Source organism: Lactuca virosa, chromosome 8 (assembly GCF_052849685.1).
Source record: "Lactuca virosa cultivar CGN04683 chromosome 8, Lactuca_virosa_CGN04683_v6, whole genome shotgun sequence".
NCBI classification, from domain to species: domain Eukaryota; kingdom Viridiplantae; phylum Streptophyta; class Magnoliopsida; order Asterales; family Asteraceae; genus Lactuca; species Lactuca virosa.
Window position 1 is genome coordinate 57,170,011 of NC_136433.1, and position 72,089 is coordinate 57,242,099.

General features: G+C 35.8%; 9 pseudogenes; 4 read left to right on the top strand and 5 right to left on the bottom strand.

The window, feature by feature from the left end:
* Positions 1 to 9,541: 9,541 nt before the first annotated feature.
* Positions 9,542 to 10,775, bottom strand: LOC145133466 (putative RNA-dependent RNA polymerase 1 pseudogene; annotated as a pseudogene).
* Positions 10,776 to 11,039: 264 nt separating this feature from the next.
* Positions 11,040 to 14,044, top strand: LOC145132715 (metal transporter Nramp7.2-like; annotated as a pseudogene).
* Positions 14,045 to 25,016: 10,972 nt separating this feature from the next.
* LOC145133494 (putative RNA-dependent RNA polymerase 1 pseudogene) lies at positions 25,017 to 26,250 on the bottom strand (annotated as a pseudogene).
* A 264-nt stretch (positions 26,251 to 26,514) lies between these two features.
* Positions 26,515 to 29,521, top strand: LOC145132716 (metal transporter Nramp7.2-like; annotated as a pseudogene).
* Positions 29,522 to 40,484: 10,963 nt separating this feature from the next.
* Positions 40,485 to 41,724, bottom strand: LOC145133502 (putative RNA-dependent RNA polymerase 1 pseudogene; annotated as a pseudogene).
* Positions 41,725 to 41,982: 258 nt separating this feature from the next.
* On the top strand, positions 41,983 to 44,995 carry LOC145132824 (metal transporter Nramp7.2-like; annotated as a pseudogene).
* Positions 44,996 to 55,971: 10,976 nt separating this feature from the next.
* Positions 55,972 to 57,212, bottom strand: LOC145133548 (putative RNA-dependent RNA polymerase 1 pseudogene; annotated as a pseudogene).
* A 267-nt stretch (positions 57,213 to 57,479) lies between these two features.
* On the top strand, positions 57,480 to 60,472 carry LOC145132763 (metal transporter Nramp7.2-like; annotated as a pseudogene).
* Positions 60,473 to 71,462: 10,990 nt separating this feature from the next.
* Positions 71,463 to 72,089, bottom strand: part of LOC145133464 (putative RNA-dependent RNA polymerase 1 pseudogene) — a 1,234-nt pseudogene continuing 607 nt past the window's right edge.

Here is a 72,089-nt window from a genome sequence, read left to right on the forward strand (position 1 = left end):
AGTCTCCCACTTGGATAAGTCTAATAACTATTTTGCATAACTTCAGAACCTGATCATTGTTATTCTGTGATAATGATTATTGTACATACTGTCTTTGTGACTTATGCTGTTATGTTATTTAGTGTAAATGTTGTTATATATGCTTACGTTGAGTTATGTGCTATTTATTATACATCATGCTTTGTGATTATGCTATGATTGTGAGTATGCTTTGCTGAGTTAGGACCGGAGGGTCCACCCGAGTTGTGGGACCGGAGGGTCTCCACTGGAACACATTGACTGGAGGGTCATTTCGAGTTAGCCTCGAGTGGCTAATGAGATGTGTGTGGTATTTTGGGGGACTCACTAAGCTTCGTGCTTACCGTGTTATGTGTTATGTGTTTCAGGTTTTCCTCAGGATCACGGGAATGTACCGGCTTGATTGTATACATCAGTGAAAGAGTTATAATTTGAGGATCCTGGATTTTAATCAAACAATTATAGTGATGTGATTTGTGAATTAAATAAATGAGATTCTGTGAAACGTGTTATGAGGATTTTGTAATTCCAAATGAAAATTTTATATGAAAAATTCACGGTGTTACACATATCGTGTCAAATTCGTGGCTGACACGTTTTCCTGACACGAATACACGAATTGTCAGGTCTACCATGCGTGGTTTGTGAATAAAGGTGATGCCACGTGGATATTTTACTATTCCACAACCAACCCACCAAGTTATAGAAATGCTATGCACCGATGATTAGGTAGTGAAAGTTCAAAAAGAAGAAAGAGATAAAGAGAGAAATATGAGGGAACCAATCAAATGCAGTGTCTCCGTCCGTCTCCATGGTCACGCCACAATGCTTTATTTGGATTGCTTTTTCAAAGAAAACTACAATGCTATACTTGGTAGATTTTTAAAGTAAAATGCCTTGATAAGAATAAAATGTAATGCTTTTTTAATGTAAGATGTCTTAATAATAAAGTGCAATGCTTCTATTAGGTTGACATTTTAAAGAGAAGTATGTTGATACAACTGGAAGATTTTTGAAAGTAAAACGCCTAGAGAATAAATAAAAATAATACATACAAAAAGAATTAATAACACATAACAAGGTATAAAGATGTTTAATAGATCATACCTGGATTAAGAACTTAAAGTAATCTGCTATTTCTCAGTACACTTGGAGTAAAACAAGATTCAGTATCTCCACCATAGCTAAAAAGAATTAAGAAATCACAACAAAATATACAGATGTTTAGCATCACTCAGTTGTGTCTTACATTGTCAATGAGAACATAAATGAATACAAATGGGCAATAAGGTTAAATTGGATTTATACCTTCACATTGTTCATCCAATAGTGTGCTGAACTTTGCAGTGCAGTTATGAGCCAGCCACTGCAAACCCTTGTCCACCACTTGAAAGTATCACTAAATGCTCTTTTGAAGTTATTGAGAGTCTGAATCGATTTTGATCAATTCAGTCCAAACCAACAAGCAACATAAGAATCCAAACTTGAATGTCCTGTTATAAAATGTAAAATTAGTAAAGATTCAACACCAATCAACTGAAGGCATGGAATAATTATAAAATAACACATCATATAAAACCTTGATATTGACATAAATTGGTAAAGCCTCTTTGATTGGATCCATGGAAGCATCTTTGACTTAATTATTCCTGAATAGATGAAGTATAATTAGAAGTATAATCAAACTAAGGAAATAGAAAGCACTCAATAGTTAAATAAAATTAAAAAAAAAAGAACCTGTAAGATAAACCAAGTCAAGATACACAACTAATTTTACATGTACTTTGTTTTCAACTTCTTGGAAGGGCAGATGGAGTTCTCTATTCTTAAGTTTTCAGATCAGTTCCTTACGCTGGGTGTACAAGGGGTACACAGGGCGTAAGTCAACCAAATTTTGGGACAGTTCAAAATATGAGTACGCTGGGCATACATAGGCATACGCCGAGCGTACTCATGTTGCTTCCAAACCCTAAATTCTACGATGTGACCCCTATTTAATCACCTTTTCCATCCTTTGGACATTCCCTCATCCAGCCTCCACTCCGTCTAAACCCTAAAACGAAACCCTAGCTTGTGTATGAGAGATTTGAAGCTTAGAAAGTGAATCTTGAGTGTTTGGTGCTAGGAAGAAGATCATTCAAGAGGTGGTGGTGCACTCTGGTTTGTAGATCCATAAACTTCATCCTCTTGTGCACATTTTCAAGGTATACAGTTCAAATCTTGGAGCTTGTTTAAATAGATCATGTTTAGTCTTGCATTTTGGTCCTTTTTGTCCTAAAGCTTGCATGGATCTTTGTGAGTATGGAGTAGTCCAAATATGTTAAGTCATCATTTCAGACATTCTAAGATGTCTTGAGTCATAAAAATGATAGCTTAGCCATTTCCTTTCTTCCATGCAAGAGTTGTTGGGGGGGGGGGGGGGGGGGTTTATGAAGTAAAAGTTATGGGTTTTGGATTTTAGCTCCTTGTAGCCATGCAAAGGCTTAAAGTCAGAGACCTTATGGATTAAGACGTTTTTTAGGGGCCAGATCTGTGATTGGAATGGATGTCTTAAGGATTAAGACTTTTTGCATGGAGATCTTGAGAACAGCTTACGTACACTAAGCATATGCTTGGCTACCCCCAGCCCAGCGAGATGCGAGCCCTTTTCTGGTGTTGCGCTCTACACCCAGCGTAGAGTTGAGTATGCCGAGCGTATTGACCAAGGTTGACTTTTGTTGACTTTTATGGAATTTGACCATTTGAGTATGAAGTGGATGGTGAGGGTTTTATGAGGGGTAAAATGGTCTTTTACTCTAAGTATAAAATGGATTGTCTTGGGCCTAATAGTATGTGAGAGAAATATCCTAATTATTAATTAAGGTTAATCGGTGTATGTAATTATGCGGAATCTAGTTCCAGCAATTCGGGTGTGAGTTTTATCAGTCATTAGTGTAAGGTGAGTCTCCTCACTTATTCTTACCTGTATAGTAGAATAGATGTATATGTATTTGACGATCAACTGGGTCTAAGTGTTATTACTGTGTTTGTGTTGTTTATATGTGTTAAGACTATGGGTAGGCTCCAGGGTTGCTGATAACCTACAAAGGGTGTTGTTGCCCACTAAAACTTCGGGTAGTCTCCAGGGTTGCTGATATTCATAGTTGTTTTATGTGTTGTGCTATATGTGATATTTTTGGGGAAGTCGCTAAACTTTGTCCTTACAGTTTTTGATTAAATGTGTTTCAGGTACTTCTGAGAAACGCGGGAAAGTGAAGGCTTTATTATATACATTCGCTTGGAGATTTTGTTGCTGGGTATTTTGGGATACTCTGATAATTTTATATGGATTTGTATTTTGACCTTATGGTTTTCTTGTGATGGGTTTTATGAAACATGTTTTATTATGAGGTTAAAAATGAAAATTTTGGGTTGAAAAATTGGATGTTACACGAACCTATTCAGATAATATAACAAGTTCCTTAGAACTTGTACGAACTTGATACGATATTGCTTTGTTTGACTATTAACCGAATCTGGTAGTCATTTGTTACCCGCCTCATCGAGTCTCGTCATATAATCACTAAATGGCTTTACTCTTTAAATTGTTAGTTCAATAACTCTCGTCACTTCAACCCATAATCTGAGGTTTATATTTTTTAGTTTTTACTGATCGGATTAATAATCTAATTATGTTGTTGGGTCGGTAATAGCACTTTATTATAATCCGACAGTCTAACTTGGGTCTTGACCCTCGTTCTATGATTATGTCAAAATATTGAAAAACAACATAAATAATGCAATGAATGTGTATGCCTTATGTGCTTAACATTCCTCGTTACACGTACTCTCGTACCCCGTACATCACTTCTCGATCGACCAACACCCTTGCCAAACATGTACGCGAGAATGATGGAAGACTCAAATTTATAGGGCTATTTGGCCGATGCCACGTGATGGCATTCCAAGCACCAAGTCGTGATGAATGCAACATGCCATTCTCTGAAATAGCAACATATTTTTAAAAATGTCGTAATTTTCTCATACGAACTCCGTTTTTTATGTTCTTTATAGAGTAAATTACACGAGTCGTCCCTCGTGCAGGTGCCAAAATACACGTCCAGTTTCTATTTTCAAAAATTAACTCGAACCGTCCCTCGTTACATTAAAACATATACGCTTCATCCCTCGAGACATAAAAAGACAATTTTACCCTTATTATTTCTTTTTTGATTTATTTTTTATTTATTAATAATTTATTGATTTGTTTATTATGAAAATAATTATTTATTTTCTTTTATCAAAGATATTAAATAAAGATCCTTAAACCCTAAGCACGCCGTCCTCTTCCATCATTTCTTCTTCAGTCATCTCCACCTCCACCAGTATCATCGCCGGCTTCAACGACTTCAGGACATCTTCGTCTCTTCGGCCACTCCTGCGATGCTATCAAACCATTACCCACCACAACTCAACCCACCCTTCCTCTTCCATTTCCCCTTTTTTCCTTCTGTCCACATCGAAATCAGGTCATCGAACCAGGTACAAGTCCATCACGCAAGATCAGATAAGAGGGACATTGAGATCGGAGAAGCAGGTCAGATCGAACCCAAATCGTCTCCATTGATAGTCCTCCTCTGCGATAACACAATGATGTGAACCCTAGATGATGCGACGATGGCAGCGCACCGGTGACGATGGCGGCTCACAGTTGGCAATGGTGGTTCACCGATCGAACGAAGTGCAGACTTACAACCCCCTTTTTCCATCCCCCTCTGTAATGAATCAGATTTGCAGGTTCAGTGAATAAGGTTTGCTTTCAATTTAAGAACCCTAAATCATTTGCTTTCAATCAGTTTTGTATCAAATCAGATTTTCCATCTCCCTGACTCTTACTTCCTAATTTACCCTAATTATTCATTCTTGTTTTGCAGGTGGGTTTTCCGATGGTGGATGGTGGTGGTGTTAACAGTAAATGTGCTTGTTTTGATGGTGGGTTGAGTATATGTTGTTGGTTTGGTGAATGAGGTGATGGTTTGTAGTTATTTTTGGTGAAACATGTTAACATTAACGAAGGAGTGGGTTGGGTGAAGTGAGGGGTAGCGGTGGTGCTACATTTTCCGGTGAGAAGTGGTGGTGGTGCTCCATTTTCTGGTGGTGGCGTAGATTACCGGTGGTGGTGGTGGTCAGTTCTTATTCCACAAAATAGAAAAATAACTAAAATAATTTTTAGTAATTAAAAATAATCAGAGCAAATAATTAAAATAATTTTAATAATTAAAAATGTTCAAAATAAATGAAAAAGAAAAGAAAAAGGACATTATAGTCTTTTTTATGTATCAAAAGGGATGAAACGTGTAAATTTAAACTAACGAGGGATGTACCGTGCAACTTTTAACAATACGAGAGACGGTCCGAGTTAATTTTTGAAAATAGGGACTAAACGTGCATTTTGGCACCTGCATGAGGGACGATTCGTGTAATTTACTCTTCGTTATATCTACGGAATGGTCTCGAAGAGTACTAGAACTTCCTTTCATTTATGGAAGACTCAAAGGGCTATTTGCCCAACGCCACATCGTGTCATTCCAAGCACCAAGTATTAAGTCTTGGTGAATGCCATGTGTCATTATCTAAAATAGCAGCTTACTTTTAAAATGGTCATATCTTCCTCATATGCACTCTGTTTTTATGTTCTTTATATCCACGGAATCGTCTCAAGGAGTACTATAACTTCCTTTCATTTGTTTACTGCTAATGACATTTCATTTTTAATTTGATTTCTTGCTAATGAGGTAACGATTTTTCGAGCGTTACAAGAAAGATCTACAAAAGAGTATAGGATCATAGTTGAAGTTGTATTGTAGATGCTAAAGAAGTTAGTTTTAGATATCTTTGATTCATAATGGTCTGATGATAATAAAAGTTGAACCGCTTTTTAGTCTTTGATGCATTTCCTCAAACACCTCACATGCAAATCGAACGATGGTCTGTAGAGAAGAGTAAAAAAATTGAATGATTGATGTCATGAATTTGTATAGAAATTGAAATGTATATCCACAACTTTTGTGAATTTATATGTTTAATTATCGATATGGTGTTCTTTTGAGTATATGAAACTTTTAACCTTAAAATGATTATTAGTTCTTAAAATGTCATTCTTAACTTTTTTTTTTAAATCATGTAAGTATGTACACCGTTATGTTCGAATTTTGTAATTTATGTGAGAAAAAAAGTTGCTTGCATTTAACTTTTAGTCCCTATTTTGTTGTTGAATTTAAACGGATTCGATTCATAAGGATCATAAGAATTTTTTTAATCATAATAGATTAATGATTAATAGCAATTTTGAATCATAAGAAATTTTTTAATCATAATATATTAAGGCCCATGACAATTTGAATGATAACAATCTAATTTGAATTATAACAATCTAAGTCATAAAAATTAAGGATATTAAACATTTTAAATTATTATTTTATGAATAATATTATTTTGGATCATAATAGTCTGAATCATATCATTTCAGCATTTCTAACTAAATTATAATTTTTACAAAATTGATTTATAAATAGTTTTGAATCATATCATTTTTAACCAAATCTTGAAATTTTGTAAAATAAAGTGTGAAATCTAAATAAGTTTTATATTATAATATTTTGGATCATATCGTCTAGGATCATGTTTGATTTTTGTATAGATTTTAATTTATAATAGGTTTTGGATCAATAATATTATGGATCATGTTGTTTATGATCATATCATTTCCATGTCAAAATCAATGAAGCTTTCCTTTGTCTACGATTATGTGTTTTTAAACTAAGTCAGTACATTTTCAACATTTTCATGTACAATCAAGAAAAAACATCATAAATGGTCCCTATGGTTACCCAAAATCTGAAGTTTAGTCCCCGTGGTTTAAAAACCTCATAAATGGTCCCTGCGCTTTCAAAACTTTTGATGTTTGGTCCTTTTTATTAACTCCGTTAGCTTTCTACCGTTAAACGAAGGATATTTCCGTCATTTAACTATCCAAGGACCTTTTATGAAGTTTTCTTTTATTTATTTCACCTTTGACAAAGCTACACGTAATCACCTTCATTTCCTGGAAACTTGTCCCCTTTCCTTTTCCCTATTATACATATAAACCAATACCCACTTCGCATTTTCCTCCAGATCTCACTTCTTTTCGTTGAATTCATCATCTTTCCCACTTGGGTATCAAGAAATCAGCTATCTTAAACCATGGAAAACAACAATCAATCGTCTTTTTTGGCAGTACAGTGATCAACTTCGTGTTCAAAGCAACAATCTTTTCAGCCTCTCCCTTAACGACTCCATCTGGAGCCACCTCATACGCCTCCAAACGCCCCGAAAAAGAACGCCGAAACTTCGACATCCATGTCGGCGGTCACTTCACCAACTCAGACACCATTAACACCAACCACTCCAGTTCATCCAACTCCGATTTTAATGGTTTTAACTTTGACTTTAAAGTCGGGTCGACTAATCAAAACTAGACCGGTGATTTTGGGATCAACGGTGGGTTTAACAAAGGAGTTAACTCAAAGCCCGGTTTTAATTTTATTACCATTGATCTTAATTTCGAGAAAAATGGGTTCAAGAAAGATGGGAAGTTTGGTAAAAATAGCGACGATGATCATCTTTCATTTAGGGTTAAACGTGGGAAGAACAAGAAGAAAAAGAAGAAAGAACCTAAAAGTCATTTGGGGTTAACCACACTTTGATTCTTCTTCAAGCTCTTTGGTTGAATCCACTTTGTTACTTTTAGGTTTAAGTAATCGGAGTAGGATGAAAGGCAGTCGGATTTGGCTATGGAGATGAAGGCAGCGAGCATGAGGGCTAGGAAAAAGAAGAAAGAACCTGAAAGTCATTGATCCAAGATCTGGATGGAAATTCTTAAACATCAACCATCTGGAGAAATCACTTCATTTAATTGTCAAGACTCAAGAAGATTGAGGATATTTAACATTGAGGATGAAGGCAGCGAGCATGAGGGCTAGGAAAAAGAAGAAAGAACCTGAAAGTCATTGATCCAAGATCTGGATGGAAATTCTTAAACATCAACCATATGGAGAAATCACTTCATTTAATTGTCAAGACTCAAGAAGATTGGGGATATTTAACATTGAAGATTTTGTAGTAGCTTTTCAACATATTTTTATGGTGTTCCTCTAATGTTGAGACAAGGATTAACATCATGTTATGCGTTTTTAATTTTTCAAGTGTATGTATGAGTTTGGAGTTTTAGTTGTTGATGAAGGGTGGGGGAGGAAGATGATGGGGGTGGGCGGTGCTATTTTTGGTCGTGTTGGAGAGAGAGAGAGAGAGAGAGACCCTTGGTTATTAAATTTATTTAAAGAAAATAAATAAATAAAAGAAAACTTCATAAAAGGTCATTGGATAGTTAAATGACGGAAATGCCCTTCGTTTAACGGTAGAAAGCTAACGGAGTTAATAAAAAGGACCAAACATCAAAAGTTTTGAAAGCGTAGGGACCATCTATGGCGTTTTTAAACTACGGGGACTAAACTTCAGATTTTGAAAAACCACAGGGACCATTTATGATGTTTTTTCTACAATCAAATTCATATCAAATTGAGAGTGTAAAAAATAATTAAATGGTGGATATTGTGATACGTAAGGTGTCATTTAAAAATTGAGTGTAGTTTAAATTTAACATAAATTAAAAAGGAATACCAAAGTTTGATTTTCAATAGAACACAACAAATCTAATTTCCATAGAACTATTTTACACGTCCGATAATTGTTTTACACATGAAGAAAAGGTTTTACAATAGAGCACAACAAACAACCGTTTTACAAGTATGATAATAGCATTTTAAATATTGAACACACAACAAAGGCAACAATGAGAGGAGGGGGGGGGGGAGGGGAGGGAGAGTCTCACATTTGAAGATTTCGTCGGAACAATCTTGGGATGACGTCAACAGGTGACATGGTCGTCAGAGAAAGTAGAGAAAACAAGGACCTGTTAATTTTAGTACATAATATTGTTTTGATATATAACGATAAAAATAAAAAATGTTATATGGTAATCATCAACATTCCTTATTGAATTGGATTTTAATTCCCTCCTCCTGTTTTTGGAATTTCGTTTCCCTAGTTTAATGAAAAGTCAAAATCATTTAGGATTCCAATTCATTTTAAAAACTTGAATCAAATAGAAAAATAAACTTTAACATGGAAATGCGGCGGAACTGGATTCCAAATCTTATTAATTTCAAACCAAAAGACTTTATATTTCTTTTGTCAAACACTTTACTTCAAATAAAACTACACATTCCACCTAATATACCTAAGAACTAATAAAGTCACTAAAGTCCAAAGTTATAGTCATGATGTCAAATTATTTTCATCAATCCTACAAGGATCTAGGTAAGCATTAGTAGAAACCGATTACTTTTTTTTTTATCACCTCTTGTTCAACTCCATATAATCTATGTTCAACTCCATATAATCTATGTGTACGTATATATAGTAGATTAAGATACTACTTACATATCTCAAAAATATATCAACATTGATAATATTTACATCAAACCCTACAAGAAACACAATAATCAAAAACCACAATATTTACATCAACTCAAACTAAATCCAACAAGAAACAACAAAGACAACTATAGTGACTTCACACAACTTCAATCATATCAGATTTAAAGCAGTGCTAAACTGCTGTTGAAGCCAATCAGTATCAACATTTCTTCTAACCCTCCCCTTGCTTCTCTTAATCTCAATAAGCTTATCATGCACACACCAAGGAAAACTCAAAAAATGATCACGTGTTTTCATATCCTCATTATATTTACCCCAATAATCCGGATGATATGTCACATGATACCATGCAGATGCTTTCGCATACACATCATCATCTCCAACATCCACATTGCCTCTACCCTTCCAAAACCAATTCCTCGCTTCCTTTCTCAAAGACTTCACAGCCAAACCATTCCTCCCATCAAACGACCTCGACATTTTCATAATACTCCCACTCAACAATTCAGCCTCGGTTTTAATCCCATAATAATCCATCAAATTACCCAATTTGTAATCATACTCAGTTTTAAAATCAAAAGCTTCATCAACATAGTACTCAAACCCGCTGACTTCCAAGTCAACATCGTACGTTTGTCTCGCCACGTCACGCGTGAACGGGTTGACCTGGCTGTTTTGTGGGGCGATGTCTTTGACCTCACGAAAGAGTTTCCCAATCACGTTATATGATTCGTACGTTGTTTTGTTGGATTTTTCCATGAAATCAGGGTACTCTTTGACACGAAGATTTGCAGGGATTTCTGCGGGGACACGGGTTTTTGGAAAATCTACAGCTACTGAGAAAAGCTTTGCGAGCTCTATGCATGGTGGGGCCATTGCCTTTTCGAGTTCTCTGTCTGCAAATACTGTCTTCAACTTTCTGGTAAATTCGTGAAGTGTCAATTTTGTTATAGGTAAATAAAAATATTGAGAATGATTAGTTTGAAGTACATATCGAGAAAATCTACATGAAGGAGCATAGGCTCTGTCGCCTCTTCCCTCCTGAGCCTCAGAGACACGAAGCACAGAGCAGCAGGCGGTGATAGAGATAAGAGATGACACAAATTTTCCTTCCAGTGGGGATTAGGGGTTGAGAGCGAGAGAGATGGAGCGATGTGGGTACCTTTATGATGATGGTGATAGAGTGGATAAAGACGTAGATAAAGGACAAAAGGTAGAGGCGCAAAAATACAGGAGCTGAAGAGGTGTCTCAGTCTCATGGTAGAAGGGGGTTAGGGAGAAGCTCAGAATCCTTTTTTAATTCAAACGGCATGGACATGCCCACAAACTGAAAGCAACCTTTAGAATTTGAACTCCAGCAGCCATGCATCATTTTGTAATGCAAACGGCATGGACATGCTCAAAATCTGAAAGCAACATTTTGAACTAGAACTCTAGTAGCCATGAGTTATGTGCAGAACTCTAGTATAAGTAGCATACTCAATCCAATCCTTTACCATCAAATCTGTTCATACTGAGATTCTTCACATATATAGATTCTCCATTCCCACAGAGACAAAGACAGAGACAGAGATGGCAAGTCTGCAGCATGAACCACGAGTTACAGGAGGGAGCAATCTTGTTTCAGCTGTTGATCTTTCTGTTCTCAACTCCAAAGACTTTGATGATCATAAAGATATCGACCATGATCAGGTGATCTCTCTCTCTCTCTCTCTCTCTCTCTCTCTCTCTCTCTCTCTCACTCTCTTTCCACCCTCACAAACGTTAATTTCAAGATTGATATCTAACCATATGTTTGAAGTTTCTATTTGTTTAATAACAGTTTGATTAATTTGATAACCATATAATATGCAGAAACCTGGATGGAAAAGTTTTCTCTCCTTTGTTGGACCTGGTTTCCTAGTGTCATTGGCTTATCTCGATCCTGGCAACAGTAAGTTTTGATTTCTCAATATCTCATATTCTCATTGTAACTTATATATCTTAATCATTGTAAACTTATCAATGTTTTTTATGCAGTGGAAACCGATTTACAGGCAGGAGCCAACCATAGATACGAGGTAAACGTTTTCTCCATGAAACACCATAGTTGTAGTTCAAAAAAATCACCATTATTTTCAGCTACTTTGGGTGATTTTGATCGGGATAATCTTTGCACTTGTTATTCAATCTCTGGCTGCCAATCTTGGTGTAAGCACTGGTAAGACATTCACTGAACTAGACCTATGAATTTATCTATATATCCAGAAATAATTATAAATATCTAAACTTTAGTTATTCTGTTATTCAGGGAAACATTTATCAGAGTTGTGTAAGGCTGAATACCCTATCTTTGTCAAGTATTGCCTATGGCTGCTAGCCGAGGTTGCAGTCATTGCAGCAGATATTCCCGAAGGTACTAATTTTAATCATGCATATCCATGAAACTGATGTGAACATACGATTTAACTTTTTTTTAATAATATTTTGATTCATTTTCTTTTGATGTTTGCAGTGATCGGAACAGCTTTTGCACTGAATATCTTATTCAAGATTCCAGTTTGGGTTGGAGTTCTCTCACTGGTCTCAGCACCCTCCTCCTTCTTGGCCTCCAAAAATATGGTGTAAGAACTTCAATCATGATTCGTTTTCTTTTGATGTTTTCATAGTTGGTGTTTCCTAATATGAAAACACATGGAATGTTGGTTTCATATATCCATAGGTGAGGAAGCTTGAAATATTGATAGCTATTCTAGTTTTTCTGATGGCTGGTTGTTTCTTTGGAGAAATGAGCTATGTGAAGCCACCAGCTGGTGATTTGCTATAGGGAATGTTCATTCCTAAACTTAGTGGTCAAGGCGCCACTGGTGATGCCATTGCTCTACTTGGTGCCCTTGTCATGCCGTAAGATCCCACTCCCAAAAAATAAAAAATAAAAACCTATTTCTCATATATTTATATTCCCTAAATCTACTTTGGTTTATTAACATTAAGTTCACTTTTTTTAATAGGCATAACTTGTTTCTCCATTCGGCTCTTGTTCTTACTCGAAAGATACCAACTCGAGTTCTTATTCATGATGATGTTTTGAATTACAGGATGCATGCAGATACTTCTTGATAGAGAGTGGCATTGCGCTCTTTGTAGCATTCTTGATCAACGTCTCAATGATCGCTGTTTCTGGCACTGTTTGCTCAGAAAAAAACCTACCAAGTGAAGAAATGGATCGTTGCAACGATCTCAACCTTAACTCAGCTTCATTTCTTCTAAAAGTATGAGCTTATAAGATGTCAAATTTATAACTTCTATACCAACAACATTCACAAAACTTCTCATAATTAACCCCGGTTTTTACTACACAGAATGTTTTGGGAAAGTCCGGCTCTACTCTTTATGCAATTGCACTGCTAGCTTCTGGTCAGAGTTCAACAATCACAGGCACTTATGCTGGACAATTCATTATGTCGGTAGGTTAAAAGAGGTCTTTATTGGGTTTGCCTATTATAACTTTCTGCTGTTAATAATCAAGGTTAACACTAAGCATGTACTATTTGTTATTTTAGGGTTTCTTGGACTTAAAAATGAGGAAATGGCTCAGGAACTTGGTAACTAGGTGCATCGCCATAACACCGAGTCTAATAGTGTAAATAATTGGGGGGCCTTCTGGAGAAGGAAGACTAATTATAATAGCATCTGTATGTGACTCCATCTTTAAAGTTTCATTCTATAGGTAAGCATATTCATGATTCATTGAAACTGGACTTTAATGTAAGTATGGATCTTTTGCAGATGACACTGTCATTTGAACTTCCATTTGCACTCATTCCACTACTCAAGTTCAGTAGCTCAAGTACCAAAATGGGACCTCACAAGAACTCAATATTTGTGAGTTTCAATTTCGTAAATCAAGTATACCTGAAATTCATTTATAATATGATTATTTTTCTTCTACAGATCATTCTCTTCTCATGGGCACTAGGACTTGGAATAATTGGCATCAACATCTACTACTTGAGCACTGCATTTGTCGATTGGCTAATCCATAGCACTTGGCCAAAAGTGGCTAATGTGTTTATTGCAATATTAGTTTTTCCGGTCATGGCTGCTTATGTTCTCTCAGTGATCTACCTTATGTTGCGTAAGGATGTTGTGGTTACATATATTGAGCCATCAAAAGGTGACCCTATTGCTCAAGATAGCATGGAAAGTGGAAATGATGCTGATAGAAGACCAGAGTTGACAAATGCTCCTTATAGAGAGGATCTTTCTGACATTCCATTTCCACAATAGTGTATCTGAAACTTTCTGAGTGGATTCAAAGGCGCTCATTGGTATCTAGCCTTCTTAAACATTACTTCTTTATGTGTGTAGATCATCTGTGTTCCAGGATTGGTCATATACACTAAATGTCTAATCCTAAATGTAGGAGATTTGGTTGCTTGAAACCAAAAAGTTTAATTATCTGCGTTTTGTAAACCGAATGCGCTTTGTAAAGTGAATAAGAAAGTGTACGGCATCAGTTGAATCAGTTGAATCCGTTACAGCTTAACTTGTTTTTCTTCTTCGCATTATTAAGTGAATCTTCAAACTAATGCAACTATATCATATAACCAAGAAGACAAATAAGTCAGCACTCATGTGTGTTTTGGTCCTTTATTTAAAGCAACTTTAGAAAAGAGCAATTAATATTTGTGTGTGTGTGTGTGTGTGTGGGGGGGGGGGGGGAGGGTTGGGTCTAATATTCATAAAAATTAGTGGGCTACTACTACTTCTAAGCAAAAAGAAAAAAAAGGGGGGGGGGGTGGCCCTTAATAAGCTCCGCGCTTGTATGCCGAACACTTATTGCATGGTTTTAAATCTTTTTATACGATGTATGTGTGAAGACCAAAGGGTTTCTAACCCAACGGTATCAGGTGTTGCCTTTCCTCCTTGAGATTGAAAGTTTAAGTCCCGTCATGAACATAGGTGGAATTAAGTAGTAGATTAGATTTGTCGTTAAAAAAAAATATATGTTTTAAAGATATGCCCACTAAAACAACAAATTAGTTACGCTCTTAATAAATACATAGGCCTATTGAGTTACACACAATCCACAATCTAAAAGCAATAAATAAATAAATACGGGGGATAGTTTATTATGATAGATTTTATGCATAAGAACAATCCTATGTGCTCATACAAACCCTAATGTTTGGATCTAGGTTTTTCTATTGTACATGCAATGAATCCAAGACTTACAAACCCTAGATCTATCAAATAAGAACTGAAATAAGGGTTTAGTAATTACCTTTGATTATTATATATAGCAATAACAATCAATCCTTGCTTTGATTGACTTCAGAAAGCTTAGTGCCTCAAGTGTTGCACCTCTAATGGAGTCACAAACACCACTAAGCAACTTGGATGAAGAGGGAGGAGAGAGGAGGCACCAAAAACGGCTGGAAACCCTAGAGGGACTCTTAGCCACGTTTTTGGGGCATAGGGGTCCTATATATACATGTAGGCTATTAGGGTTTGCAACTAGGAAACCCTAATCTGACTGCTTAAGCCCTAAGCAGTCCAATGGACCATTCCAGAAGGCCCTTGGACGATTTCTTTATGGTCCTCCATATAGAATTCGTCCATTGCCATCCAATGGATCCTAAGTCCAACTTTGTAACTATCTTATAATTACAATATCAGTCTCCTTAATTTAATTAATCTCTTTTAGTCACAAAATTAATTCTTAATTAATTCTTGACTAATATTAATTAAACATTATGATTTCTCCTTTAATATATTAGTCTTATAATATATTAATAAATCATAATTAAACCTTTCTCTCGTTAATTCATCCTACATATTGCTATGGTGAAGGCAACCCAAAAGGACCATGCTCATAATCGGGTCAAGTACATACCAAAATAGTTATGGACTTAGACACTAATCCAACAGTCTCCCACTTGGATAAGTCTAATAACTATTTTGCATAACTTCAGAACCTGATCATTGTTATTCTGTGATAATGATTATTGTACATACTGTCTTTGTGACTTATGCTGTTATGTTATTTAGTGTAAATGTTGTTATATGTGCTTACGTTGAGTTATGTGCTATTTATTATACATCATGCTTTGTGATTATGCTATGATTGTGATTATGCTTTGCTGAGTTAGGACCGGAGGGTCCACCCGAGTTGTGGGACCGGAGGGTCTCCACTGGAACACATTGACTGGAGGGTCATTTCGAGTTAGCCTCGAGTGGCTAATGAGATGTGTGTGGTATTTTGGGGGACTCACTAAGCTTCGTGCTTACCGTGTTATGTGTTATGTGTTTCAGGTTTTCCTCAGGATCACGGGAATGTACCGGCTTGATTGTATACATCAGTGAAAGAGTTATAATTTGAGGATCCTGGATTTTAATCAAACAATTATAGTGATGTGATTTGTGAATTAAATAAATGAGATTCTGTGAAACGTGTTATGAGGATTTTGTAATTCCAAATGAAAATTTTATATGAAAAATTCACGGTGTTACACATATCGTGTCAAATTCGTGGCTGACACGTTTTCCTGACACGAATACACGAATTGTCAGGTCTACCATGCGTGGTTTGTGAATAAAGGTGATGCCACGTGGATATTTTACTATTCCACAACCAACCCACCAAGTTATAGAAATGCTATGCACCGATGATTAGGTAGTGAAAGTTCAAAAAGAAGAAAGAGATAAAGAGAGAAATATGAGGGAACCAATCAAATGCAGTGTCTCCGTCCGTCTCCATGGTCACGCCACAATGCTTTATTTGGATTGCTTTTTCAAAGAAAACTACAATGCTATACTTGGTAGATTTTTAAAGTAAAATGCCTTGATAAGAATAAAATGTAATGCTTTTTTAATGTAAGATGTCTTAATAATAAAGTGCAATGCTTCTATTAGGTTGACATTTTAAAGAGAAGTATGTTGATACAACTGGAAGATTTTTGAAAGTAAAACGCCTAGAGAATAAATAAAAATAATACATACAAAAAGAATTAATAACACACAACAAGGTATAAAGATGTTTAATAGATCATACCTGGATTAAGAACTTAAAGTAATCTGCTATTTCTCAGTACACTTGGAGTAAAACAAGATTCAGTATCTCCACCATAGCTAAAAAGAATTAAGAAATCACAACAAAATATACAGATGTTTAGCATCACTCAGTTGTGTCTTACATTGTCAATGAGAACATAAATGAATACAAATGGGCAATAAGGTAAAATTGGATTTATACCTTCACATTGTTCATCCAATAGTGTGCTGAACTTTGCAGTGCAGTTATGAGCCAGCCACTGCAAACCCTTGTCCACCACTTGAAAGTATCACTAAATGCTCTTTTGAAGTTATTGAGAGTCTGAATCGATTTTGATCAATTCAGTCCAAACCAACAAGCAACATAAGAATCCAAACTTGAATGTCCTGTTATAAAATGTAAAATTAGTAAAGATTCAACACCAATCAACTGAAGGCATGGAATAATTATAAAATAACACATCATATAAAACCTTGATATTGACATAAATTGGTAAAGCCTCTTTGATTGGATCCATGGAAGCATCTTTGACTTAATTATTCCTGAATAGATGAAGTATAATTAGAAGTATAATCAAACTAAGGAAATAGAAAGCACTCAATAGTTAAATAAAATTAAAAAAAAAAGAACCTGTAAGATAAACCAAGTCAAGATACACAACTAATTTTACATGTACTTTGTTTTCAACTTCTTGGAAGGGCAGATGGAGTTCTCTATTCTTAAGTTTTCAGATCAGTTCCTTACGCTGGGTGTACAAGGGGTACACAGGGCGTAAGTCAACCAAATTTTGGGACAGTTCAAAATGTGAGTACGCTGGGCATACATAGGCATACGCCGAGCGTACTCATGTTGCTTCCAAACCCTAAATTCTACGATGTGACCCCTATTTAATCACCTTTTCCATCCTTTGGACATTCCCTCATCCAGCCTCCATTCCGTCTAAACCCTAAAACGAAACCCTAGCTTGTGTATGAGAGATTTGAAGCTTAGAAAGTGAATCTTGAGTGTTTGGTGCTAGGAAGAAGATCATTCAAGAGGTGGTGGTGCACTCTGGTTTGTAGATCCATAAACTTCATCCTCTTGTGCACATTTTCAAGGTATATAGTTCAAATCTTGGAGCTTGTTTAAATAGATCTTGTTTAGTCTTGCATTTTGGTCCTTTTTGTCCTAAAGCTTGCATGGATCTTTGTGAGTATGGAGTAGTCCAAATATGTTAAGTCATCATTTCAGACATTCTAAGATGTCTTGAGTCATAAAAATGATAGCTTAGCCATTTCCTTTCTTCCATGCAAGAGTTGTTGGGGGGGGGGGTTTATGAAGTAAAAGTTATGGGTTTTGGATTTTAGCTCCTTGTAGCCATGCAAAGGCTTAAAGTCAGAGACCTTATGGATTAAGACGTTTTTTAGGGGCCAGATCTGTGATTGGAATGGATGTCTTAAGGATTAAGACTTTTTGCATGGAGATCTTGATAACAGCTTACGTACACTAAGCATATGCTTGGCTACCCCCAGCCCAGCGAGATGCGAGCCCTTTTCTGGTGTTGCGCTCTACACCCAGCGTAGAGTTGAGTATGCCGAGCGTATTGACCAAGGTTGACTTTTGTTGACTTTTATGGAATTTGACCATTTGAGTATGAAGTGGATGGTGAGGGTTTTATGAGGGGTAAAATGGTCTTTTACTCTAAGTATAAAATGGATTGTCTTGGGCCTAATAGTATGTGAGAGAAATATCCTAATTATTAATTAAGGTTAATCGGTGTATGTAATTATGCGGAATCTAGTTCCAGCAATTCGGGTGTGAGTTTTATCAGTCATTAGTGTAAGGTGAGTCTCCTCACTTATTCTTACCTGTATAGTAGAATAGATGTATATGTATTTGACGATCAACTGGGTCTAAGTGTTATTACTGTGTTTGTGTTGTTTATATGTGTTAAGACTATGGGTAGGCTCCAGGGTTGCTGATAACCTACAAAGGGTGTTGTTGCCCACTAAAACTTCGGGTAGTCTCCAGGGTTGCTGATATTCATAGTTGTTTTATGTGTTGTGCTATATGTGATATTTTTGGGGAAGTCGCTAAACTTTGTCCTTACAGTTTTTGATTAAATGTGTTTCAGGTACTTCTGAGAAACGCGGGAAAGTGAAGGCTTTATTATATACATTCGCTTGGAGATTTTGTTGCTGGGTATTTTGGGATACTCTGATAATTTTATATGGATTTGTATTTTGACCTTATGGTTTTCTTGTGATGGGTTTTATGAAACATGTTTTATTATGAGGTTAAAAATGAAAATTTTGGGTTGAAAAATTGGATGTTACACGAACCTATTCAGATAATATAACAAGTTCCTTAGAACTTGTACGAACTTGATACGATATTGCTTTGTTTGACTATTAACCGAATCTGGTAGTCATTTGTTACCCGCCTCATCGAGTCTCGTCATATAATCACTAAATGGCTTTACTCTTTAAACTGTTAGTTCAATAACTCTCGTCACTTCAACCCATAATCTGAGGTTTATATTTTTTAGATTTTACTGATCGAATTAATAATCTAATTATGTTGTTGGGTCGGTAATAGCACTTTATTATAATCCGACAGTCTAACTTGGGTCTTGACCCTCGTTCTATGATTATGTCAAAATATTGAAAAACAACATAAATAATGCAATGAATGTGTATGCCTTATGTGCTTAACATTCCTCGTTACACGTACTCTCGTACCCCGTACATCACTTCTCGATCGACCAACACCCTTGCCAAACATGTACGCGAGAATGATGGAAGACTCAAATTTATAGGGCTATTTGGCCGATGCCACGTGATGGCATTCCAAGCACCAAGTCGTGATGAATGCAACATGCCATTCTCTGAAATAGCAACATATTTTTAAAAAGGTCGTAATTTTCTCATACGAACTCCGTTTTTTATGTTCTTTATAGAGTAAATTACACGAGTCGTCCCTCGTGCAGGTGCCAAAATACACGTCCAGTTTCTATTTTCAAAAATTAACTCGAACCGTCCCTCGTTACATTAAAACATATACGCTTCATCCCTCGAGACATAAAAAGACAATTTTACCCTTATTATTTCTTTTTTGATTTATTTTTTATTTATTAATAATTTATTGATTTGTTTATTATGAAAATAATTATTTATTTTCTTTTATCAAAGATATTAAATAAAGATCCTTAAACCCTAAGCACGCCGTCCTCTTCCATCATTTCTTCTTCAGTCATCTCCACCTCCACCAGTATCATCGCCGGCTTCAACGACTTCAGGACATCTTCGTCTCTTCGGCCACTCCTGCGATGCTATCAAACCATTACCCACCACAACTCAACCCACCCTTCCTCTTCCATTTCCCCTTTTTTCCTTCTGTCCACACCGAAATCAGGTCATCGAACCAGGTACAAGTCCATCACGCAAGATCAGATAAGAGGGACATTGAGATCGGAGAAGCAGGTCAGATCGAACCCAAATCGTCTCCATTGATAGTCCTCCTCTGCGATAACACAATGATGTGAACCCTAGATGATGCGACGATGGCAGCGCACCGGTGACGATGGCGGCTCACAGTTGGCAATGGTGGTTCACCGATCGAACGAAGTGCAGACTTACAACCCCCTTTTTCCATCCCCCTCTGTAATGAATCAGATTTGCAGGTTCAGTGAATAAGGTTTGCTTTCAATTTAAGAACCCTAAATCATTTGCTTTCAATCAGTTTTGTATCAAATCAGATTTTCCATCTCCCTGACTCTTACTTCCTAATTTACCCTAATTATTCATTCTTGTTTTGCAGGTGGGTTTTCCGATGGTGGATGGTGGTGGTGTTAACAGTAAATGTGCTTGTTTTGATGGTGGGTTGAGTATATGTTGTTGGTTTGGTGAATGAGGTGATGGTTTGTAGTTATTTTTGGTGAAACATGTTAACATTAACGAAGGAGTGGGTTGGGTGAAGTGAGGGGTAGCGGTGGTGCTACATTTTCCGGTGAGAAGTGGTGGTGGTGCTCCATTTTCTGGTGGTGGCGTAGATTACCGGTGGTGGTGGTGGTCAGTTCTTATTCCACAAAATAGAAAAATAACTAAAATAATTTTTAGTAATTAAAAATAATCAGAGCAAATAATTAAAATAATTTTAATAATTAAAAATGTTCAAAATAAATGAAAAAGAAAAGAAAAAGGACATTATAGTCTTTTTTATGTATCAAAAGGGATGAAACGTGTAAATTTAAACTAACGAGGGATGTACCGTGCAACTTTTAACAATACGAGAGACGGTCCGAGTTAATTTTTGAAAATAGGGACTAAACGTGCATTTTGGCACCTGCATGAGGGACGATTCGTGTAATTTACTCTTCGTTATATCTACGGAATGGTCTCGAAGAGTACTAGAACTTCCTTTCATTTATGGAAGACTCAAAGGGCTATTTGCCCAACGCCACATCGTGTCATTCCAAGCACCAAGTATTAAGTCTTGGTGAATGCCATGTGTCATTATCTAAAATAGCAGCTTACTTTTAAAATGGTCATATCTTCCTCATATGCACTCTGTTTTTATGTTCTTTATATCCACGGAATCGTCTCAAGGAGTACTATAACTTCCTTTCATTTGTTTACTGCTAATGACATTTCATTTTTAATTTGATTTCTTGCTAATGAGGTAACGATTTTTCGAGCGTTACAAGAAAGATCTACAAAAGAGTATAGGATCATAGTTGAAGTTGTATTGTAGATGCTAAAGAAGTTAGTTTTAGATATCTTTGATTCATAATGGTCTGATGATAATAAAAGTTGAACCGCTTTTTAGTCTTTGATGCATTTCCTCAAACACCTCACATGCAAATCGAACGATGGTCTGTAGAGAAGAGTAAAAAAATTGAATGATTGATGTCATGAATTTGTATAGAAATTGAAATGTATATCCACAACTTTTGTGAATTTATATGTTTAATTATCGATATGGTGTTCTTTTGAGTATATGAAACTTTTAACCTTAAAATGATTATTAGTTCTTAAAATGTCATTCTTAACTTTTTTTTTTAAATCATGTAAGTATGTACACCGTTATGTTCGAATTTTGTAATTTATGTGAGAAAAAAAGTTGCTTGCATTTAACTTTTAGTCCCTATTTTGTTGTTGAATTTAAACGGATTCGATTCATAAGGATCATAAGAATTTTTTTAATCATAATAGATTAATGATTAATAGCAATTTTGAATCATAAGAAATTTTTTAATCATAATATATTAAGGCCCATGACAATTTGAATGATAACAATCTAATTTGAATTATAACAATCTAAGTCATAAAAATTAAGGATATTAAACATTTTAAATTATTATTTTATGAATAATATTATTTTGGATCATAATAGTCTGAATCATATCATTTCAGCATTTCTAACTAAATTATAATTTTTACAAAATTGATTTATAAATAGTTTTGAATCATATCATTTTTAACCAAATCTTGAAATTTTGTAAAATAAAGTGTGAAATCTAAATAAGTTTTATATTATAATATTTTGGATCATATCGTCTAGGATCATGTTTGATTTTTGTATAGATTTTAATTTATAATAGGTTTTGGATCAATAATATTATGGATCATGTTGTTTATGATCATATCATTTCCATGTCAAAATCAATGAAGCTTTCCTTTGTCTACGATTATGTGTTTTTAAACTAAGTCAGTACATTTTCAACATTTTCATGTACAATCAAGAAAAAACATCATAAATGGTCCCTATGGTTACCCAAAATCTGAAGTTTAGTCCCCGTGGTTTAAAAACCTCATAAATGGTCCCTGCGCTTTCAAAACTTTTGATGTTTGGTCCTTTTTATTAACTCCGTTAGCTTTCTACCGTTAAACGAAGGATATTTCCGTCATTTAACTATCCAAGGACCTTTTATGAAGTTTTCTTTTATTTATTTCACCTTTGACAAAGCTACACGTAATCACCTTCATTTCCTGGAAACTTGTCCCCTTTCCTTTTCCCTATTATACATATAAACCAATACCCACTTCGCATTTTCCTCCAGATCTCACTTCTTTTCGTTGAATTCATCATCTTTCCCACTTGGGTATCAAGAAATCAGCTATCTTAAACCATGGAAAACAACAATCAATCGTCTTTTTTGGCAGTACAGTGATCAACTTCGTGTTCAAAGCAACAATCTTTTCAGCCTCTCCCTTAACGACTCCATCTGGAGCCACCTCATACGCCTCCAAACGCCCCGAAAAAGAACGCCGAAACTTCGACATCCATGTCGGCGGTCACTTCACCAACTCAAACACCATTAACACCAACCACTCCAGTTCATCCAACTCCGATTTTAATGGTTTTAACTTTGACTTTAAAGTCGGGTCGACTAATCAAAACTAGACCGGTGATTTTGGGATCAACGGTGGGTTTAACAAAGGAGTTAACTCAAAGCCCGGTTTTAATTTTATTACCATTGATCTTAATTTCGAGAAAAATGGGTTCAAGAAAGATGGGAAGTTTGGTAAAAATAGCGACGATGATCATCTTTCATTTGGGGTTAAACGTGGGAAGAACAAGAAGAAAAAGAAGAAAGAACCTAAAAGTCATTTGGGGTTAACCACACTTTGATTCTTCTTCAAGCTCTTTGGTTGAATCCACTTTGTTACTTTTAGGTTTAAGTAATCAGAGTAGGATGAAAGGCAGTCGGATTTGGCTATGGAGATGAAGGCAGCGAGCATGAGGGCTAGGAAAAAGAAGAAAGAACCTGAAAGTCATTGATCCAAGATCTGGATGGAAATTCTTAAACATCAACCATCTGGAGAAATCACTTCATTTAATTGTCAAGACTCAAGAAGATTGGGGATATTTAACATTGAGGATGAAGGCAGCGAGCATGAGGGCTAGGAAAAAGAAGAAAGAACCTGAAAGTCATTGATCCAAGATCTGGATGGAAATTCTTAAACATCAACCATATGGAGAAATCACTTCATTTAATTGTCAAGACTCAAGAAGATTGGGGATATTGAACATTGAAGATTTTGTAGTAGCTTTTCAACATATTTTTATGGTGTTCCTCTAATGTTGAGACAAGGATTAACATCATGTTATGCGTTTTTAATTTTTCAAGTGTATGTATGAGTTTGGAGTTTTAGTTGTTGATGAAGGGTGGGGGAGGAAGATGATGGGGGTGGGCGGTGCTATTTTTGGTCGTGTTGGAGAGAGAGAGAGAGAGAGAGAGAGAGAGAGAGAGAGAGAGAGAGAGAGACCCTTGGTTATTAAATTTATTTAAAGAAAATAAATAAATAAAAGAAAACTTCATAAAAGGTCATTGGATAGTTAAATGACGGAAATGCCCTTCGTTTAACGGTAGAAAGCTAACGGAGTTAATAAAAATGACCAAACATCAAAAGTTTTGAAAGCGCAGGGACCATCTATGACGTTTTTAAACTACGGGGACTAAACTTCAGATTTTGAAAAACCACAGGGACCATTTATGATGTTTTTTCTACAATCAAATTCATATCAAATTGAGAGTGTAAAAAATAATTAAATGGTGGATATTGTGATACGTAAGGTGTCATTTAAAAATTGAGTGTAGTTTAAATTTAACATAAATTAAAAAAGAATACCAAAGTTTGATTTTCAATAGAACACAACAAATCTAATTTCCATAGAACTATTTTACACGTCCGATAATTGTTTTACACATGAAGAAAAGGTTTTACAATAGAGCACAACAAACAACCGTTTTACAAGTATGATAATAGCATTTTAAATATTGAACACACAACAAAGGCAACAATGAGAGGAGGGGGGGGGGGGGGGGGGAGGGGAGGGAGAGTCTCACATTTGAAGATTTCGTCGGAACAATCTTGGGATGACGTCAACAGGTGACATGGTCGTCAGAGAAAGTAGAGAAAACAAGGACCTGTTAATTTTAGTACATAATATTGTTTTGATATATAACGATAAAAATAAAAAATGTTATATGGTAATCATCAACATTCCTTATTGAATTGGATTTTAATTCCCTCCTCCTGTTTTTGGAATTTCGTTTCCCTAGTTTAATGAAAAGTCAAAATCATTTAGGATTCCAATTCATTTTAAAAACTTGAATCAAATAGAAAAATAAACTTTAACATGGAAATGCGGCGGAACTGGATTCCAAATCTTATTAATTTCAAACCAAAAGACTTTATATTTCTTTTGTCAAACACTTTACTTCAAATAAAACTACACATTCCACCTAATATACCTAAGAACTAATAAAGTCACTAAAGTCCAAAGTTATAGTCATGATGTCAAATTATTTTCATCAATCCTACAAGGATCTAGGTAAGCATTAGTAGAAACCGATTACTTTTTTTTTTATCACCTCTTGTTCAACTCCATATAATCTATGTTCAACTCCATATAATCTATGTGTACGTATATATAGTAGATTAAGATACTATTTACATATCTCAAAAATATATCAACATTGATAATATTTACATCAAACCCTACAAGAAACACAATAATCAAAAACCACAATATTTACATCAACTCAAACTAAATCCAACAAGAAACAACAAAGACAACTATAGTGACTTCACACAACTTCAATCATATCAGATTTAAAGCAGTGCTAAACTGCTGTTGAAGCCAATCAGTATCAACATTTCTTCTAACCCTCCCCTTGCTTCTCTTAATCTCAATAAGCTTATCATGCACACACCAAGGAAAACTCAAAAAATGATCACGTGTTTTCATATCCTCATTATATTTACCCCAATAATCCGGATGATATGTCACATGATACCATGCAGATGCTTTCGCATACACATCATCATCTCCAACATCCACATTGCCTCTACCCTTCCAAAACCAATTCCTCGCTTCCTTTCTCAAAGACTTCACAGCCAAACCATTCCTCCCATCAAACGACCTCGACATTTTCATAATACTCCCACTCAACAATTCAGCCTCGGTTTTAATCCCATAATAATCCATCAAATTACCCAATTTGTAATCATACTCAGTTTTAAAATCAAAAGCTTCATCAACATAGTACTCAAACCCGCTGACTTCCAAGTCAACATCGTACGTTTGTCTCGCCACGTCACGCGTGAACGGGTTGACCTGGCTGTTTTGTGGGGCGATGTCTTTGACCTCACGAAAGAGTTTCCCAATCACGTTATATGATTCGTACGTTGTTTTGTTGGATTTTTCCATGAAATCAGGGTACTCTTTGACACGAAGATTTGCAGGGATTTCTGCGGGGACACGGGTTTTTGGAAAATCTACAGCTACTGAGAAAAGCTTTGCGAGCTCTATGCATGGTGGGGCCATTGCCTTTTCGAGTTCTCTGTCTGCAAATACTGTCTTCAACTTTCTGGTAAATTCGTGAAGTGTCAATTTTGTTATAGGTAAATAAAAATATTGAGAATGATTAGTTTGAAGTACATATCGAGAAAATCTACATGAAGGAGCATAGGCTCTGTCGCCTCTTCCCTCCTGAGCCTCAGAGACACGAAGCACAGAGCAGCAGGCGGTGATAGAGATAAGAGATGACACAAATTTTCCTTCCAGTGGGGATTAGGGGTTGAGAGCGAGAGAGATGGAGCGATGTGGGTACCTTTATGATGATGGTGATAGAGTGGATAAAGACGTAGATAAAGGACAAAAGGTAGAGGCGCAAAAATACAGGAGCTGAAGAGGTGTCTCAGTCTCATGGTAGAAGGGGGTTAGGGAGAAGCTCAGAATCCTTTTTTAATTCAAACGGCATGGACATGCCCACAAACTGAAAGCAACCTTTAGAATTTGAACTCCAGCAGCCATGCATCATTTTGTAATGCAAACGGCATGGACATGCTCAAAATCTGAAAGCAACATTTTGAACTAGAACTCTAGTAGCCATGAGTTATGTGCAGAACTCTAGTATAAGTAGCATACTCAATCCAATCCTTTACCATCAAATCTGTTCATACTGAGATTCTTCACATATATAGATTCTCCATTCCCACAGAGACAAAGACAGAGACAGAGATGGCAAGTCTGCAGCATGAACCACGAGTTACAGGAGGGAGCAATCTTGTTTCAGCTGTTGATCTTTCTGTTCTCAACTCCAAAGACTTTGATGATCATAAAGATATCGACCATGATCAGGTGATCTCTCTCTCTCTCTCTCTCTCTCTCTCTCTCTCTCTCTCTCTCTCACTCTCTTTCCACCCTCACAAACGTTAATTTCAAGATTGATATCTAACCATATGTTTGAAGTTTCTATTTGTTTAATAACAGTTTGATTAATTTGATAACCATATAATATGCAGAAACCTGGATGGAAAAGTTTTCTCTCCTTTGTTGGACCTGGTTTCCTAGTGTCATTGGCTTATCTCGATCCTGGCAACAGTAAGTTTTGATTTCTCAATATCTCATATTCTCATTGTAACTTATATATCTTAATCATTGTAAACTTATCAATGTTTTTTATGCAGTGGAAACCGATTTACAGGCAGGAGCCAACCATAGATACGAGGTAAACGTTTTCTCCATGAAACACCATAGTTGTAGTTCAAAAAAATCACCATTATTTTCAGCTACTTTGGGTGATTTTGATCGGGATAATCTTTGCACTTGTTATTCAATCTCTGGCTGCCAATCTTGGTGTAAGCACTGGTAAGACATTCACTGAACTAGACCTATGAATTTATCTATATATCCAGAAATAATTATAAATATCTAAACTTTAGTTATTCTGTTATTCAGGGAAACATTTATCAGAGTTGTGTAAGGCTGAATACCCTATCTTTGTCAAGTATTGCCTATGGCTGCTAGCCGAGGTTGCAGTCATTGCAGCAGATATTCCCGAAGGTACTAATTTTAATCATGCATATCCATGAAACTGATGTGAACATACGATTTAACTTTTTTTTAATAATATTTTGATTCATTTTCTTTTGATGTTTGCAGTGATCGGAACAGCTTTTGCACTGAATATCTTATTCAAGATTCCAGTTTGGGTTGGAGTTCTCTCACTGGTCTCAGCACCCTCCTCCTTCTTGGCCTCCAAAAATATGGTGTAAGAACTTCAATCATGATTCGTTTTCTTTTGATGTTTTCATAGTTGGTGTTTCCTAATATGAAAACACATGGAATGTTGGTTTCATATATCCATAGGTGAGGAAGCTTGAAATATTGATAGCTATTCTAGTTTTTCTGATGGCTGGTTGTTTCTTTGGAGAAATGAGCTATGTGAAGCCACCAGCTGGTGATTTGCTATAGGGAATGTTCATTCCTAAACTTAGTGGTCAAGGCGCCACTGGTGATGCCATTGCTCTACTTGGTGCCCTTGTCATGCCGTAAGATCCCACTCCCAAAAAATAAAAAATAAAAACCTATTTCTCATATATTTATATTCCCTAAATCTACTTTGGTTTATTAACATTAAGTTCACTTTTTTTAATAGGCATAACTTGTTTCTCCATTCGGCTCTTGTTCTTACTCGAAAGATACCAACTCGAGTTCTTATTCATGATGATGTTTTGAATTACAGGATGCATGCAGATACTTCTTGATAGAGAGTGGCATTGCGCTCTTTGTAGCATTCTTGATCAACGTCTCAATGATCGCTGTTTCTGGCACTGTTTGCTCAGAAAAAAACCTACCAAGTGAAGAAATGGATCGTTGCAACGATCTCAACCTTAACTCAGCTTCATTTCTTCTAAAAGTATGAGCTTATAAGATGTCAAATTTATAACTTCTATACCAACAACATTCACAAAACTTCTCATAATTAACCCCGGTTTTTACTACACAGAATGTTTTGGGAAAGTCCGGCTCTACTCTTTATGCAATTGCACTGCTAGCTTCTGGTCAGAGTTCAACAATCACAGGCACTTATGCTGGACAATTCATTATGTCGGTAGGTTAAAAGAGGTCTTTATTGGGTTTGCCTATTATAACTTTCTGCTGTTAATAATCAAGGTTAACACTAAGCATGTACTATTTGTTATTTTAGGGTTTCTTGGACTTAAAAATGAGGAAATGGCTCAGGAACTTGGTAACTAGGTGCATCGCCATAACACCGAGTCTAATAGTGTAAATAATTGGGGGGCCTTCTGGAGAAGGAAGACTAATTATAATAGCATCTGTATGTGACTCCATCTTTAAAGTTTCATTCTATAGGTAAGCATATTCATGATTCATTGAAACTGGACTTTAATGTAAGTATGGATCTTTTGCAGATGACACTGTCATTTGAACTTCCATTTGCACTCATTCCACTACTCAAGTTCAGTAGCTCAAGTACCAAAATGGGACCTCACAAGAACTCAATATTTGTGAGTTTCAATTTCGTAAATCAAGTATACCTGAAATTCATTTATAATATGATTATTTTTCTTCTACAGATCATTCTCTTCTCATGGGCACTAGGACTTGGAATAATTGGCATCAACATCTACTACTTGAGCACTGCATTTGTCGATTGGCTAATCCATAGCACTTGGCCAAAAGTGGCTAATGTGTTTATTGCAATATTAGTTTTTCCGGTCATGGCTGCTTATGTTCTCTCAGTGATCTACCTTATGTTGCGTAAGGATGTTGTGGTTACATATATTGAGCCATCAAAAGGTGACCCTATTGCTCAAGATAGCATGGAAAGTGGAAATGATGCTGATAGAAGACCAGAGTTGACAAATGCTCCTTATAGAGAGGATCTTTCTGACATTCCATTTCCACAATAGTGTATCTGAAACTTTCTGAGTGGATTCAAAGGCGCTCATTGGTATCTAGCCTTCTTAAACATTACTTCTTTATGTGTGTAGATCATCTGTGTTCCAGGATTGGTCATATACACTAAATGTCTAATCCTAAATGTAGGAGATTTGGTTGCTTGAAACCAAAAAGTTTAATTATCTGCGTTTTGTAAACCGAATGCGCTTTGTAAAGTGAATAAGAAAGTGTACGGCATCAGTTGAATCAGTTGAATCCGTTACAGCTTAACTTGTTTTTCTTCTTCGCATTATTAAGTGAATCTTCAAACTAATGCAACTATATCATATAACCAAGAAGACAAATAAGTCAGCACTCATGTGTGTTTTGGTCCTTTATTTAAAGCAACTTTAGAAAAGAGCAATTAATATTTGTGTGTGTGTGTGTGTGTGTGGGGGGGGGGGGGGAGGGTTGGGTCTAATATTCATAAAAATTAGTGGGCTACTACTACTTCTAAGCAAAAAGAAAAAAAAGGGGGGGGGGGTGGCCCTTAATAAGCTCCGCGCTTGTATGCCGAACACTTATTGCATGGTTTTAAATCTTTTTATACGATGTATGTGTGAAGACCAAAGGGTTTCTAACCCAACGGTATCAGGTGTTGCCTTTCCTCCTTGAGATTGAAAGTTTAAGTCCCGTCATGAACATAGGTGGAATTAAGTAGTAGATTAGATTTGTCGTTAAAAAAAAATATATGTTTTAAAGATATGCCCACTAAAACAACAAATTAGTTACGCTCTTAATAAATACATAGGCCTATTGAGTTACACACAATCCACAATCTAAAAGCAATAAATAAATAAATACGGGGGATAGTTTATTATGATAGATTTTATGCATAAGAACAATCCTATGTGCTCATACAAACCCTAATGTTTGGATCTAGGTTTTTCTATTGTACATGCAATGAATCCAAGACTTACAAACCCTAGATCTATCAAATAAGAACTGAAATAAGGGTTTAGTAATTACCTTTGATTATTATATATAGCAATAACAATCAATCCTTGCTTTGATTGACTTCAGAAAGCTTAGTGCCTCAAGTGTTGCACCTCTAATGGAGTCACAAACACCACTAAGCAACTTGGATGAAGAGGGAGGAGAGAGGAGGCACCAAAAACGGCTGGAAACCCTAGAGGGACTCTTAGCCACGTTTTTGGGGCATAGGGGTCCTATATATACATGTAGGCTATTAGGGTTTGCAACTAGGAAACCCTAATCTGACTGCTTAAGCCCTAAGCAGTCCAATGGACCATTCCAGAAGGCCCTTGGACGATTTCTTTATGGTCCTCCATATAGAATTCGTCCATTGCCATCCAATGGATCCTAAGTCCAACTTTGTAACTATCTTATAATTACAATATCAGTCTCCTTAATTTAATTAATCTCTTTTAGTCACAAAATTAATTCTTAATTAATTCTTGACTAATATTAATTAAACATTATGATTTCTCCTTTAATATATTAGTCTTATAATATATTAATAAATCATAATTAAACCTTTCTCTCGTTAATTCATCCTACATATTGCTATGGTGAAGGCAACCCAAAAGGACCATGCTCATAATCGGGTCAAGTACATACCAAAATAGTTATGGACTTAGACACTAATCCAACAGTCTCCCACTTGGATAAGTCTAATAACTATTTTGCATAACTTCAGAACCTGATCATTGTTATTCTGTGATAATGATTATTGTACATACTGTCTTTGTGACTTATGCTGTTATGTTATTTAGTGTAAATGTTGTTATATGTGCTTACGTTGAGTTATGTGCTATTTATTATACATCATGCTTTGTGATTATGCTATGATTGTGATTATGCTTTGCTGAGTTAGGACCGGAGGGTCCACCCGAGTTGTGGGACCGGAGGGTCTCCACTGGAACACATTGACTGGAGGGTCATTTCGAGTTAGCCTCGAGTGGCTAATGAGATGTGTGTGGTATTTTGGGGGACTCACTAAGCTTCGTGCTTACCGTGTTATGTGTTATGTGTTTCAGGTTTTCCTCAGGATCACGGGAATGTACCGGCTTGATTGTATACATCAGTGAAAGAGTTATAATTTGAGGATCCTGGATTTTAATCAAACAATTATAGTGATGTGATTTGTGAATTAAATAAATGAGATTCTGTGAAACGTGTTATGAGGATTTTGTAATTCCAAATGAAAATTTTATATGAAAAATTCACGGTGTTACACATATCGTGTCAAATTCGTGGCTGACACGTTTTCCTGACACGAATACACGAATTGTCAGGTCTACCATGCGTGGTTTGTGAATAAAGGTGATGCCACGTGGATATTTTACTATTCCACAACCAACCCACCAAGTTATAGAAATGCTATGCACCGATGATTAGGTAGTGAAAGTTCAAAAAGAAGAAAGAGATAAAGAGAGAAATATGAGGGAACCAATCAAATGCAGTGTCTCCGTCCGTCTCCATGGTCACGCCACAATGCTTTATTTGGATTGCTTTTTCAAAGAAAACTACAATGCTATACTTGGTAGATTTTTAAAGTAAAATGCCTTGATAAGAATAAAATGTAATGCTTTTTTAATGTAAGATGTCTTAATAATAAAGTGCAATGCTTCTATTAGGTTGACATTTTAAAGAGAAGTATGTTGATACAACTGGAAGATTTTTGAAAGTAAAACGCCTAGAGAATAAATAAAAATAATACATACAAAAAGAATTAATAACACACAACAAGGTATAAAGATGTTTAATAGATCATACCTGGATTAAGAACTTAAAGTAATCTGCTATTTCTCAGTACACTTGGAGTAAAACAAGATTCAGTATCTCCACCATAGCTAAAAAGAATTAAGAAATCACAACAAAATATACAGATGTTTAGCATCACTCAGTTGTGTCTTACATTGTCAATGAGAACATAAATGAATACAAATGGGCAATAAGGTAAAATTGGATTTATACCTTCACATTGTTCATCCAATAGTGTGCTGAACTTTGCAGTGCAGTTATGAGCCAGCCACTGCAAACCCTTGTCCACCACTTGAAAGTATCACTAAATGCTCTTTTGAAGTTATTGAGAGTCTGAATCGATTTTGATCAATTCAGTCCAAACCAACAAGCAACATAAGAATCCAAACTTGAATGTCCTGTTATAAAATGTAAAATTAGTAAAGATTCAACACCAATCAACTGAAGGCATGGAATAATTATAAAATAACACATCATATAAAACCTTGATATTGACATAAATTGGTAAAGCCTCTTTGATTGGATCCATGGAAGCATCTTTGACTTAATTATTCCTGAATAGATGAAGTATAATTAGAAGTATAATCAAACTAAGGAAATAGAAAGCACTCAATAGTTAAATAAAATTAAAAAAAAAAGAACCTGTAAGATAAACCAAGTCAAGATACACAACTAATTTTACATGTACTTTGTTTTCAACTTCTTGGAAGGGCAGATGGAGTTCTCTATTCTTAAGTTTTCAGATCAGTTCCTTACGCTGGGTGTACAAGGGGTACACAGGGCGTAAGTCAACCAAATTTTGGGACAGTTCAAAATGTGAGTACGCTGGGCATACATAGGCATACGCCGAGCGTACTCATGTTGCTTCCAAACCCTAAATTCTACGATGTGACCCCTATTTAATCACCTTTTCCATCCTTTGGACATTCCCTCATCCAGCCTCCATTCCGTCTAAACCCTAAAACGAAACCCTAGCTTGTGTATGAGAGATTTGAAGCTTAGAAAGTGAATCTTGAGTGTTTGGTGCTAGGAAGAAGATCATTCAAGAGGTGGTGGTGCACTCTGGTTTGTAGATCCATAAACTTCATCCTCTTGTGCACATTTTCAAGGTATATAGTTCAAATCTTGGAGCTTGTTTAAATAGATCTTGTTTAGTCTTGCATTTTGGTCCTTTTTGTCCTAAAGCTTGCATGGATCTTTGTGAGTATGGAGTAGTCCAAATATGTTAAGTCATCATTTCAGACATTCTAAGATGTCTTGAGTCATAAAAATGATAGCTTAGCCATTTCCTTTCTTCCATGCAAGAGTTGTTGGGGGGGGGGGTTTATGAAGTAAAAGTTATGGGTTTTGGATTTTAGCTCCTTGTAGCCATGCAAAGGCTTAAAGTCAGAGACCTTATGGATTAAGACGTTTTTTAGGGGCCAGATCTGTGATTGGAATGGATGTCTTAAGGATTAAGACTTTTTGCATGGAGATCTTGATAACAGCTTACGTACACTAAGCATATGCTTGGCTACCCCCAGCCCAGCGAGATGCGAGCCCTTTTCTGGTGTTGCGCTCTACACCCAGCGTAGAGTTGAGTATGCCGAGCGTATTGACCAAGGTTGACTTTTGTTGACTTTTATGGAATTTGACCATTTGAGTATGAAGTGGATGGTGAGGGTTTTATGAGGGGTAAAATGGTCTTTTACTCTAAGTATAAAATGGATTGTCTTGGGCCTAATAGTATGTGAGAGAAATATCCTAATTATTAATTAAGGTTAATCGGTGTATGTAATTATGCGGAATCTAGTTCCAGCAATTCGGGTGTGAGTTTTATCAGTCATTAGTGTAAGGTGAGTCTCCTCACTTATTCTTACCTGTATAGTAGAATAGATGTATATGTATTTGACGATCAACTGGGTCTAAGTGTTATTACTGTGTTTGTGTTGTTTATATGTGTTAAGACTATGGGTAGGCTCCAGGGTTGCTGATAACCTACAAAGGGTGTTGTTGCCCACTAAAACTTCGGGTAGTCTCCAGGGTTGCTGATATTCATAGTTGTTTTATGTGTTGTGCTATATGTGATATTTTTGGGGAAGTCGCTAAACTTTGTCCTTACAGTTTTTGATTAAATGTGTTTCAGGTACTTCTGAGAAACGCGGGAAAGTGAAGGCTTTATTATATACATTCGCTTGGAGATTTTGTTGCTGGGTATTTTGGGATACTCTGATAATTTTATATGGATTTGTATTTTGACCTTATGGTTTTCTTGTGATGGGTTTTATGAAACATGTTTTATTATGAGGTTAAAAATGAAAATTTTGGGTTGAAAAATTGGATGTTACACGAACCTATTCAGATAATATAACAAGTTCCTTAGAACTTGTACGAACTTGATACGATATTGCTTTGTTTGACTATTAACCGAATCTGGTAGTCATTTGTTACCCGCCTCATCGAGTCTCGTCATATAATCACTAAATGGCTTTACTCTTTAAACTGTTAGTTCAATAACTCTCGTCACTTCAACCCATAATCTGAGGTTTATATTTTTTAGATTTTACTGATCGAATTAATAATCTAATTATGTTGTTGGGTCGGTAATAGCACTTTATTATAATCCGACAGTCTAACTTGGGTCTTGACCCTCGTTCTATGATTATGTCAAAATATTGAAAAACAACATAAATAATGCAATGAATGTGTATGCCTTATGTGCTTAACATTCCTCGTTACACGTACTCTCGTACCCCGTACATCACTTCTCGATCGACCAACACCCTTGCCAAACATGTACGCGAGAATGATGGAAGACTCAAATTTATAGGGCTATTTGGCCGATGCCACGTGATGGCATTCCAAGCACCAAGTCGTGATGAATGCAACATGCCATTCTCTGAAATAGCAACATATTTTTAAAAAGGTCGTAATTTTCTCATACGAACTCCGTTTTTTATGTTCTTTATAGAGTAAATTACACGAGTCGTCCCTCGTGCAGGTGCCAAAATACACGTCCAGTTTCTATTTTCAAAAATTAACTCGAACCGTCCCTCGTTACATTAAAACATATACGCTTCATCCCTCGAGACATAAAAAGACAATTTTACCCTTATTATTTCTTTTTTGATTTATTTTTTATTTATTAATAATTTATTGATTTGTTTATTATGAAAATAATTATTTATTTTCTTTTATCAAAGATATTAAATAAAGATCCTTAAACCCTAAGCACGCCGTCCTCTTCCATCATTTCTTCTTCAGTCATCTCCACCTCCACCAGTATCATCGCCGGCTTCAACGACTTCAGGACATCTTCGTCTCTTCGGCCACTCCTGCGATGCTATCAAACCATTACCCACCACAACTCAACCCACCCTTCCTCTTCCATTTCCCCTTTTTTCCTTCTGTCCACACCGAAATCAGGTCATCGAACCAGGTACAAGTCCATCACGCAAGATCAGATAAGAGGGACATTGAGATCGGAGAAGCAGGTCAGATCGAACCCAAATCGTCTCCATTGATAGTCCTCCTCTGCGATAACACAATGATGTGAACCCTAGATGATGCGACGATGGCAGCGCACCGGTGACGATGGCGGCTCACAGTTGGCAATGGTGGTTCACCGATCGAACGAAGTGCAGACTTACAACCCCCTTTTTCCATCCCCCTCTGTAATGAATCAGATTTGCAGGTTCAGTGAATAAGGTTTGCTTTCAATTTAAGAACCCTAAATCATTTGCTTTCAATCAGTTTTGTATCAAATCAGATTTTCCATCTCCCTGACTCTTACTTCCTAATTTACCCTAATTATTCATTCTTGTTTTGCAGGTGGGTTTTCCGATGGTGGATGGTGGTGGTGTTAACAGTAAATGTGCTTGTTTTGATGGTGGGTTGAGTATATGTTGTTGGTTTGGTGAATGAGGTGATGGTTTGTAGTTATTTTTGGTGAAACATGTTAACATTAACGAAGGAGTGGGTTGGGTGAAGTGAGGGGTAGCGGTGGTGCTACATTTTCCGGTGAGAAGTGGTGGTGGTGCTCCATTTTCTGGTGGTGGCGTAGATTACCGGTGGTGGTGGTGGTCAGTTCTTATTCCACAAAATAGAAAAATAACTAAAATAATTTTTAGTAATTAAAAATAATCAGAGCAAATAATTAAAATAATTTTAATAATTAAAAATGTTCAAAATAAATGAAAAAGAAAAGAAAAAGGACATTATAGTCTTTTTTATGTATCAAAAGGGATGAAACGTGTAAATTTAAACTAACGAGGGATGTACCGTGCAACTTTTAACAATACGAGAGACGGTCCGAGTTAATTTTTGAAAATAGGGACTAAACGTGCATTTTGGCACCTGCATGAGGGACGATTCGTGTAATTTACTCTTCGTTATATCTACGGAATGGTCTCGAAGAGTACTAGAACTTCCTTTCATTTATGGAAGACTCAAAGGGCTATTTGCCCAACGCCACATCGTGTCATTCCAAGCACCAAGTATTAAGTCTTGGTGAATGCCATGTGTCATTATCTAAAATAGCAGCTTACTTTTAAAATGGTCATATCTTCCTCATATGCACTCTGTTTTTATGTTCTTTATATCCACGGAATCGTCTCAAGGAGTACTATAACTTCCTTTCATTTGTTTACTGCTAATGACATTTCATTTTTAATTTGATTTCTTGCTAATGAGGTAACGATTTTTCGAGCGTTACAAGAAAGATCTACAAAAGAGTATAGGATCATAGTTGAAGTTGTATTGTAGATGCTAAAGAAGTTAGTTTTAGATATCTTTGATTCATAATGGTCTGATGATAATAAAAGTTGAACCGCTTTTTAGTCTTTGATGCATTTCCTCAAACACCTCACATGCAAATCGAACGATGGTCTGTAGAGAAGAGTAAAAAAATTGAATGATTGATGTCATGAATTTGTATAGAAATTGAAATGTATATCCACAACTTTTGTGAATTTATATGTTTAATTATCGATATGGTGTTCTTTTGAGTATATGAAACTTTTAACCTTAAAATGATTATTAGTTCTTAAAATGTCATTCTTAACTTTTTTTTTTAAATCATGTAAGTATGTACACCGTTATGTTCGAATTTTGTAATTTATGTGAGAAAAAAAGTTGCTTGCATTTAACTTTTAGTCCCTATTTTGTTGTTGAATTTAAACGGATTCGATTCATAAGGATCATAAGAATTTTTTTAATCATAATAGATTAATGATTAATAGCAATTTTGAATCATAAGAAATTTTTTAATCATAATATATTAAGGCCCATGACAATTTGAATGATAACAATCTAATTTGAATTATAACAATCTAAGTCATAAAAATTAAGGATATTAAACATTTTAAATTATTATTTTATGAATAATATTATTTTGGATCATAATAGTCTGAATCATATCATTTCAGCATTTCTAACTAAATTATAATTTTTACAAAATTGATTTATAAATAGTTTTGAATCATATCATTTTTAACCAAATCTTGAAATTTTGTAAAATAAAGTGTGAAATCTAAATAAGTTTTATATTATAATATTTTGGATCATATCGTCTAGGATCATGTTTGATTTTTGTATAGATTTTAATTTATAATAGGTTTTGGATCAATAATATTATGGATCATGTTGTTTATGATCATATCATTTCCATGTCAAAATCAATGAAGCTTTCCTTTGTCTACGATTATGTGTTTTTAAACTAAGTCAGTACATTTTCAACATTTTCATGTACAATCAAGAAAAAACATCATAAATGGTCCCTATGGTTACCCAAAATCTGAAGTTTAGTCCCCGTGGTTTAAAAACCTCATAAATGGTCCCTGCGCTTTCAAAACTTTTGATGTTTGGTCCTTTTTATTAACTCCGTTAGCTTTCTACCGTTAAACGAAGGATATTTCCGTCATTTAACTATCCAAGGACCTTTTATGAAGTTTTCTTTTATTTATTTCACCTTTGACAAAGCTACACGTAATCACCTTCATTTCCTGGAAACTTGTCCCCTTTCCTTTTCCCTATTATACATATAAACCAATACCCACTTCGCATTTTCCTCCAGATCTCACTTCTTTTCGTTGAATTCATCATCTTTCCCACTTGGGTATCAAGAAATCAGCTATCTTAAACCATGGAAAACAACAATCAATCGTCTTTTTTGGCAGTACAGTGATCAACTTCGTGTTCAAAGCAACAATCTTTTCAGCCTCTCCCTTAACGACTCCATCTGGAGCCACCTCATACGCCTCCAAACGCCCCGAAAAAGAACGCCGAAACTTCGACATCCATGTCGGCGGTCACTTCACCAACTCAAACACCATTAACACCAACCACTCCAGTTCATCCAACTCCGATTTTAATGGTTTTAACTTTGACTTTAAAGTCGGGTCGACTAATCAAAACTAGACCGGTGATTTTGGGATCAACGGTGGGTTTAACAAAGGAGTTAACTCAAAGCCCGGTTTTAATTTTATTACCATTGATCTTAATTTCGAGAAAAATGGGTTCAAGAAAGATGGGAAGTTTGGTAAAAATAGCGACGATGATCATCTTTCATTTGGGGTTAAACGTGGGAAGAACAAGAAGAAAAAGAAGAAAGAACCTAAAAGTCATTTGGGGTTAACCACACTTTGATTCTTCTTCAAGCTCTTTGGTTGAATCCACTTTGTTACTTTTAGGTTTAAGTAATCAGAGTAGGATGAAAGGCAGTCGGATTTGGCTATGGAGATGAAGGCAGCGAGCATGAGGGCTAGGAAAAAGAAGAAAGAACCTGAAAGTCATTGATCCAAGATCTGGATGGAAATTCTTAAACATCAACCATCTGGAGAAATCACTTCATTTAATTGTCAAGACTCAAGAAGATTGGGGATATTTAACATTGAGGATGAAGGCAGCGAGCATGAGGGCTAGGAAAAAGAAGAAAGAACCTGAAAGTCATTGATCCAAGATCTGGATGGAAATTCTTAAACATCAACCATATGGAGAAATCACTTCATTTAATTGTCAAGACTCAAGAAGATTGGGGATATTGAACATTGAAGATTTTGTAGTAGCTTTTCAACATATTTTTATGGTGTTCCTCTAATGTTGAGACAAGGATTAACATCATGTTATGCGTTTTTAATTTTTCAAGTGTATGTATGAGTTTGGAGTTTTAGTTGTTGATGAAGGGTGGGGGAGGAAGATGATGGGGGTGGGCGGTGCTATTTTTGGTCGTGTTGGAGAGAGAGAGAGAGAGAGAGAGAGAGAGAGAGAGAGAGAGAGAGACCCTTGGTTATTAAATTTATTTAAAGAAAATAAATAAATAAAAGAAAACTTCATAAAAGGTCATTGGATAGTTAAATGACGGAAATGCCCTTCGTTTAACGGTAGAAAGCTAACGGAGTTAATAAAAATGACCAAACATCAAAAGTTTTGAAAGCGCAGGGACCATCTATGACGTTTTTAAACTACGGGGACTAAACTTCAGATTTTGAAAAACCACAGGGACCATTTATGATGTTTTTTCTACAATCAAATTCATATCAAATTGAGAGTGTAAAAAATAATTAAATGGTGGATATTGTGATACGTAAGGTGTCATTTAAAAATTGAGTGTAGTTTAAATTTAACATAAATTAAAAAAGAATACCAAAGTTTGATTTTCAATAGAACACAACAAATCTAATTTCCATAGAACTATTTTACACGTCCGATAATTGTTTTACACATGAAGAAAAGGTTTTACAATAGAGCACAACAAACAACCGCTTTACAAGTATGATAATAGCATTTTAAATATTGAACACACAACAAAGGCAACAATGAGAGGAGGGGGGGGGGGGGGAGGGGAGGGAGAGTCTCACATTTGAAGATTTCGTCGGAACAATCTTGGGATGACGTCAACAGGTGACATGGTCGTCAGAGAAAGTAGAGAAAACAAGGACCTGTTAATTTTAGTACATAATATTGTTTTGATATATAACGATAAAAATAAAAAATGTTATATGGTAATCATCAACATTCCTTATTGAATTGGATTTTAATTCCCTCCTCCTGTTTTTGGAATTTCGTTTCCCTAGTTTAATGAAAAGTCAAAATCATTTAGGATTCCAATTCATTTTAAAAACTTGAATCAAATAGAAAAATAAACTTTAACATGGAAATGCGGCGGAACTGGATTCCAAATCTTATTAATTTCAAACCAAAAGACTTTATATTTCTTTTGTCAAACACTTTACTTCAAATAAAACTACACATTCCACCTAATATACCTAAGAACTAATAAAGTCACTAAAGTCCAAAGTTATAGTCATGATGTCAAATTATTTTCATCAATCCTACAAGGATCTAGGTAAGCATTAGTAGAAACCGATTACTTTTTTTTTATCACCTCTTGTTCAACTCCATATAATCTATGTTCAACTCCATATAATCTATGTGTACGTATATATAGTAGATTAAGATACTATTTACATATCTCAAAAATATATCAACATTGATAATATTTACATCAAACCCTACAAGAAACACAATAATCAAAAACCACAATATTTACATCAACTCAAACTAAATCCAACAAGAAACAACAAAGACAACTATAGTGACTTCACACAACTTCAATCATATCAGATTTAAAGCAGTGCTAAACTGCTGTTGAAGCCAATCAGTATCAACATTTCTTCTAACCCTCCCCTTGCTTCTCTTAATCTCAATAAGCTTATCATGCACACACCAAGGAAAACTCAAAAAATGATCACGTGTTTTCATATCCTCATTATATTTACCCCAATAATCCGGATGATATGTCACATGATACCATGCAGATGCTTTCGCATACACATCATCATCTCCAACATCCACATTGCCTCTACCCTTCCAAAACCAATTCCTCGCTTCCTTTCTCAAAGACTTCACAGCCAAACCATTCCTCCCATCAAACGACCTCGACATTTTCATAATACTCCCACTCAACAATTCAGCCTCGGTTTTAATCCCATAATAATCCATCAAATTACCCAATTTGTAATCATACTCAGTTTTAAAATCAAAAGCTTCATCAACATAGTACTCAAACCCGCTGACTTCCAAGTCAACATCGTACGTTTGTCTCGCCACGTCACGCGTGAACGGGTTGACCTGGCTGTTTTGTGGGGCGATGTCTTTGACCTCACGAAAGAGTTTCCCAATCACGTTATATGATTCGTACGTTGTTTTGTTGGATTTTTCCATGAAATCAGGGTACTCTTTGACACGAAGATTTGCAGGGATTTCTGCGGGGACACGGGTTTTTGGAAAATCTACAGCTACTGAGAAAAGCTTTGCGAGCTCTATGCATGGTGGGGCCATTGCCTTTTCGAGTTCTCTGTCTGCAAATACTGTCTTCAACTTTCTGGTAAATTCGTGAAGTGTCAATTTTGTTATAGGTAAATAAAAATATTGAGAATGATTAGTTTGAAGTACATATCGAGAAAATCTACATGAAGGAGCATAGGCTCTGTCGCCTCTTCCCTCCTGAGCCTCAGAGACACGAAGCACAGAGCAGCAGGCGGTGATAGAGATAAGAGATGACACAAATTTTCCTTCCAGTGGGGATTAGGGGTTGAGAGCGAGAGAGATGGAGCGATGTGGGTACCTTTATGATGATGGTGATAGAGTGGATAAAGACGTAGATAAAGGACAAAAGGTAGAGGCGCAAAAATACAAGAGCTGAAGAGGTGTCTCAGTCTCATGGTAGAAGGGGGTTAGGGAGAAGCTCAGAATCCTTTTATAATTCAAACGGCATGGACATGCCCACAAACTGAAAGCAACCTTTAGAATTTGAACTCCAGCAGCCATGCATCATTTTGTAATGCAAACGGCATGGACATGCTCAAAATCTGAAAGCAACATTTTGAACTAGAACTCTAGTAGCCATGAGTGATGTGCAGAACTCTAGTATAAGTAGCATACTCAATCCAATCCTTTACCATCAAATCTGTTCATACTGAGATTCTTCACATATATAGATTCTCCATTCCCACAGAGACAAAGACAGAGACAGAGATGGCAAGTCTGCAGCATGAACCACGAGTTACAGGAGGGAGCAATCGTGTTTCAGCTGTTGATCTTTCTGTTCTCAACTCCAAAGACTTTGATGATCATAAAGATATCGACCATGATCAGGTGATCTCTCTCTCTCTCTCTCTCTCTCTCTCTCTCTCTCTCTCTCTCTCTCTCTCTCTCTCTTTCCACCCTCACAAACGTTAATTTCAAGATTGATATCTAACCATATGTTTGAAGTTTCTATTTGTTTAATAACAGTTTGATTAATTTGATAACCGTATAATATGCAGAAACCTGGATGGAAAAGTTTTCTCTCCTTTGTTGGACCTGGTTTCCTAGTGTCATTGGCTTATCTCGATCCTGGCAACAGTAAGTTCTGATTTCTCAATATCTCATATTCTCATTGTAACTTATATATCTTAATCATTGTAAACTTATCAATGTTTTTTATGCAGTGGAAACCGATTTACAGGCAGGAGCCAACCATAGATACGAGGTAAACGTTTTCTCCATGAAACACCATAGTTGTAGTTCAAAAAAATCACCATTATTTTCAGCTACTTTGGGTGATTTTGATCGGGCTAATCTTTGCACTTGTTATTCAATCTCTGGCTGCCAATCTTGGTGTAAGCACTGGTAAGACATTCACTGAACTAGACCTATGAATTTATATATATATCCAGAAATAATTATAAATATCTAAACTTTAGTTATTCTGTTATTCAGGGAAACATTTATCAGAGTTGTGTAAGGCTGAATACCCTATCTTTGTCAAGTATTGCCTATGGCTGCTAGCCGAGGTTGCAGTCATTGCAGCAGATATTCCCGAAGGTACTAATTTTAATCATGCATATCCATGAAACTGATGTGAACATACGATTTAACTTTTTTTTAATAATATTTTGATTCATTTTCTTTTGATGTTTGCAGTGATCGGAACAGCTTTTGCACTGAATATCTTATTCAAGATTCCAGTTTGGGTTGGAGTTCTCTCACTGGTCTCAGCACCCTCCTCCTTCTTGGCCTCCAAAAATATGGTGTAAGAACTTCAATCATGATTCGTTTTCTTTTGATGTTTTCATAGTTGGTGTTTCCTAATATGAAAACACATGGAATGTTGGTTTCATATATCCATAGGTGAGGAAGCTTGAAATATTGATAGCTATTCTAGTTTTTCTGATGGCTGGTTGTTTCTTTGGAGAAATGAGCTATGTGAAGCCACCAGCTGGTGATTTGCTATAGGGAATGTTCATTCCTAAACTTAGTGGTCAAGGCGCCACTGGTGATGCCATTGCTCTACTTGGTGCCCTTGTCATGCCGTAAGATCCCACTCCCAAAAAATAAAAAATAAAAACCTATTTCTCATATATTTATATTCCCTAAATCTACTTTGGTTTATTAACATTAAGTTCACTTTTTTTAATAGGCATAACTTGTTTCTCCATTCGGCTCTTGTTCTTACTCGAAAGATACCAACTCGAGTTCTTATTCATGATGATGTTTTGAATTACAGGATGCATGCAGATACTTCTTGATAGAGAGTGGCATTGCGCTCTTTGTAGCATTCTTGATCAACGTCTCAATGATCGCTGTTTCTGGCACTGTTTGCTCAGAAAAAAACCTACCAAGTGAAGAAATGGATCGTTGCAACGATCTCAACCTTAACTCAGCTTCATTTCTTCTAAAAGTATGAGCTTATAAGATGTCAAATTTATAACTTCTATACCAACAACATTCACAAAACTTCTCATAATTAACCCCGGTTTTTACTACACAGAATGTTTTGGGAAAGTCCGGCTCTACTCTTTATGCAATTGCACTGCTAGCTTCTGGTCAGAGTTCAGCAATCACAGGCACTTATGCTGGACAATTCATTATGTCGGTAGGTTAAAAGAGGTCTTTATTGGGTTTGCCTATTATAACTTTCTGCTGTTAATAATCAAGGTTAACACTAAGCATGTACTATTTGTTATTTTAGGGTTTCTTGGACTTAAAAATGAGGAAATGGCTCAGGAACTTGGTAACTAGGTGCATCGCCATAACACCGAGTCTAATAGTGTCAATAATTGGGGGGCCTTCTGGAGAAGGAAGACTAATTATAATAGCATCTGTATGTGACTCCATCTTTAAAGTTTCATTCTATAGGTAAGCATATTCATGATTCATTGAAACTGGACTTTAATGTAAGTATGGATCTTTTGCAGATGATACTGTCATTTGAACTTCCATTTGCACTCATTCCACTACTCAAGTTCAGTAGCTCAAGTACCAAAATGGGACCTCACAAGAACTCAATATTTGTGAGTTTCAATTTCGTAAATCAAGTATACCTGAAATTCATTTATAATATGATTATTTTTCTTCTACAGATCATTCTCTTCTCATGGGCACTAGGACTTGGAATAATTGGCATCAACATCTACTACTTGAGCACTGCATTTGTCGATTGGCTAATCCATAGCACTTGGCCAAAAGTGGCTAATGTGTTTATTGCAATATTAGTTTTTCCGGTCATGGCTGCTTATGTTCTCTCAGTGATCTACCTTATGTTGCGTAAGGATGTTGTGGTTACATATATTGAGCCATCAAAAGGTGACCCTATTGCTCAAGATAGCATGGAAAGTGGAAATGATGCTGATAGAAGACCAGAGTTGACAAATGCTCCTTATAGAGAGGATCTTTCTGACATTCCATTTCCACAATAGTGTATCTGAAACTTTCTGAGTGGATTCAAAGGCGCTCATTGGTATCTCGCCTTCTTAAACATTACTTCTTTATGTGTGTAGATCATCTGTGTTCCAGGATTGGTCATATACACTAAATGTCTAATCCTAAATGTAGGAGATTTGGTTGCTTGAAACCAAAAAGTTTAATTATCTGCGTTTTGTAAACCGAATGCGCTTTGTAAAGTGAATAAGAAAGTGTACGGCATCAGTTGAATCAGTTGAATCCGTTACAGCTTAACTTGTTTTTCTTCTTTGCATTATTAAGTGAATCTTCAAACTAATGCAACTATATCATATAACCAACAAGACAAATAAGTCAGCACTCATGTGTGTTTTGGTCCTTTATTTAAAGCAACTTTAGAAAAGAGCAATTAATATTTTTGTGTGTGTGTGTGCGTGTGGGGGGGGGGGGGGAGGGTTGGGTCTAATATTCATAAAAATTAGTGGGCTACTACTACTTCTAAGCAAAAAAAAAGGGGGGGGGGGGGGGCTGGCCCTTAATAAGCTCCGCGCTTGTATGCCGAACACTTATTGCATGGTTTTAAATCTTTTTATACGATGTATGTGTGAAGACCAAAGGGTTTCTAACCCAACGGTATCAGGTGTTGCCTTTCCTCCTTGAGATTGAAAGTTTAAGTCCCGTCATGAACATAGGTGGAATTAAGTAGTAGATTAGATTTGTCGTTAAAAAAAATGTATGTTTTAAAGATATGCCCACTAAAACAACAAATTAGTTACGCTCTTAATAAATACATAGGCCTATTGAGTTACACACAATCCACAATCTAAAAGCAATAAATAAATAAATACGGGGGATAGTTTATTATGATAGATTTTATGCATAAGAACAATCCTATGTGCTCATACAAACCCTAATGTTTGGATCTAGGTTTCTCTATTGTACATGCAATGAATCCAAGACTTACAAACCCTAGATCTATCAAATAAGAACTGAAATAAGGGTTTAGTAATTACCTTTGATTATTATATATAGCAATAACAATCAATCCTTGCTTTGATTGACTTCAGAAAGCTTAGTGCCTCAAGTGTTGCACCTCTAATGGAGTCACAAACACCACTAAGCAACTTGGATGAAGAGGGAGGAGAGAGGAGGCACCAAAAACGGCTGGAAACCCTAGAGGGACTCTTAGCCACGTTTTTGGGGCATAGGGGTCCTATATATACATGTAGGCTATTAGGGTTTGCAACTAGGAAACCCTAATCTGACTGCTTAAGCCCTAAGCAGTCCAATGGACCATTCCAGAAGGCCCTTGGACGATTTCTTTATGGTCCTCCATATAGAATTCGTCCATTGCCATCCAATGGATCCTAAGCCCAACTTTGTAACTATCTTATAATTACAATATCAGTCTCCTTAATTTAATTAATCTCTTTTAGTCACAAAATTAATTCTTAATTAATTCTTGACTAATATTAATTAAACATTATGATTTCTCCTTTAATATATTAGTCTTATAATATATTAATAAATCATAATTAAACCTTTCTCTCGTTAATTCATCCTACATATTGCTATGGTGAAGGCAACCCAAAAGGACCATGCTCATAATCGGGTCAAGTACATACCAAAATAGTTATGGACTTAAACACTAATCCAACAGTCTCCCACTTGGATAAGTCTAATAACTATTTTGCATAACTTCAGAACCTGATCATTGTTATTCTGTGATAATGATTATTGTACATACTGTCTTTGTGACTTATGCTGTTATGTTATTTAGTGTAAATGTTGTTATATGTGCTTACGTTGAGTTATGTGCTATTTATTATATATCATGCTTTGTGATTATGCTATGATTGTGATTATGCTTTGCTGAGTTAGGACCGGAGGGTCCACCCGAGTTGTGGGACCGGAGGGTCTCCACTGGAACACATTGACTGGAGGGTCATTTCGAGTTAGCCTCGAGTGGCTAATGAGATGTGTGTGGTATTTTGGGGGACTCACTAAGCTTCGTGCTTACCGTGTTATGTGTTATGTGTTTCAGGTTTTCCTCAGGATCACGGGAATGTACCGGCTTGATTGTATACATCAGTGAAAGAGTTATAATTTGAGGATCCTGGATTTTAATCAAACAATTATAGTGATGTGATTTGTGAATTAAATAAATGAGATTCTGTGAAACGTGTTATGAGGATTTTGTAATTCCAAATGAAAATTTTATATGAAAAATTCACGGTGTTACACATATCGTGTCAAATTCGTGGCTGACACGTTTTCCTGACACGAATACACGAATTGTCAGGTCTACCATGCGTGGTTTGTGAATAAAGGTGATGCCACGTGGATATTTTACTATTCCACAACCAACCCACCAAGTTATAGAAATGCTATGCACCGATGATTAGGTAGTGAAAGTTCAAAAAGAAGAAAGAGATAAAGAGAGAAATATGAGGGAACCAATCAAATGCAGTGTCTCCGTCCGTCTCCATGGTCACGCCACAATGCTTTATTTGGATTGCTTTTTCAAAGAAAACTACAATGCTATACTTGGTAGATTTTTAAAGTAAAATGCCTTGATAAGAATAAAATGTAATGCTTTTTTAATGTAAGATGTCTTAATAATAAAGTGCAATGCTTCTATTAGGTTGACATTTTAAAGAGAAGTATGTTGATACAACTGGAAGATTTTTGAAAGTAAAACGCCTAGAGAATAAATAAAAATAATACATACAAAAAGAATTAATAACACACAACAAGGTATAAAGATGTTTAATAGATCATACCTGGATTAAGAACTTAAAGTAATCTGCTATTTCTCAGTACACTTGGAGTAAAACAAGATTCAATATCTCCACCATAGCTAAAAAGAATTAAGAAATCACAACAAAATATACAGATGTTTAGCATCACTCAGTTGTGTCTTACATTGTCAATGAGAACATAAATGAATACAAATGGGCAATAAGGTAAAATTGGATTTATACCTTCACATTGTTCATCCAATAGTGTACTGAACTTTGCAGTGCAGTTATGAGCCAGCCACTGCAAACCCTTGTCCACCACTTGAAAGTATCACTAAATGCTCTTTTGAAGTTATTGAGAGTCTGAATCGATTTTGATCAATTCAGTCCAAACCAACAAGCAACATAAGAATCCAAACTTGAATGTCCTGTTATAAAATGTAAAATTAGTAAAGATTCAACACCAATCAACTGAAGGCATGGAATAATTATAAAATAACACATCATATAAAACCTTGATATTGACATAAATTGGTAAAGCCTCTTTGATTGGATCCATGGAAGCATCTTTGACTTAATTATTCCTGAATAGATGAAGTATAATTAGAAGTATAATCAAACTAAGGAAATAGAAAGCACTCAATAGTTAAATAAAATTAAAAAAAAAGAACCTGTAAGATAAACCAAGTCAAGATACACAACTAATTTTACATGTACTTTGTTTTCAACTTCTTGGAAGGGCAGATGGAGTTCTCTATTCTTAAGTTTTCAGATCAGTTCCTTACGCTGGGTGTACAAGGGGTACACAGGGCGTAAGTCAACCAAATTTTGGGACAGTTCAAAATGTGAGTACGCTGGGCATACATAGGCATACGCCGAGCGTACTCATGTTGCTTCCAAACCCTAAATTCTACGATGTGACCCCTATTTAATCACCTTTTCCATCCTTTGGACATTCCCTCATCCAGCCTCCATTCCGTCTAAACCCTAAAACGAAACCCTAGCTTGTGTATGAGAGATTTGAAGCTTAGAAAGTGAATCTTGAGTGTTTGGTGCTAGGAAGAAGATCATTCAAGAGGTGGTGGTGCACTCTGGTTTGTAGATCCATAAACTTCATCCTCTTGTGCACATTTTCAAGGTATATAGTTCAAATCTTGGAGCTTGTTTAAATAGATCTTGTTTAGTCTTGCATTTTGGTCCTTTTTGTCCTAAAGCTTGCATGGATCTTTGTGAGTATGGAGTAGTCCAAATATGTTAAGTCATCATTTCAGACATTCTAAGATGTCTTGAGTCATAAAAATGATAGCTTAGCCATTTCCTTTCTTCCATGCAAGAGTTGTTGGGGGGGGGGGTTTATGAAGTAAAAGTTATGGGTTTTGGATTTTAGCTCCTTGTAGCCATGCAAAGGCTTAAAGTCAGAGACCTTATGGATTAAGACGTTTTTTAGGGGCCAGATCTGTGATTGGAATGGATGTCTTAAGGATTAAGACTTTTTGCATGGAGATCTTGATAACAGCTTACGTACACTAAGCATATGCTTGGCTACCCCCAGCCCAGCGAGATGCGAGCCCTTTTCTGGTGTTGCGCTCTACACCCAGCGTAGAGTTGAGTATGCCGAGCGTATTGACCAAGGTTGACTTTTGTTGACTTTTATGGAATTTGACCATTTGAGTATGAAGTGGATGGTGAGGGTTTTATGAGGGGTAAAATGGTCTTTTACTCTAAGTATAAAATGGATTGTCTTGGGCCTAATAGTATGTGAGAGAAATATCCTAATTATTAATTAAGGTTAATCGGTGTATGTAATTATGCGGAATCTAGTTCCAGCAATTCGGGTGTGAGTTTTATCAGTCATTAGTGTAAGGTGAGTCTCCTCACTTATTCTTACCTGTATAGTAGAATAGATGTATATGTATTTGACGATCAACTGGGTCTAAGTGTTATTACTGTGTTTGTGTTGTTTATATGTGTTAAGACTATGGGTAGGCTCCAGGGTTGCTGATAACCTACAAAGGGTGTTGTTGCCCACTAAAACTTCGGGTAGTCTCCAGGGTTGCTGATATTCATAGTTGTTTTATGTGTTGTGCTATATGTGATATTTTTGGGGAAGTCGCTAAACTTTGTCCTTACAGTTTTTGATTAAATGTGTTTCAGGTACTTCTGAGAAACGCGGGAAAGTGAAGGCTTTATTATATACATTCGCTTGGAGATTTTGTTGCTGGGTATTTTGGGATACTCTGATAATTTTATATGGATTTGTATTTTGACCTTATGGTTTTCTTGTGATGGGTTTTATGAAACATGTTTTATTATGAGGTTAAAAATGAAAATTTTGGGTTGAAAAATTGGATGTTACACGAACCTATTCAGATAATATAACAAGTTCCTTAGAACTTGTACGAACTTGATACGATATTGCTTTGTTTGACTATTAACCGAATCTGGTAGTCATTTGTTACCCGCCTCATCGAGTCTCGTCATATAATAACTAAATGGCTTTACTCTTTAAACTGTTAGTTCAATAACTCTCGTCACTTCAACCCATAATCTGAGGTTTATATTTTTTAGTTTTTACTGATCGGATTAATAATCTAATTATGTTGTTGGGTCGGTAATAGCACTTTATTATAATCCGACAGTCTAACTTGGGTCTTGACCCTCGTTCTATGATTATGTCAAAATATTGAAAAACAACATAAATAATGCAATGAATGTGTATGCCTTATGTGCTTAACATTCCTCGTTACACGTACTCTCGTACCCCGTACATCACTTCTCGATCGACCAACACCCTTGCCAAACATGTACGCGAGAATGATGGAAGACTCAAATTTATAGGGCTATTTGGCCGATGCCACGTGATGGCATTCCAAGCACCAAGTCGTGATGAATGCAACATGCCATTCTCTGAAATAGCAACATATTTTTAAAAAGGTCGTAATTTTCTCATACGAACTCCGTTTTTTATGTTCTTTATAGAGTAAATTACACGAGTCGTCCCTCGTGCAGGTGCCAAAATACATGTCCAGTCCCTATTTTCAAAAATTAACTCGAACCGTCCCTCGTTACATTAAAACATATACGCTTCATCCCTCGAGACATAAAAAGACAATTTTACCCTTATTATTTCTTTTTTGATTTATTTTTTATTTATTAATAATTTATTGATTTGTTTATTATGAAAATAATTATTTATTTTCTTTTATCAAAGATATTAAATAAAGATCCTTAAACCCTAAGCACGCCGTCCTCTTCCACCATTTCTTCTTCTGTCATCTCCACCTCCACCAGTATCATCGCCGACTTCAACGACTTCAGGACATCTTCGTCTCTTCGGCCACTCCTGCGATGCTATCAAACCATTACCCACCACAACTCAACCCACCCTTCCTCTTCCATTTCCCCTTTTTTCCTTCTGTCCACACCGAAATCAGGTCATCGAACCAGGTACAAGTCCATCACGCAAGATCAGATAAGAGGGACATTGAGATCGGAGAAGCAGGTCGGATCGAACCCAAATCGTCTCCATTGATAGTCCTCCTCTGCGATAACACAATGATGTGAACCCTAGATGATGCGACGATGGCAGCGCACCGGTGACGATGGCGGCTCACAGTTGGCAATGGTGGTTCACCGATCGAACGAAGTGCAGACTTACAACCCCCTTTTTCCATCCCCCTCTGTAATGAATCAGATTTGCAGGTTCAGTGAATAAGGTTTGCTTTCAATTTAAGATCCCTAAATCATTTGCTTTCAATCAGTTTTGTATCAAATCAGATTTTCCATCTCCCTGACTCTTACTTCCTAATTTACCCTAATTATTCATTCTTGTTTTGCAGGTGGGTTTTCCGATGGTGGATGGTGGTGGTGTTAACAGTAAATGTGCTTGTTTTGATGGTGGGTTGAGTATATGTTGTTGGTTTGGTGAATGAGGTGATGGTTTGTAGTTATTTTTGGTGAAACATGTTAACATTAACGAAGGAGTGGGTTGGGTGAAGTGAGGGGTAGCGGTGGTGCTACATTTTCCGGTGAGAAGTGGTGGTGGTGCTCCATTTTCTGGTGGTGGCGTAGATTACCGGTGGTGGTGGTGGTTAGTTCTTATTCCACAAAATAGAAAAATAACTAAAATAATTTTTAGTAATTAAAAATAATCAGAGCAAATAATTAAAATAATTTTAATAATTAAAAATGTTCAAAATAAATGAAAAAGAAAAGAAAAAGGACATTATAGTCTTTTTTATGTATCAAAAGGGATGAAACGTGTAAATTTAAACTAACGAGGGATGTACCGTGCAACTTTTAACAATACGAGAGACGGTCCGAGTTAATTTTTGAAAATAGGGACTAAACGTGCATTTTGGCACCTGCATGAGGGACGATTCGTGTAATTTACTCTTCGTTATATCTACGGAATGGTCTCGAAGAGTACTAGAACTTCCTTTCATTTATGGAAGACTCAAAGGGCTATTTGCCCAACGCCACATCGTGTCATTCCAAGCACCAAGTATTAAGTCTTGGTGAATGCCATGTGTCATTATCTAAAATAGCAGCTTACTTTTAAAATGGTCATATCTTCCTCATATGCACTCTGTTTTTATGTTCTTTATATCCACGGAATCGTCTCAAGGAGTACTATAACTTCCTTTCATTTGTTTACTGCTAATGACATTTCATTTTTAATTTGATTTCTTGCTAATGAGGTAACGATTTTTCGAGCGTTACAAGAAAGATCTACAAAAGAGTATAGGATCATAGTTGAAGTTGTATTGTAGATGCTAAAGAAGTTAGTTTTAGATATCTTTGATTCATAATGGTCTGATGATAATAAAAGTTGAACCGCTTTTTAGTCTTTGATGCATTTCCTCAAACACCTCACATGCAAATCGAACGATGGTCTGTAGAGAAGAGTAAAAAAATTGAATGATTGATGTCATGAATTTGTATAGAAATTGAAATGTATATCCACAACTTTTGTGAATTTATATGTTTAATTATCGATATGGTGTTCTTTTGAGTATATGAAACTTTTAACCTTAAAATGATTATTAGTTCTTAAAATGTCATTCTTAACTTTTTTTTTTAAATCATGTAAGTATGTACACCGTTATGTTCGAATTTTGTAATTTATGTGAGAAAAAAAGTTGCTTGCATTTAACTTTTAGTCCCTATTTTGTTGTTGAATTTAAACGGATTCGATTCATAAGGATCATAAGAATTTTTTTAATCATAATAGATTAATGATTAATAGCAATTTTGAATCATAAGAAATTTTTTAATCATAATATATTAAGGCCCATGACAATTTGAATGATAACAATCTAATTTGAATTATAACAATCTAAGTCATAAAAATTAAGGATATTAAACATTTTAAATTATTATTTTATGAATAATATTATTTTGGATCATAATAGTCTGAATCATATCATTTCAGCATTTCTAACTAAATTATAATTTTTACAAAATTGATTTATAAATAGTTTTGAATCATATCATTTTTAACCAAATCTTGAAATTTTGTAAAATAAAGTGTGAAATCTAAATAAGTTTTATATTATAATATTTTGGATCATATCGTCTAGGATCATGTTTGATTTTTGTATAGATTTTAATTTATAATAGGTTTTGGATCAATAATATTATGGATCATGTTGTTTATGATCATATCATTTCCATGTCAAAATCAATGAAGCTTTCCTTTGTCTACGATTATGTGTTTTTAAACTAAGTCAGTACATTTTCAACATTTTCATGTACAATCAAGAAAAAACATCATAAATGGTCCCTATGGTTACCCAAAATCTGAAGTTTAGTCCCCGTGGTTTAAAAACCTCATAAATGGTCCCTGCGCTTTCAAAACTTTTGATGTTTGGTCCTTTTTATTAACTCCGTTAGCTTTCTACCGTTAAACGAAGGATATTTCCGTCATTTAACTATCCAAGGACCTTTTATGAAGTTTTCTTTTATTTATTTCACCTTTGACAAAGCTACACGTAATCACCTTCATTTCCTGGAAACTTGTCCCCTTTCCTTTTCCCTATTATACATATAAACCAATACCCACTTCGCATTTTCCTCCAGATCTCACTTCTTTTCGTTGAATTCATCATCTTTCCCACTTGGGTATCAAGAAATCAGCTATCTTAAACCATGGAAAACAACAATCAATCGTCTTTTTTGGCAGTACAGTGATCAACTTCGTGTTCAAAGCAACAATCTTTTCAGCCTCTCCCTTAACGACTCCATCTGGAGCCACCTCATACGCCTCCAAACGCCCCGAAAAAGAACGTCGAAACTTCGACATCCATGTCGGCGGTCACTTCACCAACTCAAACACCATTAACACCAACCACTCCAGTTCATCCAACTCCGATTTTAATGGTTTTAACTTTGACTTTAAAGTCGGGTCGACTAATCAAAACTAGACCGGTGATTTTGGGATCAACGGTGGGTTTAACAAAGGAGTTAACTCAAAGCCCGGTTTTAATTTTATTACCATTGATCTTAATTTCGAGAAAAATGGGTTCAAGAAAGATGGGAAGTTTGGTAAAAATAGCGACGATGATCATCTTTCATTTGGGGTTAAACGTGGGAAGAACAAGAAGAAAAAGAAGAAAGAACCTAAAAGTCATTTGGGGTTAACCACACTTTGATTCTTCTTCAAGCTCTTTGGTTGAATCCACTTTGTTACTTTTAGGTTTAAGTAATCGGAGTAGGATGAAAGGCAGTCGGATTTGGCTATGGAGATGAAGGCAGCGAGCATGAGGGCTAGGAAAAAGAAGAAAGAACCTGAAAGTCATTGATCCAAGATCTGGATGGAAATTCTTAAACATCAACCATCTGGAGAAATCACTTCATTTAATTGTCAAGACTCAAGAAGATTGGGGATATTTAACATTGAGGATGAAGGCAGCGAGCATGAGGGCTAGGAAAAAGAAGAAAGAACCTGAAAGTCATTGATCCAAGATCTGGATGGAAATTCTTAAACATCAACCATATGGAGAAATCACTTCATTTAATTGTCAAGACTCAAGAAGATTGGGGATATTGAACATTGAAGATTTTGTAGTAGCTTTTCAACATATTTTTATGGTGTTCCTCTAATGTTGAGACAAGGATTAACATCATGTTATGCGTTTTTAATTTTTCAAGTGTATGTATGAGTTTGGAGTTTTAGTTGTTGATGAAGGGTGGGGGAGGAAGATGATGGGGGTGGGCGGTGCTATTTTTGGTCGTGTTGGAGAGAGAGAGAGAGAGAGAGAGAGAGAGAGAGAGAGAGAGAGAGAGAGAGAGAGAGAGAGACCCTTGGTTATTAAATTTATTTAAAGAAAATAAATAAATAAAAGAAAACTTCATAAAAGGTCATTGGATAGTTAAATGACGGAAATGCCCTTCGTTTAACGGTAGAAAGCTAATGGAGTTAATAAAAAGGACCAAACATCAAAAGTTTTGAAAGCGCAGGGACCATCTATGACGTTTTTAAACTACGGGGACTAAACTTCAGATTTTGAAAAACCACAGGGACCATTTATGATGTTTTTTCTACAATCAAATTCATATCAAATTGAGAGTGTAAAAAATAATTAAATGGTGGATATTGTGATACTTAAGGTGTCATTTAAAAATTGAGTGTAGTTTAAATTTAACATAAATTAAAAAAGAATACCAAAGTTTGATTTTCAATAGAACACAACAAATCTAATTTCCATAGAACTATTTTACACGTCCGATAATTGTTTTACACATGAAGAAAAGGTTTTACAATAGAGCACAACAAACAACCGTTTTACAAGTATGATAATAGCATTTTAAATATTGAACACACAACAAAGGCAACAATGAGAGGAGGGGGGGGGGGGGAGGGGAGGGAGAGTCTCACATTTGAAGATTTCGTCGGAACAATCTTGGGATGACGTCAACAGGTGACATGGTCGTCAGAGAAAGTAGAGAAAACAAGGACCTGTTAATTTTAGTACATAATATTGTTTTGATATATAACGATAAAAATAAAAAATGTTATATGGTAATCATCAACATTCCTTATTGAATTGGATTTTAATTCCCTCCTCCTGTTTTTGGAATTTCGTTTCCCTAGTTTAATGAAAAGTCAAAATCATTTAGGATTCCAATTCATTTTAAAAACTTGAATCAAATAGAAAAATAAACTTTAACATGGAAATGCGGCGGAAGTGGATTCCAAATCTTATTAATTTCAAACCAAAAGACTTTATATTTCTTTTGTCAAACACTTTACTTCAAATAAAACTACACATTCCACCTAATATACCTAAGAACTAATAAAGTCACTAAAGTCCAAAGTTATAGTCATGATGTCAAATTATTTTCATCAATCCTACAAGGATCTAGGTAAGCATTAGTAGAAACCGATTACTTTTTTTTTATCACCTCTTGTTCAACTCCATATAATCTATGTTCAACTCCATATAATCTATGTGTACGTATATATAGTAGATTAAGATACTACTTACATATCTCAAAAATATATCAACATTGATAATATTTACATCAAACCCTACAAGAAACACAATAATCAAAAACCACAATATTTACATCAACTCAAACTAAATCCAACAAGAAACAACAAAGACAACTATAGTGACTTCACACAACTTCAATCATATCAGATTTAAAGCAGTGCTAAACTGCTGTTGAAGCCAATCAGTATCAACATTTCTTCTAACCCTCCCCTTGCTTCTCTTAATCTCAATAAGCTTATCATGCACACACCAAGGAAAACTCAAAAAATGATCACGTGTTTTCATATCCTCATTATATTTACCCCAATAATCCGGATGATATGTCACATGATACCATGCAGATGCTTTCGCATACACATCATCATCTCCAACATCCACATTGCCTCTACCCTTCCAAAACCAATTCCTCGCTTCCTTTCTCAAAGACTTCACAGCCAAACCATTCCTCCCATCAAAGGACCTCGACATTTTCATAATACTCCCACTCAACAATTCAGCCTCGGTTTTAATCCCATAATAATCCATCAAATTACCCAATTTGTAATCATACTCAGTTTTAAAATCAAAAGCTTCATCAACATAGTACTCAAACCCGCTGACTTCCAAGTCAACATCGTACGTTTGTCTCGCCACGTCACGCGTGAACGGGTTGACCTGGCTGTTTTGTGGGGCGATGTCTTTGACCTCACGAAAGAGTTTCCCAATCACGTTATATGATTCGTACGTTGTTTTGTTGGATTTTTCCATGAAATCAGGGTACTCTTTGACACGAAGATTTGCAGGGATTTCTGCGGGGACACGGGTTTTTGGAAAATCTACAGCTACTGAGAAAAGCTTTGCGAGCTCTATGCATGGTGGGGCCATTGCCTTTTCGAGTTCTCTGTCTGCAAATACTGTCTTCAACTTTCTGGTAAATTCGTGAAGTGTCAATTTTGTTATAGGTAAATAAAAATATTGAGAATGATTAGTTTGAAGTACATATCGAGAAAATCTACATGAAGGAGCATAGGCTCTGTCGCCTCTTCCCTCCTGAGCCTCAGAGACACGAAGCACAGAGCAGCAGGCGGTGATAGAGATAAGAGATGACACAAATTTTCCTTCCAGTGGGGATTAGGGGTTGAGAGCGAGAGAGATGGAGCGATGTGGGTACCTTTATGATGATGGTGATAGAGTGGATAAAGACGTAGATAAAGGACAAAAGGTAGAGGCGCAAAAATACAAGAGCTGAAGAGGTGTCTCAGTCTCATGGTAGAAGGGGGTTAGGGAGAAGCTCAGAATCCTTTTATAATTCAAACGGCATGGACATGCCCACAAACTGAAAGCAACCTTTAGAATTTGAACTCCAGCAGCCATGCATCATTTTGTAATGCAAACGGCATGGACATGCTCAAAATCTGAAAGCAACATTTTGAACTAGAACTCTAGTAGCCATGAGTGATGTGCAGAACTCTAGTATAAGTAGCATACTCAATCCAATCCTTTACCAACAAATCTGTTCATACTGAGATTCTTCACATATATAGATTCTCCATTCCCACAGAGACAAAGACAGAGACAGAGATGGCAAGTCTGCAGCATGAACCACGAGTTACAGGAGGGAGCAATCGTGTTTCAGCTGTTGATCTTTCTGTTCTCAACTCCAAAGACTTTGATGATCATAAAGATATCGACCATGATCAGGTGATCTCTCTCTCTCTCTCTCTCTCTCTCTCTCTCTCTCTCTCTCTCTCTCTTTCCACCCTCACAAACGTTAATTTCAAGATTGATATCTAACCATATGTTTGAAGTTTCTATTTGTTTAATAACAGTTTGATTAATTTGATAACCGTATAATATGCAGAAACCTGGATGGAAAAGTTTTCTCTCCTTTGTTGGACCTGGTTTCCTAGTGTCATTGGCTTATCTCGATCCTGGCAACAGTAAGTTCTGATTTCTCAATATCTCATATTCTCATTGTAACTTATATATCTTAATCATTGTAAACTTATCAATGTTTTTTATGCAGTGGAAACCGATTTACAGGCAGGAGCCAACCATAGATACGAGGTAAACGTTTTCTCCATGAAACACCATAGTTGTAGTTCAAAAAAATCACCATTATTTTCAGCTACTTTGGGTGATTTTGATCGGGCTAATCTTTGCACTTGTTATTCAATCTCTGGCTGCCAATCTTGGTGTAAGCACTGGTAAGACATTCACTGAACTAGACCTATGAATTTATATATATATCCAGAAATAATTATAAATATCTAAACTTTAGTTATTCTGTTATTCAGGGAAACATTTATCAGAGTTGTGTAAGGCTGAATACCCTATCTTTGTCAAGTATTGCCTATGGCTGCTAGCCGAGGTTGCAGTCATTGCAGCAGATATTCCCGAAGGTACTAATTTTAATCATGCATATCCATGAAACTGATGTGAACATACGATTTAACTTTTTTTTAATAATATTTTGATTCATTTTCTTTTGATGTTTGCAGTGATCGGAACAGCTTTTGCACTGAATATCTTATTCAAGATTCCAGTTTGGGTTGGAGTTCTCTCACTGGTCTCAGCACCCTCCTCCTTCTTGGCCTCCAAAAATATGGTGTAAGAACTTCAATCATGATTCGTTTTCTTTTGATGTTTTCATAGTTGGTGTTTCCTAATATGAAAACACATGGAATGTTGGTTTCATATATCCATAGGTGAGGAAGCTTGAAATATTGATAGCTATTCTAGTTTTTCTGATGGCTGGTTGTTTCTTTGGAGAAATGAGCTATGTGAAGCCACCAGCTGGTGATTTGCTATAGGGAATGTTCATTCCTAAACTTAGTGGTCAAGGCGCCACTGGTGATGCCATTGCTCTACTTGGTGCCCTTGTCATGCCGTAAGATCCCACTCCCAAAAAATAAAAAATAAAAACCTATTTCTCATATATTTATATTCCCTAAATCTACTTTGGTTTATTAACATTAAGTTCACTTTTTTTAATAGGCATAACTTGTTTCTCCATTCGGCTCTTGTTCTTACTCGAAAGATACCAACTCGAGTTCTTATTCATGATGATGTTTTGAATTACAGGATGCATGCAGATACTTCTTGATAGAGAGTGGCATTGCGCTCTTTGTAGCATTCTTGATCAACGTCTCAATGATCGCTGTTTCTGGCACTGTTTGCTCAGAAAAAAACCTACCAAGTGAAGAAATGGATCGTTGCAACGATCTCAACCTTAACTCAGCTTCATTTCTTCTAAAAGTATGAGCTTATAAGATGTCAAATTTATAACTTCTATACCAACAACATTCACAAAACTTCTCATAATTAACCCCGGTTTTTACTACACAGAATGTTTTGGGAAAGTCCGGCTCTACTCTTTATGCAATTGCACTGCTAGCTTCTGGTCAGAGTTCAACAATCACAGGCACTTATGCTGGACAATTCATTATGTCGGTAGGTTAAAAGAGGTCTTTATTGGGTTTGCCTATTATAACTTTCTGCTGTTAATAATCAAGGTTAACACTAAGCATGTACTATTTGTTATTTTAGGGTTTCTTGGACTTAAAAATGAGGAAATGGCTCAGGAACTTGGTAACTAGGTGCATCGCCATAACACCGAGTCTAATAGTGTAAATAATTGGGGGGCCTTCTGGAGAAGGAAGACTAATTATAATAGCATCTGTATGTGACTCCATCTTTAAAGTTTCATTCTATAGGTAAGCATATTCATGATTCATTGAAACTGGACTTTAATGTAAGTATGGATCTTTTGCAGATGACACTGTCATTTGAACTTCCATTTGCACTCATTCCACTACTCAAGTTCAGTAGCTCAAGTACCAAAATGGGACCTCACAAGAACTCAATATTTGTGAGTTTCAATTTCGTAAATCAAGTATACCTGAAATTCATTTATAATATGATTATTTTTCTTCTACAGATCATTCTCTTCTCATGGGCACTAGGACTTGGAATAATTGGCATCAACATCTACTACTTGAGCACTGCATTTGTCGATTGGCTAATCCATAGCACTTGGCCAAAAGTGGCTAATGTGTTTATTGCAATATTAGTTTTTCCGGTCATGGCTGCTTATGTTCTCTCAGTGATCTACCTTATGTTGCGTAAGGATGTTGTGGTTACATATATTGAGCCATCAAAAGGTGACCCTATTGCTCAAGATAGCATGGAAAGTGGAAATGATGCTGATAGAAGACCAGAGTTGACAAATGCTCCTTATAGAGAGGATCTTTCTGACATTCCATTTCCACAATAGTGTATCTGAAACTTTCTGAGTGGATTCAAAGGCGCTCATTGGTATCTAGCCTTCTTAAACATTACTTCTTTATGTGTGTAGATCATCTGTGTTCCAGGATTGGTCATATACACTAAATGTCTAATCCTAAATGTAGGAGATTTGGTTGCTTGAAACCAAAAAGTTTAATTATCTGCGTTTTGTAAACCGAATGCGCTTTGTAAAGTGAATAAGAAAGTGTACGGCATCAGTTGAATCAGTTGAATCCGTTACAGCTTAACTTGTTTTTCTTCTTTGCATTATTAAGTGAATCTTCAAACTAATGCAACTATATCATATAACCAAGAAGACAAATAAGTCAGCACTCATGTGTGTTTTGGTCCTTTATTTAAAGCAACTTTAGAAAAGAGCAATTAATATTTTTGTGTGTGTGTGTGTGTGTGGGGGGGGGGGGGGAGGGTTGGGTCTAATATTCATAAAAATTAGTGGGCTACTACTACTTCTAAGCAAAAAGAAAAAAAGGGGGGGGGGGGGGTGGCCCTTAATAAGCTCCGCGCTTGTATGCCGAACACTTATTGCATGGTTTTAAATCTTTTTATACGATGTATGTGTGAAGACCAAAGGGTTTCTAACCCAACGGTATCAGGTGTTGCCTTTCCTCCTTGAGATTGAAAGTTTAAGTCCCGTCATGAACATAGGTGGAATTAAGTAGTAGATTAGATTTGTCGTTAAAAAAAATATATGTTTTAAAGATATGCCCACTAAAACAACAAATTAGTTACGCTCCTAATAAATACATAGGCCTATTGAGTTACACACAATCCACAATCTAAAAGCAATAAATAAATAAATACGGGGGATAGTTTATTATGATAGATTTTATGCATAAGAACAATCCTATGTGCTCATACAAACCCTAATGTTTGGATCTAGGTTTCTCTATTGTACATGCAATGAATCCAAGACTTACAAACCCTAGATCTATCAAATAAGAACTGAAATAAGGGTTTAGTAATTACCTTTGATTATTATATATAGCAATAACAATCAATCCTTGCTTTGATTGACTTCAGAAAGCTTAGTGCCTCAAGTGTTGCACCTCTAATGGAGTCACAAACACCACTAAGCAACTTGGATGAAGAGGGAGGAGAGAGGAGGCACCAAAAACGGCTGGAAACCCTAGAGGGACTCTTAGCCACGTTTTTGGGGCATAGGGGTCCTATATATACATGTAGGCTATTAGGGTTTGCAACTAGGAAACCCTAATCTGACTGCTTAAGCCCTAAGCAGTCCAATGGGCCATTCCAGAAGGCCCTTGGACGATTTCTTTATGGTCCTCCATATAGAATTCGTCCATTGCCATCTAATGGATCCTAAGCCCAACTTTGTAACTATCTTATAATTACAATATCAGTCTCCTTAATTTAATTAATCTCTTTTAGTCACAAAATTAATTCTTAATTAATTCTTGACTAATATTAATTAAACATTATGATTTCTCCTTTAATATATTAGTCTTATAATATATTAATAAATCATAATTAAACCTTTCTCTCCTTAATTCATCCTACATATTGCTATGGTGAAGGCAACCCAAAAGGACCATGCTCATAATCGGGTCAAGTACATACCAAAATAGTTATGGACTTAGACACTAATCCAACAGTCTCCCACTTGGATAAGTCTAATAACTATTTTGCATAACTTCAGAACCTGATCATTGTTATTCTGTGATAATGATTATTGTACATACTGTCTTTGTGACTTATGCTGTTATGTTATTTAGTGTAAATGTTGTTATATATGCTTACGTTGAGTTATGTGCTATTTATTATACATCATGCTTTGTGATTATGCTATGATTGTGAGTATGCTTTGCTGAGTTAGGACCGGAGGGTCCACCCGAGTTGTGGGACCGGAGGGTCTCCACTGGAACACATTGACTGGAGGGTCATTTCGAGTTAGCCTCGAGTGGCTAATGAGATGTGTGTGGTATTTTGGGGGACTCACTAAGCTTCGTGCTTACCGTGTTATGTGTTATGTGTTTCAGGTTTTCCTCAGGATCACGGGAATGTACCGGCTTGATTGTATACATCAGTGAAAGAGTTATAATTTGAGGATCCTGGATTTTAATCAAACAATTATAGTGATGTGATTTGTGAATTAAATAAATGAGATTCTGTGAAACGTGTTATGAGGATTTTGTAATTCCAAATGAAAATTTTATATGAAAAATTCACGGTGTTACACATATCGTGTCAAATTCGTGGCTGACACGTTTTCCTGACACGAATACACGAATTGTCAGGTCTACCATGCGTGGTTTGTGAATAAAGGTGATGCCACGTGGATATTTTACTATTCCACAACCAACCCACCAAGTTATAGAAATGCTATGCACCGATGATTAGGTAGTGAAAGTTCAAAAAGAAGAAAGAGATAAAGAGAGAAATATGAGGGAACCAATCAAATGCAGTGTCTCCGTCCGTCTCCATGGTCACGCCACAATGCTTTATTTGGATTGCTTTTTCAAAGAAAACTACAATGCTATACTTGGTAGATTTTTAAAGTAAAATGCCTTGATAAGAATAAAATGTAATGCTTTTTTAATGTAAGATGTCTTAATAATAAAGTGCAATGCTTCTATTAGGTTGACATTTTAAAGAGAAGTATGTTGATACAACTGGAAGATTTTTGAAAGTAAAACGCCTAGAGAATAAATAAAAATAATACATACAAAAAGAATTAATAACACACAACAAGGTATAAAGATGTTTAATAGATCATACCTGGATTAAGAACTTAAAGTAATCTGCTATTTCTCAGTACACTTGGAGTAAAACAAGATTCAGTATCTCCACCATAGCTAAAAAGAATTAAGAAATCACAACAAAATATACAGATGTTTAGCATCACTCAGTTGTGTCTTACATTGTCAATGAGAACATAAATGAATACAAATGGGCAATAAGGTAAAATTGGATTTATACCTTCACATTGTTCATCCAATAGTGTGCAGAACTTTGTAGTGCAGTTATGAGCCAGCCACTGCAAACCCTTGTCCACCACTTGAAAGTATCACTAAATGCTCTTTTGAAGTTATTGAGAGTCTGAATCGATTTTGATCAATTCAGTCCAAACCAACAAGCAACATAAGAATCCAAACTTGAATGTCCTGTTATAAAATGTAAAATTAGTAAAGATTCAACACCAATCAACTGAAGGCATGGAATAATTATAAAATAACACATCATATAAAACCTTGATATTGACATAAATTGGTAAAGCCTCTTTGATTGGATCCATGGAAGCATCTTTGACTTAATTATTCCTGAATAGATGAAGTATAATTAGAAGTATAATCAAACTAAGGAAATAGAAAGCACTCAATAGTTAAATAAAATTAAAAAAAAAGAACCTGTAAGATAAACCAAGTCAAGATACACAACTAATTTTACATGTACTTTGTTTTCAACTTCTTGGAAGGGCAGATGGAGTTCTCTATTCTTAAGTTTTCAGATCAGTTCCTTACGCTGGGTGTACAAGGGGTACACAGGGCGTAAGTCAACCAAATTTTGGGACAGTTCAAAATGTGAGTACGCTGGGCATACATAGGCATACGCCGAGCGTACTCATGTTGCTTCCAAACCCTAAATTCTACGATGTGACCCCTATTTAATCACCTTTTCCATCCTTTGGACATTCCCTCATCCAGCCTCCACTCCGTCTAAACCCTAAAACGAAACCCTAGCTTGTGTATGAGAGATTTGAAGCTTAGAAAGTGAATCTTGAGTGTTTGGTGCTAGGAAGAAGATCATTCAAGAGGTGGTGGTGCACTCTGGTTTGTAGATCCATAAACTTCATCCTCTTGTGCACATTTTCAAGGTATACAGTTCAAATCTTGGAGCTTGTTTAAATAGATCTTGTTTAGTCTTGCATTTTGGTCCTTTTTGTCCTAAAGCTTGCATGGATCTTTGTGAGTATGGAGTAGTCCAAATATGTTAAGTCATCATTTCAGACATTCTAAGATGTCTTGAGTCATAAAAATGATAGCTTAGCCATTTCCTTTCTTCCATGCAAGAGTTGTTGGGGGGGGGGGGGGGGTTTATGAAGTAAAAGTTATGGGTTTTGGATTTTAGCTCCTTGTAGCCATGCAAAGGCTTAAAGTCAGAGACCTTATGGATTAAGACGTTTTTTAGGGGCCAGATCTGTGATTGGAATGGATGTCTTAAGGATTAAGACTTTTTGCATGGAGATCTTGAGAACAGCTTACGTACACTAAGCATATGCTTGGCTACCCCCAGCCCAGCGAGATGCGAGCCCTTTTCTGGTGTTGCGCTCTACACCCAGCGTAGAGTTGAGTATGCCGAGCGTATTGACCAAGGTTGACTTTTGTTGACTTTTATGGAATTTGACCATTTGAGTATGAAGTGGATGGTGAGGGTTTTATGAGGGGTAAAATGGTCTTTTACTCTAAGTATAAAATGGATTGTCTTGGGCCTAATAGTATGTGAGAGAAATATCCTAATTATTAATTAAGGTTAATCGGTGTATGTAATTATGCGGAATCTAGTTCCAGCAATTCGGGTGTGAGTTTTATCAGTCATTAGTGTAAGGTGAGTCTCCTCACTTATTCTTACCTGTATAGTAGAATAGATGTATATGTATTTGACGATCAACTGGGTCTAAGTGTTATTACTGTGTTTGTGTTGTTTATATGTGTTAAGACTATGGGTAGGCTCCAGGGTTGCTGATAACCTACAAAGGGTGTTGTTGCCCACTAAAACTTCGGGTAGTCTCCAGGGTTGCTGATATTCATAGTTGTTTTATGTGTTGTGCTATATGTGATATTTTTGGGGAAGTCGCTAAACTTTGTCCTTACAGTTTTTGATTAAATGTGTTTCAGGTACTTCTGAGAAACGCGGGAAAGTGAAGGCTTTATTATATACATTCGCTTGGAGATTTTGTTGCTGGGTATTTTGGGATACTCTGATAATTTTATATGGATTTGTATTTTGACCTTATGGTTTTCTTGTGATGGGTTTTATGAAACATGTTTTATTATGAGGTTAAAAATGAAAATTTTGGGTTGAAAAATTGGATGTTACACGAACCTATTCAGATAATATAACAAGTTCCTTAGAACTTGTACGAACTTGATACGATATTGCTTTGTTTGACTATTAACCGAATCTGGTAGTCATTTGTTACCCGCCTCATCGAGTCTCGTCATATAATCACTAAATGGCTTTACTCTTTAAACTGTTAGTTCAATAACTCTCGTCACTTCAACCCATAATCTGAGGTTTATATTTTTTAGTTTTTACTGATCGGATTAATAATCTTATTATGTTGTTGGGTCGGTAATAGCACTTTATTATAATCCGACAGTCTAACTTGGGTCTTGACCCTCGTTCTATGATTATGTCAAAATATTGAAAAACAACATAAATAATGCAATGAATGTGTATGCCTTATGTGCTTAACATTCCTCGTTACACGTACTCTCGTACCCCGTACATCACTTCTCGATCGACCAACACCCTTGCCAAACATGTACGCGAGAATGATGGAAGACTCAAATTTATAGGGCTATTTGGCCGATGCCACGTGATGGCATTCCAAGCACCAAGTCGTGATGAATGCAACATGCCATTCTCTGAAATAGCAACATATTTTTAAAAATGTCGTAATTTTCTCATACGAACTCCGTTTTTTATGTTCTTTATAGAGTAAATTACACGAGTCGTCCCTCGTGCAGGTGCCAAAATACACGTCCAGTTTCTATTTTCAAAAATTAACTCGAACCGTCCCTCGTTACATTAAAACATATACGCTTCATCCCTCGAGACATAAAAAGACAATTTTACCCTTATTATTTCTTTTTTGATTTATTTTTTATTTATTAATAATTTATTGATTTGTTTATTATGAAAATAATTATTTATTTTCTTTTATCAAAGATATTAAATAAAGATCCTTAAACCCTAAGCACGCCGTCCTCTTCCATCATTTCTTCTTCAGTCATCTCCACCTCCACCAGTATCATCGCCGGCTTCAACGACTTCAGGACATCTTCGTCTCTTCGGCCACTCCTGCGATGCTATCAAACCATTACCCACCACAACTCAACCCACCCTTCCTCTTCCATTTCCCCTTTTTTCCTTCTGTCCACATCGAAATCAGGTCATCGAACCAGGTACAAGTCCATCACGCAAGATCAGATAAGAGGGACATTGAGATCGGAGAAGCAGGTCAGATCGAACCCAAATCGTCTCCATTGATAGTCCTCCTCTGCGATAACACAATGATGTGAACCCTAGATGATGCGACGATGGCAGCGCACCGGTGACGATGGCGGCTCACAGTTGGCAATGGTGGTTCACCGATCGAACGAAGTGCAGACTTACAACCCCCTTTTTCCATCCCCCTCTGTAATGAATCAGATTTGCAGGTTCAGTGAATAAGGTTTGCTTTCAATTTAAGAACCCTAAATCATTTGCTTTCAATCAGTTTTGTATCAAATCAGATTTTCCATCTCCCTGACTCTTACTTCCTAATTTACCCTAATTATTCATTCTTGTTTTGCAGGTGGGTTTTCCGATGGTGGATGGTGGTGGTGTTAACAGTAAATGTGCTTGTTTTGATGGTGGGTTGAGTATATGTTGTTGGTTTGGTGAATGAGGTGATGGTTTGTAGTTATTTTTGGTGAAACATGTTAACATTAACGAAGGAGTGGGTTGGGTGAAGTGAGGGGTAGCGGTGGTGCTACATTTTCCGGTGAGAAGTGGTGGTGGTGCTCCATTTTCTGGTGGTGGCGTAGATTACCGGTGGTGGTGGTGGTCAGTTCTTATTCCACAAAATAGAAAAATAACTAAAATAATTTTTAGTAATTAAAAATAATCAGAGCAAATAATTAAAATAATTTTAATAATTAAAAATGTTCAAAATAAATGAAAAAGAAAAGAAAAAGGACATTATAGTCTTTTTTATGTATCAAAAGGGATGAAACGTGTAAATTTAAACTAACGAGGGATGTACCGTGCAACTTTTAACAATACGAGAGACGGTCTGAGTTAATTTTTGAAAATAGGGACTAAACGTGCATTTTGGCACCTGCATGAGGGACGATTCATGTAATTTACTCTTCGTTATATCTACGGAATGGTCTCGAAGAGTACTAGAACTTCCTTTCATTTATGGAAGACTCAAAGGGCTATTTGCCCAACGCCACATCGTGTCATTCCAAGCACCAAGTATTAAGTCTTGGTGAATGCCATGTGTCATTATCTAAAATAGCAGCTTACTTTTAAAATGGTCATATCTTCCTCATATGCACTCTGTTTTTATGTTCTTTATATCCACAGAATCGTCTCAAGGAGTACTATAACTTCCTTTCATTTGTTTACTGCTAATGACATTTCATTTTTAATTTGATTTCTTGCTAATGAGGTAACGATTTTTCGAGCGTTACAAGAAAGATCTACAAAAGAGTATAGGATCATAGTTGAAGTTGTATTGTAGATGCTAAAGAAGTTAGTTTTAGATATCTTTGATTCATAATGGTCTGATGATAATAAAAGTTGAACCGCTTTTTAGTCTTTGATGCATTTCCTCAAACACCTCACATGCAAATCGAACGATGGTCTGTAGAGAAGAGTAAAAAAATTGAATGATTGATGTCATGAATTTGTATAGAAATTGAAATGTATATCCACAACTTTTGTGAATTTATATGTTTAATTATCGATATGGTGTTCTTTTGAGTATATGAAACTTTTAACCTTAAAATGATTATTAGTTCTTAAAATGTCATTCTTAACTTTTTTTTTTAAATCATGTAAGTATGTACACCGTTATGTTCGAATTTTGTAATTTATGTGAGAAAAAAAGTTGCTTGCATTTAACTTTTAGTCCCTGTTTTGTTGTTGAATTTAAACGGATTCGATTCATAAGGATCATAAGAATTTTTTTAATCATAATAGATTAATGATTAATAGCAATTTTGAATCATAAGAAATTTTTTAATCATAATATATTAAGGCCCATGACAATTTGAATGATAACAATCTAATTTGAATTATAACAATCTAGGTCATAAAAATTAAGGATATTAAACATTTTAAATTATTATTTTATGAATAATATTATTTTGGATCATAATAGTCTGAATCATATCATTTCAGCATTTCTAACCAAATTATAATTTTTACAAAATTGATTTATAAATAGTTTTGAATCATATCATTTTTAACCAAATCTTGAAATTTTGTAAAATAAAGTGTGAAATCTAAATAAGTTTTATGTTATAATATTTTGGATCATATCGTCTAGGATCATGTTTGATTTTTGTATAGATTTTAATTTATAATAGGTTTTGGATCAATAATATTAGGGATCATGTTGTTTATGATCATATCATTTCCATGTCAAAATCAATGAAGCTTTCCTTTGTCTACGATTATGTGTTTTTAAACTAAGTCAGTACATTTTCAACATTTTCATGTACAATCAAGAAAAAACATCATAAATGGTCCCTATGGTTACCCAAAATCTGAAGTTTAGTCCCCGTGGTTTAAAAACCTCATAAATGGTCCCTGCGCTTTCAAAACTTTTGATGTTTGGTCCTTTTTATTAACTCCGTTAGCTTTCTACCGTTAAACGAAGGATATTTCCGTCATTTAACTATCCAAGGACCTTTTATGAAGTTTTCTTTTATTTATTTCACCTTTGACAAAGCTACACGTAATCACCTTCATTTCCTGGAAACTTGTCCCCTTTCCTTTTCCCTATTATACATATAAACCAATACCCACTTCGCATTTTCCTCCAGATCTCACTTCTTTTCGTTGAATTCATCATCTTTCCCACTTGGGTATCAAGAAATCAGCTATCTTAAACCATGGAAAACAACAATCAATCGTCTTTTTTGGCAGTACAGTGATCAACTTCGTGTTCAAAGCAACAATCTTTTCAGCCTCTCCCTTAACGACTCCATCTGGAGCCACCTCATACGCCTCCAAACGCCCCGAAAAAGAACGCCGAAACTTCGACATCCATGTCGGCGGTCACTTCACCAACTCAGACACCATTAACACCAACCACTCCAGTTCATCCAACTCCGATTTTAATGGTTTTAACTTTGACTTTAAAGTCGGGTCGACTAATCAAAACTAGACCGGTGATTTTGGGATCAACGGTGGGTTTAACAAAGGAGTTAACTCAAAGCCCGGTTTTAATTTTATTACCATTGATCTTAATTTCGAGAAAAATGGGTTCAAGAAAGATGGGAAGTTTGGTAAAAATAGCGACGATGATCATCTTTCATTTGGGGTTAAACGTGGGAAGAACAAGAAGAAAAAGAAGAAAGAACCTAAAAGTCATTTGGGGTTAACCACACTTTGATTCTTCTTCAAGCTCTTTGGTTGAATCCACTTTGTTACTTTTAGGTTTAAGTAATCGGAGTAGGATGAAAGGCAGTCGGATTTGGCTATGGAGATGAAGGCAGCGAGCATGAGGGCTAGGAAAAAGAAGAAAGAACCTGAAAGTCATTGATCCAAGATCTGGATGGAAATTCTTAAACATCAACCATCTGGAGAAATCACTTCATTTAATTGTCAAGACTCAAGAAGATTGGGGATATTTAACATTGAGGATGAAGGCAGCGAGCATGAGGGCTAGGAAAAAGAAGAAAGAACCTGAAAGTCATTGATCCCAGATCTGGATGGAAATTCTTAAACATCAACCATATGGAGAAATCACTTCATTTAATTGTCAAGACTCAAGAAGATTGGGGATATTTAACATTGAAGATTTTGTAGTAGCTTTTCAACATATTTTTATGGTGTTCCTCTAATGTTGAGACAAGGATTAACATCATGTTATGCGTTTTTAATTTTTCAAGTGTATGTATGAGTTTGGAGTTTTAGTTGTTGATGAAGGGTGGGGGAGGAAGATGATGGGGGTGGGCGGTGCTATTTTTGGTCGTGTTGGAGAGAGAGAGAGAGAGAGAGAGAGAGAGAGAGAGAGAGAGAGAGAGAGAGAGAGAGAGAGAGACCCTTGGTTATTAAATTTATTTAAAGAAAATAAATAAATAAAAGAAAACTTCATAAAAGGTCATTGGATAGTTAAATGACGGAAATGCCCTTCGTTTAACGGTAGAAAGCTAACGGAGTTAATAAAAAGGACCAAACATCAAAAGTTTTGAAAGCGTAGGGACCATCTATGACGTTTTTAAACTACGGGGACTAAACTTCAGATTTTGAAAAACCACAGGGACCATTTATGATGTTTTTTCTACAATCAAATTCATATCAAATTGAGAGTGTAAAAAATAATTAAATGGTGGATATTGTGATACGTAAGGTGTCATTTAAAAATTGAGTGTAGTTTAAATTTAACATAAATTAAAAAGGAATACCAAAGTTTGATTTTCAATAGAACACAACAAATCTAATTTCCATAGAACTATTTTACACGTCCGATAATTGTTTTACACATGAAGAAAAGGTTTTACAATAGAGCACAACAAACAACCGTTTTACAAGTATGATAATAGCATTTTAAATATTGAACACACAACAAAGGCAACAATGAGAGGAGGGGGGGGGGGGGGGGGAGGGGAGGGAGAGTCTCACATTTGAAGATTTCGTCGGAACAATCTTGGGATGACGTCAACAGGTGACATGGTCGTCAGAGAAAGTAGAGAAAACAAGGACCTGTTAATTTTAGTACATAATATTGTTTTGATATATAACGATAAAAATAAAAAATGTTATATGGTAATCATCAACATTCCTTATTGAATTGGATTTTAATTCCCTCCTCCTGTTTTTGGAATTTCGTTTCCCTAGTTTAATGAAAAGTCAAAATCATTTAGGATTCCAATTCATTTTAAAAACTTGAATCAAATAGAAAAATAAACTTTAACATGGAAATGCGGCGGAAGTGGATTCCAAATCTTATTAATTTCAAACCAAAAGACTTTATATTTCTTTTGTCAAACACTTTACTTCAAATAAAACTACACATTCCACCTAATATACCTAAGAACTAATAAAGTCACTAAAGTCCAAAGTTATAGTCATGATGTCAAATTATTTTCATCAATCCTACAAGGATCTAGGTAAGCATTAGTAGAAACCGATTACTTTTTTTTTTATCACCTCTTGTTCAACTCCATATAATCTATGTTCAACTCCATATAATCTATGTGTACGTATATATAGTAGATTAAGATACTACTTACATATCTCAAAAATATATCAACATTGATAATATTTACATCAAACCCTACAAGAAACACAATAATCAAAAACCACAATATTTACATCAACTCAAACTAAATCCAACAAGAAACAACAAAGACAACTATAGTGACTTCACACAACTTCAATCATATCAGATTTAAAGCAGTGCTAAACTGCTGTTGAAGCCAATCAGTATCAACATTTCTTCTAACCCTCCCCTTGCTTCTCTTAATCTCAATAAGCTTATCATGCACACACCAAGGAAAACTCAAAAAATGATCACGTGTTTTCATATCCTCATTATATTTACCCCAATAATCCGGATGATATGTCACATGATACCATGCAGATGCTTTCGCATACACATCATCATCTCCAACATCCACATTGCCTCTACCCTTCCAAAACCAATTCCTCGCTTCCTTTCTCAAAGACTTCACAGCCAAACCATTCCTCCCATCAAACGACCTCGACATTTTCATAATACTCCCACTCAACAATTCAGCCTCGGTTTTAATCCCATAATAATCCATCAAATTACCCAATTTGTAATCATACTCAGTTTTAAAATCAAAAGCTTCATCAACATAGTACTCAAACCCGCTGACTTCCAAGTCAACATCGTAC